At 38.6% G+C, this 72089-nt stretch overlaps 1 non-coding gene across 1 annotated transcript; it reads right to left on the bottom strand.

Moving 5' to 3' along the window:
• Positions 1 to 38255: 38255 nt before the first annotated feature.
• LOC112746109 (small nucleolar RNA R71) lies at positions 38256 to 38364 on the bottom strand. The gene has a single exon (XR_003174007.1). It is a non-coding gene; the product is annotated as a small nucleolar RNA R71 (small nucleolar RNA).
• Between the last annotated feature and the right edge of the window lie 33725 nt (positions 38365 to 72089).

A 72089-nucleotide genomic window follows, 5' to 3' on the forward strand; every position in this document is an offset into this window, starting at 1 on the left:
GTAATAATTATAGTTAAAAGAAAAAAAAGAGAAAAAAGAGAAAGAGAGAGAAAAGAGGAAGAAGAGAAGTAGTAGAGTACCAACTTGCTTCTTCTCGGAAGGAGAACCACTGCATTGAAAGATCTCGAGTTTTAGAGTAATAGAGGACTGAGATGTATTTCCTCATCTATTTTTGTTAAGGAAATTAAACATGTGAGTCCAGTACAAATACTCAAATAAGGTGAAATATCTAGAAGAAAGAATTAACTTAAATAACTGAGCTAAATGAACAAGTGATATGCAAGACAATAAAGAAAGGCCACATATACTAAGCAGAGAAAGTGATTGGGAAAGTCCAATACAAATACTCAAATCCGGCAAACAGAACATATTTTGTCCAATCATCTCAATTAAATTACATCCCTGACACCTTCAAAGTTTAAAATAGGATCATTCATCACAATTTCTTATACATACAAATCAAAGATTTATGCTTATAAAAGCTGGATCCCAAGAGACCAAGAACCGGTTTACAATAACAGATTCAGCCAGTAAATAACTAAAAACTAACGTTTTATTCGTCCATGAGTTAAATGGTAATCATATAAAATGCAAGACATGGTAACCATATGCACACAACAGTCTTAATTGAATAAAACTTACACTATATTAATCACTACAGAAGACAATATAGAGAGTGAGGGGTTACCATGTATTCGGAGCAGGGGCAACCAGCGGGGAAAATGAGCTCGTCGCAAAGAGTGGGCTGTGGTTTGGATTTGCCGCTACTATTGAAGCAGTCAATGGAATCTCCGAAAAGTGCGACGACGATTCTGGATCTTCGAAAAGAGACGATGAATCTTCGAAAAGCTTTTTCCCCTGTTCAAGACTTCAAGCTACTTCACTTCAGCACAAACGACGATACAACAATTGAGAGTTCAATATTCTTGACGAACAAATCAACTGGCGTCCTTCAATAACATGGATCTAAAACAAAGCTAAAAAAACAAGGTGCTCGACGAAATGCTTAAAGAGATTTGAAACTTACCAGCATTGACAGATGCGTCAGCCTGAGCAACGTTCCTAGCCATGGCTGCGAGAAGCGCAATCCCGTGTTCAGCGACAGCGACGGTGTTGGTGGTGGGGGCATTAACCAACAGGCAGCCATGCTCGGTGGCGGCAGCCAAATCCACATTATCGATCCTGACGCCGGCCCTTCTGACATCTTTTGTACCTTGCCTGCACATTGGATCTTTTGGGCCTTGAGCCCTGAAAAATCATTAGAAGCTGTAACAAAAATGAAGATGGTAGTTAATTCAAATAGAATTAAACCTATAAGTCCCTACATTATATATAATTTACTGTAACAAGTGATTTATGAAAGGTAAATTAAAAAAAATATTAAAATAGATAAAATAGTATAAAAAGGCATAAATGATAGTTATTTTGCTATTTTCTAATATTGCATATTAGTTAAAATAGCAGAAAACAGCAGAAATCATCCAATAAAAGGCGTGTTGTTTGAATACTAGAGTTCTACATACCATTGTTAACACTACTAATAATTTAGAAGAAGTACCAAAATTTATCATTATTGCTTTTCTTATTCTTCATTGGAAACAAGAAATGCAAGAAGAGTTCCAAACCTTGATGAGAACTCACACCTGGACCTTGGTTCCTAGACTTGGAAATGCTAAAATAATAGGGTGGAAATGGGTTTTTATAATAAAAAAACTACTTGATGGTTCTATACAAGAACATAAAGCTAGATTGGTAGAAATGATTTAGAAACTTAATAATACCATTACTTTGAAAGATCATGGTGTTTTATCTTATTTCTTGGAATAGAGGTACAAAGGATGAAATCTGAACAGCTTCATCTCTCACAAAACCAAAATATATTAAAAATTTGTTGTCCATGCTTGGCATGAGTAAGGCTAGTCCTATGCCTACTTCTATGATATCTTCACTGTAATTACTCTCTACTGGATCAAAGAAATTTGATGATCCTAAGTTCTTTTGATTAGTTGTTAAAACCCTTCAATATGTTACTATCACTATCACAAGATCTACCCACTAATCAATTCAATAAAACAGCATAAAACAATCAATAATCATCCAATTTTCTTGATTACAAATTAAAACAGCAGCATAGCATGCAAGAGCTAATCACTAATCAATAAAACAACAAAAAAACATTCAATAATCATCCAATAGTCATCTATTTTACAAATTAAACCAGCATCACAGCAAGAGCTAATCACTAATCAATTCAATAAAAAGTTAACAGCAGAAAACATTCAATAATCATCCAAGAGGACAAGGAAGACAACGACTACTGAAGTGACAGCGACGGCAAGCTCGAGGAAGGCCACTGTAATGAACGATGAAGAGGACGATGACGACAATGAAGGTTGGGTGCAATGAAGTGCAGTGATGAAGATGACGATGATAGCGATGAAGGCTACTGGGTGTGATGAAGCTAAACGATGAACGATGAAGGAAGCTAAGGGTTCAAGAGTAAAGTGAAGCTGATGGCGCTGTTTAGGGTTTGAAAGTAAATTTTATGGTTAAACGTGAATTTGGTAACAATAAGAAACAAGTGTGTTGTTGTTATCATTTTTAGGGTTAAAATTTGAAAACTTAGAAAAAAAAGTTAAGTGTGAAAAAAATAAGTGGAACACTAATTTTAGGAAAGGGAACTCTATCGGCACGTTTTTTTACGGTGCCAAAATAAACACAGTATAGCCACGCTTTTAAAGTGTGCTGAGTTCCCTCTATGGCCACGATTTTTAAGCGTGACAAAAAAAAGTGTTACCAAAATCCAAATCAGTGGCGACCCTCGTAAAAGCGTGCCGATTTCTCTCTATGGCCACGCTTTTCAAGCGTGACAAAAAAAGCGTGGCCAAATAAAAAATCAGTCGCCACCCTCGCAAAAGTGTGGCATTGACCACTTTTGGGCACGCTTTAAAAGTGTGGCAAAAAAAAGTGTGCCGACAGGCCTTTTTTCTTGTAGTGGGGGGATGAACCTCGTGGCTTTATAGTTTGCAATGCCTGTAAACCATGGTGCCTTTTGGAATTCAAAAAGTTGTTCATCCAGGAAGGTTTCAGATACAGCAGTAGTAGGGGGTGACATTTCTTCCTTGGGCTCAATCCTAGACAGATGATCAGCCACCTGATTTTCTGATCCCTTTCTATCCCTGATCTCAATGTCGAATTCTTAAAGGAGCAGCACCCATCTGATTAACCTTGGTTTAGAATCTTGCTTGGTTAGAAGGTACTTAAGAGCATCATGGTCACTATAAACAATAACCTTGGAACCAATTAAATAGGATCTAAACTTATCAACTGCATAAATCACTACCAGTAGTTCCTTCTCTGTGGTGGCATAATAGATGACATGCATAAGCTTGTGTTGTCTCTATCCCAAAACCACTCCTATGGCATAGTCACTGGCGTCACACATCAGTTTGAATGGTAGGTTCCAATTGGGTTCGGCAATGATGGGTTCAGAGACAAGTTTTGCTTTTAAAGTTTCGAAGGCATGCAGGCATTCTTTGTCAAAGGCAAAAGGAGTGTCAGTAGCTAAAATATTGCACAAGGGTTTTGTAATTTTTGAAAATTATTTTATAAATCTCTTATAGAATCCCGCATGTCTTAAGAAACTTCTGATTGCCTTAACATTAGTAGGTGGTGTTAACTTTTCGATCACTTCCACCTTAGCCTGATCAACCTCTATTCCTTTGTTTGAAATCCGATGACCAAGAACAATCACCTCAGTTGCCATAAAATGACATTTTTCCCAATTTAAAACCAGAAACAAAAAAGTCATGAGTCAAAGGAATCACTAAAAACAGAAAAGTCATCCATGAATACTTCAATGAATTTTTCAACCATATCTGAAAAAATAGAAAGCATACACCTTTGTAATGTTGCAGGGGCATTACAGAGGCCAAACGACATCCTCCTGTAGGCAAATACTCCATACGGGCATGTAAATGCTGTCTTTTCTTGGTCTTGAGGATCCACTACCATTTTATTGTAGCTTGGATATCCATCTAGGAAGCAATAGAATGCATGGCTAGCTAGTCTCTCCAGCATCTAATCTATGAATGGTAGGGGAAAGTGATCCTTTCTTGTGGTGTTATTAAGCCTCTTATAGTCGATGCACATGCACCATCCTATGACAGTTCTTGTAGGGATCAGCTCATTTTTTTCATTATGGATCACCGGTATTCCCTCCTTCTTGGGCACCACCTGCACTGGGATTACCCAAGAACTATCTGAGATAGGATATATGATTCCAGCCTCCCAAAGTTTTGTAACCTCCTTCTAGACCACCTCTTTCATAGTTGGACTCAGCCGCTTCTGTGGTTGCACAACCGGTTTAGCATCATCTTCAAGTAGAATCTTGTGCATACACCTGGTTGGACTGATCCCTTTTAAGTCACTTATGGTCCATCTGAGAGCTGTTTTGTGGTTCTTGAGTACTTGAATCAGTGCTTCTTCTTCCTGTTGCTTTAGGAAGGAGCTTATAATTACTGGATAGGTGTTACCATCTCCTAAGATCACGTACTTCAAGGATGGTGGTAGAGGCTCTAGCTCGAGTTTAGGAGGTCCATCTTCCATGCTAGGCGTGCTAAGCATCTCTTTTTGAGGTTCTGGCTCATCCAGTTTAGGTAGAATATATTCAAAAATAGTAACCAGTTCCTCTTCAAGTCTTTCAGCCTCAAACACTTCTTCAACCAGGGGTTCGATGACATCTATCCTTATGCATTCCTCAGGGGGATCTGTGTGTTGCATAGCCTTGACTGCGCTCAGCACAAACTCATCTTGATCAATGATAAACCCCAATTTTGTGATTTATCTTGTGCTTAATTTAGGGGATTTTATCAACTTATCTCACATTTATTCAATAAAATAGAATGGTTTTGTAATTCTCCCTAAATTTGTGCTTAAGTGTGAAAACATGCTTTTTAGGCCCTTAAATTGGTAATTTTAATTCACATTGATTCCACTAGATGCCTTGATGTGTTTGTTAGTGAATTCAGGTTGAAAAGGCTAGGAATGGATCAGAGGAGTGAAGAAAAAAGCATGCAAAGTGGAGAATTCATGGAAAAATAAGGATTTGGAGTGCTTAGAGCGGCACGCACGCGTGACCGACGTGCACGCGTGAAGAGGTGCATCGCGTACGCATGAGAAGAAAAAGCCAGACGACGCATACCCGTGGCCCATGCGTACGTGTCACAGCAGGCACGTGACCTCATTAAAGTGAAAATGCTGGAGGCGATTTCTCAGCTACCTAGGCCCAAATCCAACTGATTCTAGAGACTATTTCATGCAGAATTGAAGATTGGACAAGGGGGAGCAATTAGATTAGCTAGGATCATGTTTTAGTTAGTTTTCTAGAGGGAGAAGCTCCCTCTTCTCTCTAGAATTAGGTTAGGAGTAGGTTAATTTATCTTAGATCTAGGTTTAATTTCTTGTTTCCATCTTGTTTTCTTTACAATTTCTTGTTCTATTGTCTTGATTTTCCTATTTCTTCTTATTAATTTCTCTTTTGAGCCACTTTTTATGTTGATGAATTCTTATTAGTTTTCATTCCCTTTAATTCAATTTTGAGGTATTTCATGTTTAATGTGTTTTCCTAAGTTGTTATTATTAATTTCTTCCATTGGGTAGTTGTAGATTTTATCATTTCTTGCAATTTATGATGCTTTCCTTTTATACCCACCAAGTGTTTGACAAAATGTTTGATTGGATGTTAGAGTAGCTTTTTGAGCATTATTGGCTTGGAAAGAGGAATTAGGCAATCTTGAGTCATGAATACCCAACTCATGTTGGTGATCTAGAATTATTAGTTAATATTGTTTCCATTAACGCTAATCTTTTGCTAATTCAATTAGTAAGTTGATTAGGACTTTTGGATTGAGATTAACTAGTCTTATTTGACTTTCTCTCGTGTGAAGATAATATTGTACCTTCTTCCATTGTTGGAGATGACTAAATAGGATAAATTCTTGTTAATCATTGTATGACTAGGATAGAAAGCCTATATTCTCAATCCTTGCCATGAATGTCTCTCTTTATTACTTGCTTATTTAGTTGTTTGTTCTATTTTCTTGTCATTTATATTCTTGCACTTTTTCCAACCCACCCCTTGGATACCATAACCAATAATACTCATACCTCACTGCAATTCCTTTGAGAGATGACCCGAGGTTTAAATACTTCGGTTACTTTTATTGGGTTGGACTTGTGACAACCAAAACAATTTAAAATTTGATTGAGCATTACTTGTCGGTTGAGAACTATACTTGCAACGAAGTTATTTCCTCTAACCGAGAAGAAAATTCTTAGCCGACAGTTTAGCTCTTTCAAGTTTTTGGCGCTGTTGCCAGGGAGTTGCAATGTGTGCTTGTTATTGGTTATTGTATAAATGTTAATATTGTATATATCTTGATTTTTGGTTGGTTTGCTAGTTTTGCTAGTTGTAGGACTTTGTTTCTCTTTGTTTCTTATTAGTTTTATTTTTATTTTCTCTTTTCACTATGAATTCTCACCCCTTTGGCTATGAGTTTGGTTCAAATTATGTTGTAGGAAATGGAAACAACAATGACAACATGCATCAAGGATTTGGGAATCAAAGATGGGAGGAGCCTCAAAGAATTGATCACTATTCTTGGCAACAACCTCCTCCGGTTTCTTATAGGTATAACCCAACTCCTAATGCATATTGATTAACGAAGATTGTCATGTCGGTATAGTATTTCACACAAAATGAATGGATTCTCATTACCAGTATAGTTCTATACCAACAAACAATCCTCCCAATCAAAATTTATGGGTTGGTCACGAATAACAAACCCCAATGAAAATTAACCGAAGTATTTAGACTCCGGGTCGTCTCCCTAGGATACAATGAAGTGATCAATTATTGGCTATAAAGGGGTAAAAGGGGGGGGGGGATTTAGTTTATAAGAGGGGCAAGAAAAGTAAATTAAGCAAGTAATTAAAGAAAATAAGATAAAGAACTCTTGGCTAAGCCTTAGGTAACTGGGATCACCGTCCTTGTCAACAAACCAAATATTGATAATTATGAGAGGCCAACCTATTAAGTCTACTTCCCAAAAGCCTTAAGTACGTAATGTCTACTCCTAAGCTTGAAGTACATCAAATAGGTTTGATCACATCAACCCTTAAGTCCCAACCTACCTACTAATTAACTTAGTAGTGGGTTAGTGTCAATGGGTATCAAATTGATCACCAAGGGTTCTCAAATCACTAAATCCATTATACCCAACGACTCAAGTTTACCAATTTCATTAGCTTAGACCAAGAGTCAACAAAACTACTCAAAAACTAAAGAGAACATTTCATCAAACACATAGAGTACAATAGAAGTAAACATCATAAATTGCAAGAATAATAAAATCTACCAACTACTAATTGCAAAGAAAGTAAATCCACAACTCAATTCATCAATAAAAAGAGACATCAACATCAAATTGCATTAAATGTAAACTAAATCTAACATGACTTCATCATCACAAAAGAAACATAAAAGAGAAATTAACATGAAAACTAAGAGAAACAAGTAGTAGGAACAAGAAATCGTAAAGGAAACAAGATGAGATCAAGGAATTAAACATGGATCTATGACAATTGAACATAATCCTAACCTATGTCTAGAAAGAAGCTCCCTCTTCTCTCTCTAGAAAACTAACTAAGGGCTCATGTTGGCTAAACTAATTGATCCCCCTTTGTTTGGACTTTAATTCTGCATGAAATACACTCAGAAACAAGTTGGATTTAGGCCTGGGCAGCTCAGAAATCGCCCCCAGCGTTTTGTTTTTAAGTGGGCCACGTGAGAGTATCGGCGCGTACGCGCCATGTGTGCGTGCGCGTCAATTGGAAAATTCTTCATCCGTGCGGACGCGTCATGTACGCGTGCGCATCTCTATGCAAAACCACTTTTGTGTGTGCGCGCCTTGTACGCGTGCGCGCCCATTGATGCATTCCCAATCTTTGTTTCTTCATGCATTCTCCCCTTTGCATACTTTTCTCCTCATTTCTTCCATCCAATACTTGCCTTATGAACCTGAAATCACTCAACAAACACATCAAGGCATCGAATGGAATTAAAGTGAATCAAAATCACCAATTTAAAGGCCTAAAAAGCATGTTTTTACACTTAAGCACAATTCAAGGGAGAATTACAAAATCATGCTATTTCATTGAATAAATGTGGGAAAAGGTGGTAAAATCCCCTAAAATAAGCACAAGATAAACCACGAAATCGGAACAAAACAGCAGCAAAAACAACTTGAATTCATTAAGCAAAATCATCATTGCACAAGCAATCATTAACAATACTCAGCAACTGGTTCACCTCACACAGCCATGATCGCAAACACAGTATCATCATTTGAAACAAGCCTAAATCCACTACTCAGCCCAAATTCTCTAATCACCTAATCAAACTAAACTAGCTAGACTAATCTAATTAAGTAGGCTAAACGGAATAAGCTAAACTAGATTAATTAAACAAAATTAAAATAAAATGAGAAAAAGGGAAACCTGGGAAGCAGGAGAATTGGAACAGAGGATGGAAAGGTGGAGGGAGAGGAGTGAACCGGCCAGAGCAGGGCGGCGGTCCGGTGGTACGGAGAAACATGCGCCGGCGACAATGGGGGTCGCGGCGGTGCTTGTGGCAGCGATGGGGTACTATAAGAACGGGTAAGAGAAAGAGAGAGAAAAAAGAAGTGAGAATGGTGAGAAGGAAGAAAGAGAGAAAGAAGGAAGAGAGGGGGTCATCGCGACTACGGCGGTGGTGTTGCCGGAGGTGGTTGCAATGCTGGTCGGGGAGAAAAGAAGAGGGAGAGACGTTAGAGAAGGGGAGTGGAGGGCTACGCGAATGCGCTAGGGCTTCGCGTCCCTAGGGTAAGTGGAAATTTAAATCCACGCGTGCGCGCACCGTGCGTGTCCGCGTGGGTGGGAGAATAAGGAAGTGGCGCGGAAGCGCCATATGTGCCGACGCGTAAATGAGAGAATTAGGGATGGGCGCGGACACGTACGGTACGCGTCCGCACGGGTGTGCTGGGCCAGAGGCACAAAAGGAGCCCAGAGTTGGCATAACTCTCGGGTCCTTTGGCCTGGTTGATGCAAAACTACATCGACGCGCGCATGCACTAGGTGCTTGCGCGTGGATGAGTCGAATGATGATAGGACGCGGAGGAGCCAGGTGCGCCAACGCGTGGGTAGAGAAATATAAAGGGGCGCGGACGCGCACAGCGTGCATTCGCGTGGGTTAGGGCACAAAGTTGGCCCAAAAGTGGCACAACTCTCTGGTCCTTGGCCCAGAAAGCTTAAACACCCAGTCGACGTGCGCACGCGCTATGCGCTTGCACGTGGCTGTTCAATTTTCATTTTTTCATTTTTTTATGAGCATCAAAAAGAGTTCAAAATTCTCCTAGCCTTCACTAAGACTCAAAAACCAGCCATGGTGCAAAATTAAACACATTTTGAAATATTGGGGATTTTTTAAATAAATTAAGGAAACTTGTAATCCAAGCAAAAACTCAAATTCAAAGAATTATCCTTAATTAAAGCATAGAATGTATAAACACCTTAGCAATCAAAGAAAATTATACTAAGAAGTAAAGAAATTATATACAATGGAACCCAATTCAATCATTCATTATATCTACAAGAGAATGGAAAGAGTTTATCATGGTGGGGTGTCTCCCACCAAGCACTTTTAGTTTAAGTCCTTAAGTTGGACATTTGGGAGGCTCCTTGTCAAGGTGGCTTACGCTTGTACCCATCCTTGAACCTCCAAGAGTGCTTGTCCTTCAATCGGTTGTCAGAAATTCCAACCATTTTCACCAAGCTTTGGTGAGGTTCTCTCCAAGATATGAGCTCCCAAAATTGGTTTCCGTAGTATGATCCAGGATCCCATATCTTATCTTCGCACCCATCTTCTAGTTGATCGTCTTGATTCTGTTCGGGTGACAAGAAAGTAGAATTCTCATGAAAGCACCAAACTATCCTCCTAGACCCATTTAATTGAGCATTACACCAATCCATGCTCTTCAATTTTGAGCTTCCAACCATAATGAGTCTAGATTTAGAATGCCAACCACTAAACATCCTTCTCTTTCGCTTAATTCCACAAAGCGCCCTAAGTTGGCCATCCGTTTCAAGCAAACCATGTTCAAGTGGGATAATAAAGCTGAGAGTTAGAAGTGTTACCCACTCAATTGAAGGATTGGATGGCAAACTAGGTGGAGAAGTTCCCCATGATCTTGATAAAGCACACTCTACTCCTGTCCATCCTCTTCTAGAGGTTTCCACCACTTGGCGAGGTCTTTCAAGTTTCTCCTCTTGCCAAGCTTCCTCAAGTTCACATTTTTCTTCACTAATTTCTTCTATCTCTTCCCCATCACTCTCATCATAGATAGGAGGTCTAGTAAAGTCTACCTCATCATCAAGTCTAAGCATTTTGGGAAAGGACTCTTCAAACTCGGAAGGATCATATGTTGACGCGGAATCATCATAGATAGGAGGGCTTGTTGCTTGGGACACTTCCTCTAGTTCTTCACTCGCAATAGGTCTTGGAGGTTGCACATCCTCCTCAACCTTGCTTTCTAGCCTACTGGGAGAAGGTTCAATAAGATCGTCTAGGGGATTGATCAATTCGGGCAAAAAATCACTAGTGATGGAATCCACTTCTCGATCAATTTCCTTCAACTCTCCGTTTACTTCCGTAACTTTACTCTCCTCTTTAACATCTCTTCCATACTTCGTGGAAGAGGGCTCTTCAACTTGAGATTCCTTTATGTGCTCAACATATCCTAAACATCCACCCACTACTTCCTTTTGTTCGCTAATCTCTACCTTCTTCTCTTGTTGTATTTCTTGCGTCAACTCTTCTTCCTCACCATGGAGCATCAAGTTCACTCCCTCACTAGGCTCCTTGCTTATTTCTCCACATTCAACAATGGGGGTACTTAGGGTACATGAGCTTAGGTGGGATGTTAGGTGACTCACGGCTTCTACTATGCCAGACATCCTTGCTCTTAGCTCCTTAAACTTAGTTTCATCCTTTTCTTGTCGCCTTAAGATACGAGATTCAAGGTCAATCAGTTCTAACATGAAGGCTTCATCGGGAGGTGGTGGTGGAAGAGAGGGTTCATTGTTTGAGGGAAGATTGTTGACGTTGGAAGGTGGTTCATATTGGTGGAATTCTTAAGGTGGTGTATGTGGTATTTGTGGTTCTTGGAAGTATTAGTATTGGGATGGTGGTGGTTCTAGATGTGATTCATATGATGGTTGGTATGGTGGGTATGGGTTATGGTCAAATGGAGTTGAGTGATGGTGTGAGGCATGTAAGTATGGTGTAGGGCTATATTGAGGAGTGGGATCATATGCATATGATGATTGTGGTTGACAACCACATTGAGGATCATCACACACATTGGATTGATACACATTAGGATCAGGATTATACCCATAAGAGTTCGGAGGAGGTTGTTGCCATGAAGGTTGTTCATAAGCTTGGGGTTCCTCCCATCCTTGGTTTCTAAATCCTTGATGTATATCCTCATTGGAGCTTCCATTTCCTACAACATAGTTTGAACTACACTCATAGCCAAAAGGATGAGAATTCATAGTGAAAGAGGAAATAAAAACAAGTATTAATAAGAAACAAAGAAAGCAAAATCCTAAACTAGCAAAAACTAACAAACAAACCAAAATTCAAGCTATTCACAATATATACAATAGCCAATAACATAGCACCATTGCGTCCCCGGCAACGGTGCCATTTTAATTAATGAAGATTGTCGTGTCGGTATACAATTTCACACAAAATGAATGGATTCTCGTTGCCAGTATAGTTCTATACCAACAAACAATCCTCCCAATCAAAAATTTATGGTTTTGTCACGAATAACAAACCCAAATGAAAATTAACCGAAGTATTTAGACTCCGGGTCGTCTCCCTAGGATGCAATGAAGTGATCAATTATTGGCTATAAAGGGGTAAAAGGGGGGGGGTTGGTTTATAAGAGGGGCAAGAAAAGTAAATTAAGCAAGTAATTAAAGAAAGCAAGATAAAGAACTCTTGGCTAAGACTTAGGTAACTGGGATCACCGTCCTTGTCAATAAATCAAATATTGATAATTATGAGAGGCCAACCTATTAAGTCTACTTCCCAAAAGCCTTAAGTACGTAATGTCTACTCCTAAGCTTGAAGTACATCAAATAGGTTTGATCACATCAATCCTTAAGTCCCAACCTGCCTACTAATTAACTTAGTAGTGGGTTAGTGTCAATGGGTATCAAACTGATCACCAAGGATTCTCAAATCACCAAATCCATTATACCCAATGACTCAAGTTTACCCAATTCCCTTAGCTTAGACCAAGAGTCAACAAAACTACTCAAAAACTAAAGAGAACATTTTATCAAACACATAGAGTGGAATAGAAGTAAACATCATAAATTACAAGAATAATAAAATCTACCAACTACTAATTGCAAGGAAAGTAAATTCACAACTTAATTCATCAATAAAAAGAAACATCAACATCAAATTGCATTAAATGTAAACCAAATCCAACATGAGTTCATCATCACAAAAGAAACATAAAAGAGAAATTAACATTAAAACTAAGAGAATCAAGTAGTAGGAGCAAGAAATCATAAAGGAAACAAGATGAGATCAAGGAATTAAACATGGATCTATGACAATTGAACCTAATCCTAACCTAATTCTAGAGAGAAGAGGGAACTTCTCTCTCTAGAAAACTAACTAAAGGCTCATGTTGGCTAAACTAATTGCTCTGTCTTTACTTGGACTTCAATACTGCATGAAATACACTCAGAAATAAGTTGGATTTGGGCCTGGGTAGCTCAGAAATCGCCCCCAGTGTTTTGCCTTTAAGTGGGCCACGTGGGAGTATCAGTGCGTACGCGCCATGTGCGCGTGCGCGTCGATTGGAAAATTCTTCATCCACGCAGACGCGTCATGTACGCGTGCGCGTCTCTATGCGAAACCACTTTTGCGCGTGCGCGCCTTGTACGCGTGCGTGCCCATTGATGCATTCCCAATCTTTGTTTCTTCATGCATTCTCCCCTTTGCATGATTTTCTCCTCATTTCTTCCATCTAATACTTTCCTTATGAACCTAAAATCACTCGACAAACACATCAAGGCATCGAATGAAATTAAAGTGAATCAAAATCACCAATTTAAGGGCCTAAAAAGCATGTTTTTACACTTAAGCACAATTCAAGGGAGAATTACAAAACCAGGCTATTTCATTGAATAAATGTGGGAAAAGGTGGTAAAATCCCCTAAAATAAGCACAAGATAAACCACGAAATTGGGGTTTATCACATATCAATCCAATGGATGTGGTGATCCCTATTGTGGTTGTCAACAATCACCACCATATGCCTATGAACCGGCTCCTCAATATAATTTTGAACCACCATACTCACAAGCCTCATACCACCAATCACCTCCATACGATCCTAATCCGTACCCACCATACCAACAACCATACGAGCCATATTTAGAACCACCACATTTCCAACACCAATACTCCAAAGAACCACCAATTTCATACACCCCAGCTCAAGATTTTCACCAAGATGAACCACCTTCTAATTATGAATCCTTTCTCCCAAACAATGAACCCTCTCTTCAACCACCTCCTCCAATGGATGAAACTTTCAATGCCTTCATGCTAGAATAACAAAGAGATATTAGCTCTTATATCCAAGGGCAAGAAGAGACGCAGAAGGAGTTCAAGAAGCTAGAAGTCATGATTGCTACCATGGTGGAAGACGTTAGCAACATGGTCTCTTCCCACCTAAGACTATATAATCAAGGCAATCCCATGATTGAAAGTGGAGAAGCAATCAAGGAGCATAATGAGGGAATGAATTTGGAGCTTCAAGGTGAAGAAGAGGAGTTGAAGCAGGATTTGAATCAAAAAGAGGAAGTTGAGGTCATTGATGTTAAGGAAGTGGATAAAGAGTTGAGAGAAATTGATCAAGAAGTGGATTCCATTATTAGTGATTTTTTGTCCACATTGATCAATCCCCTTGATGATCTTGTTGAGCCTTCTTCCATTAGACTAGAAAGCGATGTTAAGGAGGAGGTGCAACCTCCAAGGCATATGTTAAGTAATGAAGGATTGGAAGAAGTTGAGCAAGTGACAAGTCTTGTTATTGAAGATAATTCCGCACCAACCAATGTGTTATTGGAGATTGTTAAATCGTCCTCAATATGTTGTGAATTTGATGTTGAGGAGGCTAATGCACAACCTCCGACACATGACTTAAGCAATGAGGAATGTGAAGAAGAGGTTGGTGAACAAGGAATTGAAATTGAAGATGCTTGTCAAGAGGTGGAGGAATTTAAAGAAGAGCATAAGGGAGTGGACCTTGCATTGTCAAAGAGTGGGGAGGTCCCCCTTTCTAAGTCTCCATCATCCTTTACACCATTCAAGTGGCTAAATCTCTTATCCTTAAGCTTTCTAATTCCACTTGAATATGGTTTGCTTGAAACGGATGGTCAACTTAGAGCTCTCTGTGGAATGGGAAGTAAAAGAAAGTTAGTTAGTGGTCGGCACTGCAATTTAAGGTTCACTACGGTTAAGTTTTCAAGCTCTAAGTGCAAACGGTGGCATAATACTCAATTGAGAAGATCTAGGAGGAGAGTTTGGTGCCTAAAGGAGAATTCCATGTGCTTGCCACCCGAGTAGAGTAATGACGATCAATTTGAAGATGGGTGTAGAAACAAAGTTTGGGATCCCGGCATACATGAGGATCAATTTTGGGAGCTCCGAACCTTTGTGGAAATTCATCATGACTTAGTGCAATTGGTTGGAATTTTTGGCAATCAATGGAGATCCAAGCATTGGTGGAAGTTTCAAGATGAGTTCAAGCATAAGCCGCCATGATAGGGAGCTCACCAAAATGTCCAACTTAAGGACTTTAAATAAAAGTTCTAGGTAGGAGACACCCCACCAGGGTAAACTCTTTCCATTTCTCTTGTAGATATAATCAAATGAATGTATTGAGTTGCCATCATTAGGTAGTTCTTCCTTTTGTATGTTTTGTTTTGGTTGCTAGGTTGTTTGTTGGTTTTATGCTTCAAATAAGGATGACTCTTTGAATTTGAGTTTTTGCTTGAATTGCAAGTTTTCTCAAATCTTATGAAAAATCCTTAAAAACTCAAAAATATAGTTAATTTGCATTTTGGTTGGTTTAGAGTTGTATATAGTGTACGGAGAATTTTAATTCCTATTTTTATGCTTTTGTTTGTTAAAAAAAAAAAAAAGGAGACCACCTCACGCGTGCGTATGCTCCACGCTTATGCGTCATATTGCATTTCAACTCTCCTTCCCAGAACAGAACCCTAGTGTGTGCCCTGCTATGCAACCATTCTCCTCTGCTGCGCTGCCTCATCACCACCGTGTCAGGGCTGCCATGAATCATCTCGGCACTGCTGTGCTCTCCATTCTCTCTCACCACCTCCATTTCCTTGTTTCTGCTTCCAAAACCCTTCTAGGTTCCCATGTTCTTCACTTCTGCATCCTTTTTATTCTGTTATAGTAGTATATTTAGCATTGCTTAATTTTTGTTCAATTAGATTAGTTAGAAATGCATGTTTAGTTGATTTTAGGTGGTTAGGTAGTTTTAGGATTTTGGTTAGTGGATTTAGATCTGATTTTTAGCTATTAATGCTGTCTGGAATGGCTGATTTTCATTTGCTTTGTTGAGTGATGATGATGTTGATATTCTATAATTTTCACATGTTGCTGTTGTTGCTAGTTTTGGGTGCTACTACTGTTTGATGCTGTTTTGCTTAATAATGTAAATTCATATGAGTTTGCAACTGCTACTGCTAATTGAAATTGCTGCTCCTATTTGAATATGCACCTTGGTTCATATGAAATTATGGTTCTTGATTTGTCTGAATTGGTCTGAATTCAAATGAGCTGAGTTTTTGCTGCTTGTTTTAATCCAGGAACGTCCAATTTACTGCCGGGATGCTACTGAAATTTTCAAAACAATTTTTAGGCTATTAAGTTGCAAATTGTGAATTGAATTTGGTGCTGTTTTTACCTTGGTACACTTTATTTTGGCCAAGTTCGATTCATAATTCATTTGGTCAGCATTCTCGCATTTATTTGGGTTCCCTTTCATCTGTAGTTGTGATTGACGGAATCAAAGAACTATTTGACGGATTTCTATGTCAATTAGAACCTTGATTGACCAAGTGATCTTGAACTTCTTTTATGTTTTGAAGTGCTCAAGTTAGGTCCAAATTTCTATACTTCATGGTCATATTTCAAGTATATTTCTCATTGACCATTGAAGTTGTTTTTCTAAACCTTCAAGTGGCCTAATCTTGTTCCTTTTGACTGAGGTTCTTTTAAGTTGTAACTATTGATGCAATTTCACTTATGTAGCCATTTTCATAGTTCCAATTTACTTTGGGTTACATGAGTGCAATTTTAATTTTTCTACACCAATTTTTGTACTTAAGTGATCAAACACATTGATGATGACTTGCATTTCTCTTTTGTGCTTTTGTGCATAACATATTTCATCATCAATGACTTGCATCATCTTCATGAATGTGAGTATTGATGACATGTCATCATGTCATGTTTTTCTATGCTTTTGCATACAAGAAATTAATAATTAGTGCTTAAATATTGAATGCTTTTTGTGCTTAAATAGTATATTGCTTTGATCTTTTGTTTTGATGAATTTTGTAGGAAATAAGTGGAAAAAGAAGCAAAAAAAGCACAAATTAAGTTCAAAAAGAGAAAAGAAGAATTCTGGGGCACACTTTGAAGTTTGAGCACACTTTGGAACCTTAGGCCACGCTTTTAAAAGCGTGGCTCATGGCCATGAAGCGCTGCGTTCAAAAAGAGAACACCACACTCAGGAGCACAAATAGCTGGCGCTCGTTTTCCAAAGTGAGCGCCACGCTCACTAAGCCAACATTTTCGTGGATTTTCAAGCTTGGAACAAAAGCTTTGCTATTCGTACATGTTGAGAAGCGCTCACTAAGTTAACTTGGCTCTCATTAAGAGAGTGCTAGTTGAAGAAATTGCGCACATGAGGAGCATGCATAGTGAGTGAGCGCTGCGCTCATTGTGTGAACTGAACGCTCCACTGGAAGCTGAAAATCTGGCTCAGTTAATTCCAATTCAAGCCCATTGAAGCCTCAAAGCAAGCAGAGCCCAATTGACATCACTCAAAGGCACAAGGATCAATTAGAATAGGAATTTCATTTGAATTGTAATTTGTTTTCAATTTCAATTTCATTTTCATTTCGTAAAGCCTATATAAAGGCATCAGTTCATTTCCTTAGAGGACTGTTAGGCTGCTAGGTAGCAGTAGCTGTAGGAGTAGGAGTAAAATAGAAGGCTCTCTTTGATACACTTTTATTTTTCTGCACTTTCTATATTTCAGTCCTGACTTCAGTTTATGAAATTTAAATTTCTGCAATCCTCTACTATGATTTGCTTTTCTGCAATTTTACCTTTTTATTCACGTTCATCAGTTTGATTTAAACTTTCCTGAAATTTAAATATTCTGCAATTGTTCTGAGTTCTGATTTATTGCTTTATTTAATTTCCCAGCACCCGATCCCCTTTACATTTGTTGCAATTTACTTTTCTTGCCCTTTAAGCTTCTGCTGATTTACATTCTGCAATTTACAGTTCTCTGCAATTTACTTTCTGCTGCCTCAATTTCACCCAATTCACCACTGTTAGCTTGACTAAACTAATCACCTCACTAAAGTTACTTGATCCATCAATCCCTGTGGGATCGACCTCACTCTTGTGAATTATTACTACTTGATGCGACCCGATGCACTTGCCTGTGAGTTTGTGTGGAATCGTTTTTCCCTCATCAAGTATGTTTGTTTCCTAAACTTTTTGAACTTCTCTTGGTTAAGTCAATAATCATCATGCCATTGATTTTTAACCCACTTTTCTAACTTTTGACTTAATTGACTTTTTAACTTTTCTTTTTAGTTTTTCAAACTAACTCTTTTATATTCTTTTGGGCATGATAATTGTTATTTCTTAACAAACAAGCATCTTTACTATCATTGCATGAATTCTTGGTTTGTGTTTCTGACTGATGTCTGAATTCTATTCTTCTTGCATTCCAAGAATTTATTTTTTTGGCTCACTTCATGAATGTACTTCAATACCCTTCTGTTTCATGTTCTCTGTCTATATTCATATACTTGCTTTCCACTCCTCTGTTTGGCTTAATATTCTGTATCCTGTTATTTCTATTTTTCAGGATGTCTGACAGAGGCAAGGGAAAAGCCAAGGCTACCTCCAGAAAAAGGAAGAGGTCTCAGTCATCTACTGAACCAGCAACTTTCAGTTTATCTGAGATGCGTCTCTCTAACAAGGAAGAGGTAGATCAGACGCTGCCTCCTACCAACTCAGAGAAATTCCACCATCTGTATTTTGAACTCTAATTTTTGCACTTTCAAAGACGGAAGCTCATCCTGGAGAAAAAGCTAGCTATCCCCTCCGATCTGAGGTAGTATACTAAGCCCCAGATTGAGGAGAAGGGCTCGGCCTTTCTTGATAGAGAGCTAGCGAGGGTGAATGAGTCTTGGGTCTGCGAGTTCTACTGTAATTTCTTCAGAGCGACCCTTGACGCGGTTCACCTTAGAGATACGTAGATCATGGTCACGGAGGCGGATATTGAGGAGATCCTCCATTGCCAGCCCAAAATCAGTGACAAGGATGCTTTTCAAAGGGCTGAGGAAGAGTTGCATAGTATGATATTTTATTATGATGCACTGCGTAGTGTGGTTGCTCAGCCGGATGCCCCTTGGGAGATGGATGCCTCTAAAGTGAAACCTAAGGGGATGAGGTTTGATTATTTGACGAAGGAGGCTAAGGTATAGCAGCAGATACTGGCCCATTATGTCATGCCTAGCACTCACTTCACGGAGATTCTGGTTGATATGCTTGTCCTAATATGGTGCATCCTTGAGGGAAAGGAGCTGTACCTTCCCTGACTTATCAGGAAATTCATGTGGCGAGCTCATATCAGGGGCAATCTTCCATTCCCGAGTTTGGTTACACAGCTTGCGTACTGGGCTGGAGTCCCTTGGCTACCAGATGATGAGTCACCACCAGCAGTCCATGGAAAAGAGAAAGTGATTCCGTGAGGGACTTGGGTGGGTGACCAGTCAATAGCCTAGCGTAGAGATCAAGCTACCACAGCAGTAGCATTTGGGCCAGCTTCTTCTTCAGCAACAGCAGGACCCTCAGCAGCACCATCAGCATCTACCAGGCCAGCACCACCATCATCAGCACCCGAGCTGACCTACCATCTCATGCAGCGCTTCTTTGAGTGCATGGATCAGATGGAACATCGCAACAAGCGATGTTATGAGCACTTGAGTAAGATGAATGCAGCATTGGGCATTGACATGCCCTCCGAGCCCGATACTCCTTCCGACCAGTCTGAGGCAGAGGAGGAGGCTCAAAAGGAGGAGGTTCAGCAAGCAGAGGCACCTATACAGTCTCAGGCTCCCACAGAGACACATCAGACTTCTGTGGAGCCACAGCCACAGCCGGAGCCACAACCTCAGCCAGCTACGGACGTTGACCCTCTCACCTAGCCTGAGTTGTAGCATCGAGGACGATGCTTTCTTCCAAGTGTGTGGAGGTCGTCGTCGATGGCGGATTTTCATTTTGGTCACCATTTCAGACAATCTTGTTTTATTTCACTTTTTTTTTCAGTATCTACATTTTTATTTTACTGCACTTTCAGCTTTTGTATATATTAGTCATTTTGGATACTCTTGTTTTAGCTTGTTGTCTTTTGCACTTTAGCTTGTATATACTTTAGAATTTTAGTTAGATTTGCACTTTTAGTTTAATAGTATATATATAGTTATTTTAGTTTATTAGTTGTGATTGGAAAAATGTGGATTATTAAGCTTATTGTCTTTTTCACTTTAGCTTGTATATACTTTAGAATTTTAGTTAGATTTGCACTTTTAGTTTGATAGTATATATATAGTTATTTTAGTTTATTAGTTGTCATTGGAAAAATGTGGATTATTAAGCTTAGTTTACCCTTTTGCATATGAGAATTTGGTTTGGTTGTAAAAAAAGGGAGTTAAATTAAGGAATTTTATATGATTGTAATCTTTGATTTGTTTGATTCTATATGTCCATTATTCTATATATACATTCATTTATATGATTGAGGCTATTGTTTCATTGAGCTCACTTACCCAAATTGCCTTACCTTTTATCTTCCATTGTTAACCAACTTTGAGCCTATGTTAAACCCCATTTGTTCTTAATTTTAGCACACTAAAATCCTTAAAGCGAAAAACAGTAAATGTTCCTTGTTTGGATCTTTGATTAGCTTAGGCTAGTGAGAGTGTTTATCATTTGTGGGAGAGTTAGAAACATTGGGTAGGGGATAAAAGAGTGTTTTTGTATCTATTGAAAATATTAGGAATTGTGTACATACTCATGTATTAATTAAATATTAAACTATATGCATTGATGTTCTTGTATATATTTTGGTTTGAAAGAAAAAAAATGAAAAATGAGAAAAATAAAAAGAAAAATAAAAAAGAAAAAAATAGAAAAACAAAAAGAAAGGAAAAGAAAAGCAATAAAAAGGGACAAAATACCCCAAAGTGAAGTTCAATAAAAATCAATGCATATGAGTTGTGTTCAGAAAGAGAATGCATGAGTGTGTGAAAAAGTGAAGAATGGGTAGTTAGGATAGCTTTGAAATTGTATAGGTTGTCATAGGGTAGGTGGGAAAATTAAGTTAATCAAAGATTCAAATTCTAGTCCACTTGACCATATACAATCCTACCTTGACCCTAGCGCCATTACAACCTTTGGAAAAGTCCTCATGATATTTGTATGCATGCATGAAATAGTTATTGATTGTTAGATGAAAAATAAATCTTGGAAAGCATGATTAGGAGAGAATTGAGTGAATCAACCTTATACACTTGAGTGACTAGAGCGGATACACATCCGGTGAGGGTTCGATTGCTCAATTACATGTTTCCATCCATGATCATTTTTTCTTGCAAGTTTGTAAAATCTTTCTAATAACTCAATTCAATGGTGGGTTTGATTTGATTGCTATTGCTTTAGCCCTTTTGTTCATATTAGTTTTCTTGGGAATTGATTTATTTTGACCAAGTATTTGCATTCATGTAGATAGATTGAATGTAGGTAGAATACACATAGGTAGATTGCATATAGATAGGTTGCATTGAATAAATGTTGATACCCTTTGTCTCTTTCTTGGTTTAGTATTAGGACAAGCTTGGTTTAAGTGCGGGGAGGTTTGATAAACCCCAATTTTGTGGTTGATCTTGTGCTTAATTTAGGAAATTTTATCAACTTATCTCACATTTATTCAATGAAATAGCATGGTTTTGTAATTCTCACTAAATTTGTGCTTAAGTGTAAAAACATGCTTTTTAGGCCCTTAAATTGGTAATTTTAATTCACCTTTGGTTCCAATAGAATCCTTGATGTGTTCGTTAGTGAACTTAGGTTGAAAATGCTAGGAATGGATCAAAGGAGTGAAGAGAAAAGCATGTAAAGTAGAGAATTCATGGAAAAACAAGGATATGGAGTGCTTAGAACGACGCACACGCATGACCAACGCGCACGCGTGAAGAGGTGCATCGTCCAGGTGATGCGTACGTGTGACATGACGCGTACACGTGACAAGAAAATGCCAGACGATGTGTACGCGTGGCCCATGCGTATGCGTCACAGCAGGCACGTGACCTCATTAAAGTGAAAATACTGGAGGCGATTTCTGAGCTTTTCAGGCCCAAATCCAACTGATTCTAAAGACTATTTCCTGCAGAATTGAAGATTGTACAAGGGAGAGCAATTAGATTAGCTAGGATCATGTTTTAGTTAGGTTTCTAGAGAGAGAAGCTCCCCCTTCTCTCTGGAATTAGGTTAGGAGTACGTTAATTTCTCTTAGATCTAGGTTTAATTTCTTGTTTCCATCTTATTTTCTTTACAATTTCTTGTTCTATTGTCTTGATTTTCCTATTTCTTCTTGTTAATATCTGTTTTGAGCTACTTTTTTTGTTGATGAATTCTTGTTAGTTTTCATTCCTTTTAATTCAATTTTGAGGTATTTCATGTTTAATGTGTTTTCCTTAGTTGTTGTTAATTTCTTGCATTAGATAGTTGAAGATTTTATCATTTCTTGCAATTTATGATGCTTTCCTTTTATACCCACCAAGTGTTTGACAAAATGCTTGGTTGGATGTTAGAGTAACTTTTTGAGCATTCTTGGCTTGGAAAGAAGAATTAGGCAATCTTGAGTCATGAATACCTAACTCATGTTGGTGATCTAGAGTTACTAGTTAATATTATTTCCATTGACGCTAATCCTTTGCTAATTCAATTATTAAGTTGATTAGGACTTTTGGATTGAGATTAACTAGTCTTATTTGACTTTCTCTCGTGTGAAGATAATATTGTACCTTCTTCCATTGTTGGAGATGACTAAATAGGATCAAATCTTGTTAATCATTGTATGACTATGATAGAAAGCTTATATTCTCAATCCTTGCCATGAATGTCTCTCTTTATTACTTGCTTATTTAGTTGTTTGTTCTATTTTCTTGTCATTTATATTCTTGCACTTTTTCCAACCCAGCCCTTGGATACCATAACCAATAATACGCATACCTCACTGCAATTCCTTTGAGAGACGACCCGAGGTTTAAATACTTCGGTTATTTTTATTGGGTTGGACTTGTGACAACCAAAATAATTTAAACTTTGATTGAGCATTACTTGTCGGTTGAGAATTATACTTGCAACGAAGTTATTTCCTCTAACCGAGAAGAAAATTCTTAGCCGACGGTTCAGCTCTTTCAATCAACCCTCGGTGTCACTTCTCCCTTTTGGACATCAATGATAGTTCTTCCCGTGGCTAAAAAGGTCTTCCTAGAATGATGGATGCATTTTTTTCCTCCTCCATATCAGTATCATGAAGTTTGCAGGAAAGGTAAAGGGTCCCACCCTCACAATCATGTCTTCAACCACTCCTAATGGAAACTTGACTGAGCGATCAGCAAGTTGGAGGCAAATACGAGTAGGCTTGATATCTTGAATCTAGAGTTTCTTCATCAATGATAATGGCATTAGTAGATACTTACTCCAAGATCACATAAGGCCGTCTTTATGCAGGTGCCTCCAATGGTGTAGGGGATCACAAAGCTTTCAGGATCTTACAATTTCTTAGGTAAATTCCTCTGAATGACTGCACCACATTCCTTGGTGAGTGGTGCATGAAATTGTGATCATCAATGGCACCAACAACTTGGTACGCACAATTGTAATCTCAACTCTTTTTCACAAATCTATACAACTAACCAGCAAGTGTACTGGGTCGTCCAAGTAATAAAACTTACGTGAGTAAGGGTCGATCCCACGGAGATTGTCATCTTGAAGCAAGCTATGGTCATCTTGTAAATCTCAGTCAGGCGGATTCAAATGGTTATGGAGAATTGATAATTAAAATATGAATAAAATATAAAATAAGATAGAGATACTTATGTAATTCATTGGTGAGAATTTCAGATAAGTGTATGAAGATGCTTTGTTCCTCCTGAACTTCTGCTTTCCTATTGTCTTCATCCAATCATTCATACTCCTTTCCATGGCAAGCTGTATGTTGGGCATCACCGTTGTGAATGGCTACTTCCCGTCCTCTCAGTGAAAATGGTCCAAATGCGCTGTCACCGCACGGCTAATCATCTGTCGGTTCTCGATCATGTTGGAATAGAATCCATTGATCCTTTTGTGTCTGTCACTACGCCCAACACTCGCGAGTTTGAAACTCGTCACAGCCATCCCTTCCCAGATCCTACTCGGAATACCACAGACAAGGTTTAGACTTTCTGGATCTCAGGAATGGCCGCCAATAATTCTAGCCTTTACCATGAAGGTTCTAATCTGAGATTAGAAACCCAAGAGAATATACTCCAGCTGTTGTCCAATGACTACGTTGAACATCATGTAGATCGCTTTGTGGTTGTCAAGCACGCGACCTTGGCTAAGCGAGTAACGAAGATTGGGTGATTGTCACGGGTCACCTCTTCATTCTGACTTAACTGAATTAAGAACGAGAGTATATCTTGGAGAAGAAGTAGGCGTGAATTGAATAGAAAAACAATAGTACTTTGCATTAATTCATGAAGAACAGCAGAGCTCCACACCTTAATCTATGGTGTGTAGAAACTCCACTGTTGAAATTCAAAAGTAATAATGATGGTCATTGGCTTCGGCCCCAGAGAGGGAACCAGAAGAACCAAGATGAAAATACAATAGCAAAAGGTCATATTTATAGAGAACTAGTAGCCTAGGGTTTACAGAAATAAGTAATTAATGCAGAAATCTTCTTCCGGGCCCACTTGGTGTGTGCTTGGGCTGAGCTTTGAAGCTTTCACATGTAGAGACTTTTCTTGGAGTTAAACGCCAGCCTTTGTGCCAGTTTGGGCGTTTAACTCCATCTTTCATGCCAGTTCTAGCGTTTTGACGCCAGAATTTTTATGCTGAATTGGGACGCCAGTTTGGGCCGTCAAATCTCGGGAAAAGTATAAACTATTATATATTGCTGGAAAGCCCAGGATGTCTACTTTCCAACGCAATTGAGAGCGTACCAATTGGGCTTCTATAGCCCCAGAAAATCCACTTCGAGTGCAGGGAGATCAGAATCCAATAGCATCTGCAGTCCTTTTTCAGCCTCTGAATCAGATTTTTGCTCAGGTCCCTCAATTTCAGCCAGAAAATACCTGAAATCACAGAAAAACACACAAACTCATAGTAAAGTCCAGAAATATGATTTTTATTTAAAAACTAAAAAAAACATAATAAAAACTAACTAAAATATACTAAAAACTACCTAAAAACAGTGCCAAAAAGCGTATAAATTATCTGCTCATCACAACACTAAACTTAAATTGTTGCTTGTCCCCAAGCAACTAAAAATCAAATAGGATAAAAAGAAGAGAATATACAATGAATTCCAAAAACATCTATGAAGATCAGTCTTAATTAGATGAGCGGGGCTATTAGCTTTTTGCTTTTGAACAGTTTTGGCATCTCACTTTTTCCTTTGAAGTTCAGAATGATTGGCATCTATAGGAACTCAGAATTCAGATAGTGTTAATGATTCTCCTAGTACAGTATGTTGATTCTTGAACACATTTACTTTATGAGTCTTGGCCGTGACCCTAAGTATTTTGTTTTCCAGTATTACCACCGGATACATAAATACCACAGACACATAACTGGGTGAACCTTTTCAGATTGTGACTCAGCTTTGCTAAAGTCCCCAATTAGAGGTGTTCAGAGCTCTTAAGCACACTCTTTTTGCTTTGGACCATGACTTTAACTGCTCAGTCTCAAGCTTTTCACTTGACACCTTCACGCCACAAGCACATGGTTAGGGACAGCTTGGTTTAGCCGCTTAGGCCAGGATTTTATTCTTGTGGGCCCTCCTATCTACTGATGCTCAACGCCTTGGGTCCTTTTTATTTCACCCTTGCCTTTTGGTTTAAAGGGCTATTGGCTTTTTCTGCTTACTTTTTCCTCTTTTTTTTCTTTTTTTTCGCATATATTTTTTTTTGCATATATTTTTTTCTATAAGCTTTTCACTGTTTTTTCTTGCTTCAAGAATCAATTTTATGATTTTTTAGATTATTAATAGAATTTCTCCTTTTTTTCATCATTCTTTCAAGAGCCAACAGTTTTAACATTCATAAACAACAAATTCAAAAATATGCACTGTTCAAGCATCCATTCAGAAAACAAAAAGTATTGTCACCACATCAAAATAATTAATCTGTTTTAAAATTCAAAATTCATGCACTTCTTTTTCTTTTTTGATTAAAACATTTTTCTTTTAAGAAAGGTGATGGATTCATAGGACATTCATAACTTTAAGACATAGACACTAAGACGCTAATGATCATATAATAAAGACACAAACATAGATAAACCTAAAGCATAATTTTCGAAAAACAGAAAAATAAAGAACAAGGAAATTAAAGAACGGGTCCACCTTAGTGATGGCGGCTTGTTCTTCCTCTTGAAGATCTTATGGAGTGCTTGAGCTCCTCAATGTCTCTTCCTTGCCTTTGTTGCTCCTCTCTCATATGACTCTTTGGTCTTCTCTAATTTCATGGAGGAGGATAGAATGCTCTTGGTGCTCCACCCTTAGTTGTCCCATATTGGAGCTCAATTCTCCTAGGGAGGTGTTAATTTGCTCCCAATAATTTTGTGGAGGAAAGTGCATCCCTTGAGGCATCTCAGGGATTTCATGATGAGGAATTTCCTCATGCTCTTGCCCATGAGTGGGATCTCTTGTTTGCTCCATCCTTTTCTTAGTGATGGGCTTGTCCTCATCAATGAGGATGTCTTCCTCTATGTCAATTCCAGCTGAATTGCAGAGGTGACAAATGAGATGAGGGAAGGCTAACCTTGCCAAGGTAGAGGACTTGTCCGCCACCTTGTAGAGTTCTAGAGATATAACCTCATGAACTTCTACTTCCTCTCCAATCATGATGCTATGGATCATGATGGCCCGGTCTATAGTAACTTCAGACCGGTTGCTAGTGGGAATGATTGAGCGTTGGATGAACTCCAACCATCCCCTAGCCACAGGCTTGAGGTCATGCCTTCTTAGTTGAACCAGCTTCCCTCTTGAATCTCTCTTCCATTGAGTGCCCTCTTCACAAATGTCTATGAGGACTTGGTCCAACCTTTGATCAAAGTTGACCCTTCTAGTGTAGGGATGTGCATCTCCTTGCATCATGGGCAAGTTGAATGCCAACCTTACATTTTCCGGACTGAAATATAAGCATTTCCCCCGAACCATTGTAAGCCAATTCTTAGGGTCTGGGTTCACACTTTGATCATGGTTCTTGGTGATCCATGCATTGGCATAGAATTCTTGAACCATTAAGATCCCGACTTGTTGAATGGGGTTGGTGAGAATTTCTCAACCTCTTCTTCAGATCTCATGTCGGATCTCTGGATATTCACCCTTTTTGAGCTTGAAAGGGACCTCAGGGATCACCTTCTTCTTGACCACAACTTCATAGAAGTGGTCTTGATGCACCATTGAGATAAATCTCTCCATCTTCCATGACTCGGAGGTGGAAGCTTTTGCCTTCCCTTTCCTCTTTCTAGAGGTTTTTGCGGCCTTTGGTGCCATAAATGGTTATGGAAAAACAAAAAGCAACGCTTTTACCACACCAAACTTAGAAGGTTTGCTCGTCCTCAAGAAAAAGAAGAAAGAAAATAGTAGAAGAAGAAAATGGAGGAGATGGAGGGGATTTTGTGGTTCGGTCAAGAGGGAGAAGTAGTGTGTATGATGTGTGAAAATGAAGGAGTGAAGATGGGTTTATATAGGAGTGGAGAGAGGGGTAAGGTTCAGCCATGTATTGGTGGGTTTGGGAGGGAAAGTGGTTTGAATTTGAATGGTGAGGTAGGTTGGGTTTTATGATGGATGGATATGGATTGGTGAAAGGATTATGGAGAAGAGGGTAGGATTTGATAGGAGAGGGGTTTTTGGGGAAGAGGTATTGAGGTGATTGGTGAAGGATATTTGGGGGAGAATGTTATGGAAGGGTGTGAAGAAGAGAGAGAGAGAGATGAGGTAGGTGGGGATCCTGTAGGGTCCACAGATCCTGAGTTGTCAAGGATTTCGCATCCCTGCACCATGTTGGCATGCAAACGCCCCTTGCTTGCCAATCCTGGCGTTAAACGCCAGGTTGCTGCCCATTTCTGGCGTTTAACGCCAGCTTTTCTCCCTTTTCTGGCGTTTAACGCCAGCTCTGTGCCCATTTCCGGCGTTAGACGCCAGCTCTGTGCCCCTTTCTGGCGTTAAATGCCCAGAATGGTGCCAGACTGGGCGTTTAACACCCATTCTGGTACCCTTACTGGCGTTTAAACGCCAGTAAGCTTCTCCTCCAGGGTGTCCTATTTTTAATACTATTTTTCATTCTGTTTTTTCTTTTTCAGTTATTTTTGTGACTTCACATAATCATCAACCTATAGAAAACATAAAATAACAATAGAAAATAAGTAGATATAATAAAATTGGGTTGCCCCTCAACAAACGCTTCTTTAATGTCAATAGCTTGACAGTGGGCTCTCATGGAGCCTTACAGATACTCAGAGCATGATGATGGCCTCCCAACACCAAACTTAGAGTTTGAATGTGGGGGCTCTGTTTGACTCTGCATTGAGAGAAGCTTTTCATGCTTCCTCTCCATGGTTACAGAGGGAGATCCTTGAGCCTTAAACACAAGGGAGTCCTTATTCACTTGAAGGACCAATTCTCCTCTGTCAACATCAATCACAGCTTTTTCTGTGGCTAGGAAGGGTCTGCCAAGGATGACGGGTTCATCCATATACTTCCCAGTGTCTAGGATTATGAAATCAACAGGGATGTAGTAGTCTTCAACCTTTACCACGACATCCTCTACAAGTCCATAAGCCTGTTTCCTTGAATTGTCTACCATCTCTAGTGAGATTCTTGCAGCTTGCACCTCAAGGATCCCTAGCTTCTCCATTATAGAGAGAGGCATGAGGTTTATGCTTGACACTAGGTCACACAGAGCCTTCTCAAAGATCATGGTGTGTATGGTACAAGGTATTGAGAACTTTTCAGGATCCTGTCTCTTTTGAGGTAATCTCTGCCTAGTCAAGTCATCCAGTTCTTTGGTGAGCAAGGGGGGTTCATCCTCCCAGGTCTCATTACCAAATAACTTGGCATTTAACTTCATGATTGCTCCAAGGTACTTAGAAACTTGCTCTTCAGTAACATCTTCATCCTCTTCAGGGGAAGAATACTTATCAGAGCTCATGAATGGCAGAAGTAAATTCAATGGAATGTCTATGATCTCTGTATGAGCCTCAGATTTCCATGGTTCCTTATTAGGGAACTCCTTGGAGGCCAGTGGACGTCCATTGAGGTCTTCCTCAGTGGAAATCACTGCCTCTTCCTGCTCTCCAAGTTCGGCCGAATGGGTAATTTTGATGGCCTTGTATTCTCTTTTTGGATTCTCTTCTGTATTGCTTGGGAGAGTACTAGGAGGGAGTTCAGTAATTTTCTTACTCAGCTGACCCACTTGTGCCTCCAAATTTCTAATGGAGGATCTTGTTTTAGTCATGAAACTTTGAGTGGTTTTAATTAGATCAGAGACTATAGTTGCTAAGTCAAAATGGCTCTGCTTAGAATTCTCTGTCTGTTGCTGAGAAGATGATGGAAAAGGCTTACTATTGCTAAACCTATTTCTTCCACCATTATTGTTGTTGAAGCCTTATTGAAGCCTCTGTTGGTCCTTCCATGAGAGATTTGGGTGATTTATCCATGAAGGATTATAGGTGTTTCCATAGGGTTCTCCCATGTAATTCACCTCTTCCATTGCTGGGTTCTCAGGATCATAAGCTTCTTCTTCAGATGAAGCTTCTTTGGTACTGCCTGTTGCTGCTTGCATTCCAGACAGACTCTGAGAAATCATATTGACTTGCTGAGTCAATATTTTATTTTGAGCCAATATGGCATTCAAAGTGTCAATCTCAAGAACTCCTTTCTTCTGATTCGTCCCATTATTCATAGGATTCCTTTCATAAGTGTACATGAATTGGTTATTTGCAACCACTTCAATGAGTTCCTGAGCTTCTGCAGGCGTCTTCTTCAGATGAAGAGATCCTCCAGTAGAGCTGTCTAATGACATCTTAGACAGTTCAGACAGACCATCATAGAAGATACCTATGATACTCCACTCTGAAAGCATGTCAAAAGGACACCTTCTGATCAATTGCTTGTATCTTTCCCAAACTTCATAGAGTGATTCACCTTCCTTCTGTCTGAAGGTTTGGACTTCCACTCTAAGCTTACTCAATTTTTGAGGTGGAAAGAACTTTACCAAGAAGGCATTGACTAGCTTTTTCTAAGAGTTCAGGCTTTCCTTAGGTTGTGAATCCAACCATATCCTAGCTCTGTCTCTTACAGCAAAAGGGAAGAGCATAAGTCTGTAGACCTCAGGGTCAACCCCATTGGTCTTAACAGTATCACAGATTTTCACGAATTCAGCTAAGAACTGATGAGGATCTTCTAATGGAAGTCCATGAAACTTGCAATTCTGTTGCATTAGAGAAACTAATTGAGGCTTAAGCTCTAAGTTGTTTGCTCCAATGGCAGGGATAGAGATGCTTCTCCCATAGAAGTCGGGAGTAGGTGCAGTAAAGTCACCAAGCACCTTCCTTGCATTGTTGGCATTGTTGTTGTTTTCGGCTGCCATGGCTTCTTCTTGTGTGAAAAGCTCTGTTAGGTCCTCTATAGAGAGTTGTACTTTAGCTTCTCTTAGCTTTCTCTTCAAGGTCCTTTCAGGTTCAGAATCAGCCTCAACAAGAATGTCTTTGTCCTTACTCCTGCTCATATGAAAGAGAGAGAAGAAGAAAGTATGGAATCCTCTGTGTTACAGTATAGAGATCCCTTGAGATATCAGAGGAAAAAAAGAATAGAAGGAGGAGGTAGAGAGGAGATAATTCGAACTTATAGATAGAGGTAGTCCGAATTGCACATTGAGGAAGAGTGCTAGTCCCTTAAATAGAAAAATATGAGAAGGGGGGGAAGAATTTTCGAAAACAAATTAAAAAGATTTTAAAATAATTAAAAGAAATTTTGAAAAATTGATTGATGATTTTCGAAATTTAATGTTGAGAAAGTAGTTAAGTGATTTTGAAAAAGATTTTGAAATTGACAATCAAAAAGATATGATTAAAAATTATTTTGAAAAAGATGTGATTGAGAAGATATGATTGAGAAGATATGATTGAAAAACAAATAAAAAATAGAATGTTTTAAAATTAAAGTTGATTACTTGACTAACAAGAAATTAGAAGATATGATTCTAGAATTTAAAATTTGATCCTTTCTTAATAGGCAAGTAACAACTTGAAAATTTTGAATTAAATCATTAATTGTAGCAAGGATTTTCAAAAATAGTAAAAAAATATAAAATGGAAAGAAATTGATTTTGAAAAGATATGATTTGAAAAAGATTTGATTTTGAAAAATTATGAAAATTTGCAAAAGATTTGAATTAAAAACAAAATCTTACCTCTTGTGCTATCCTGGCGTTAAACGCCCAGAATGGTACCCATTCTGGCATTTAACACCCAAAATACTACCCTTTTGGGCGTTTAATGCCCAGCCAGGTACCCTGGCTGGCGTTTAAACACCAGTTTTCCTTCTTCACTGGGTGTTTTGAATGCCCAACTTTTTCTGTGTAATTCCTCTGCTGCATGTTCTGAATCTTCAATTCTCTGTATTATTGACTTGAGAAGACATAATTTTGAAAATTTTTTTTTGAGTTTTTTTTATGATGAGAAACAACAAAATGAAACTAATCATGGAAAACTAAGATCAAATAAACAAAGCATGCAAGACACCAAACTTAGAAATTTTCATATTAGAAACACCAACAGATTGAGAATGCATATGAGAAACAACTAAACACACAAAACAAGAGAATTTAAAGATCAGAGCAAGGAAATCATCAAGAACATCTTGAAGATTAATGAAGAACATAATTCATGTAATTTTCGAAAATTAGAAGAATGCAATTGACACCAAACTTAAAATTAGACACTAGACTCAAACAAGAAACATAAAATATTTTTGATTTTAAGATTTAAAAAAAAAATTGTTGTGATTTTTTGAAAGTTATTTGGAAAATAAAATAAAGGGATTCAAAATTTTTAATAAGAATTCTAGGAATCATGCAATGTTAGTCTAAAACTCCAGTCTAGGAATTAGACATGGCTTACTAGCCAGCCAAGTTTTCATTGAAAGCTTCGGTCCAAAACACTAGACATGGCCAATGGCCAGCCAAGCTTTAGCAGATCATTACTTTCAATAGCAAAGTTGATAGAAATCAATAAGCTCTTGTGATGATAAGTTGAAACCTCGGTCCAAAAGTTTAGACATGGTTTCATAACCAGCCAGACTTCAACATATCATCATGAAACTCTAGAATTCATTCTTAAAAACTCTGAAGAACAAAATAGATTTTTTTTTTTGTATTTTTGAAAAATTTTTTTCGAAAATAAAAAGTAAAAAGCTTAAACATAAAATAAAATTACCTAATCTAAGCAACAAGGTGAACCGTCAGTTGTCCAAACTCGAACAATCCCCGGCAACGACGCCAAAAACTTGGTACACGAAATTGTGATCATCAATGGCGCCAACAACTTGGTACGCACAATTGTAATCTCAACTCTTTTTCACAATTCCGTACAACTAACTAGCAAGTGTACTGGGTCGTCTAAGTAATAAACCTTACGTGAGTAAGGGTCGATCCCACAGAGATTGTCGGCTTGAAGCAAGCTATGGTCATCTTGTAAATTTCAGTAAGGCGGATTCAAATGGTTATGGAGAATTGATAATTAAAATATAAATAACATAAAATAAGATAGAGATACTTATGTAATTCATTGGTGAGAATTTCAGATAAGTGTATGAAGATGCTTTATTCCTCCTGAACTTCTGCTTTCCTATTTTCTTCATCCAATCATTCATACTCCTTTCCATGGCAAGCTGTATGTTGAGCATCACCGTTGTCAATGGCTACTTCCCGTCCTCTCAATGAAAATGGTCCAAATGCACTGTCACCGCACGGCTAATCATCTGTCAGTTCTCGATCATGTTGGAATAGGATCCATTGATCCTTTTGCGTCTGTCACTACGCCCAACACTCGCGAGTTTGAAGCTCGTCACAGTCATCCCTTCCCAGATCCTACTCGGAATACCACAACAAGGTTTAGACTTTCCAGATCTCAGGAATGGCCGCCAATAATTCTAGCCTTTACCACGAAGGTTCTAATCTGAGATTAGAAACCCAAGAGAATATACTCCAGCTGTCGTCCAATGACTATGTTGAACATCATGTAGATCGCTTTGAACATCTAAGATTAGAAACCCAAGACAATATTCTGACTTAACTAAATTGAGAACAAGAGTATATCTTGGAGAAGAAGTAGGCGTGAATTGAATAGAAAAACAATAGTACTTTGCATTAGTTCATGAAGAACAACAGAGATCCACACCTTAATCTATGGTGTGTAAAAACTTCATAGTTGAAAATACAAAAGTGATAATGGTGGTCATTGGCTTCGGCCCCAGAGAGGGAACCAGAAGAACCAAGATGAAAATACAATAGCAAAAGGTCCTATTTATAGAGAACTAGTAGCCTAGGGTTTACAGAAATAAGTAATTAATGCAGAAATCTTCTTTCGGACCCACTTGGTGTGTGCTTGTGCTGAGATTTAAAGCTTTCACATGTAGAGACTTTTCTTGGAGTTAAATGCCAGCTTTTGTGCCAGTTTGGGCGTTTAACTCCAGCTTTCATGCCAGTTCTGGCGTTTTGAGGCCAGAATTTTTATGCTGACTTGGGACGCAGGTTTGGGCCGTCAAATCTCGGGCAAAGTATGGACTATTATATATTTCTGGAAAGCACAGGATATCCACTTTCCAACTCAATTAAGAGCGCACCAATTGGGCTTCTGTAGCTCCAGAAAATCCACTTTGAGTGCAGGGAGGTCAGAATCCAACAGCATCTTGAGTCCTTTTTCAGCCTCTAAATCAGATTTTTGCTCAGGTCCCTCAATTTCAGCCAGAAAATACCTGAAATCACAGAAAAACACACAAACTCATAGTAAAGTCCAGAAATATGATTTTTATTTAAAAACTAATAAAAACATAATAAAAACTAACTAAAATATACAAAAACTACCTAAAAACAGTGCCAAAAAGCGTATAAATTATCCGCTCATCAGTGAGCATAATTGTTTCTGCCTCTCTCTAATCCCTTTTGTTACTTAATATGTCTTTCATTAACTTAGCAGATGATGGTATTTGTCCAAGGGCTTCCACAAAAGGGATCTTGATCTCAAGCTTCTTGAAGATGCTTAAGAACTTAGCGAATTGTTTATCTTTTTCTGCCTTCTGGAACTTCTGAGGGTATGATAACTTGGCCTTGTACTCAGAATCTTTGAGTGGTACAGTGTGAGTATCTAGAGAGGCTGGGAAGGGATTATCAAGGTGTCTGGGGGGAACATCCTCTCAATTGGCGTTTATGGCTCCTCCCCTCTCTAGGCGTTGAACGCCCATTCTGCCCCCTCTTTGGTGTTCAGCGCCCTTGCTGGTGCTCTGGGTTGTTGTGTTTTCCTTTCTGGTATTTCCTCTTCATCCTGCATTCTACTATTTTGAGGTAGGTATTCAGGGTCCTTCCACTCCTTAATTGAATAGCTTGGCACTCCTCTCTTATCTACTCAGATATCTGCTGTTTGGCTTGGCTCAATTGTGCTTCCATATTCTTGTGGGAATCTCGGGTCTCCTGTAATACTTCTGCCAGCATAGAAGCCAGGTCGGGTGCAGTGTTAGGTTATGGGGGTTGAGACGGATTGTTGTTGACTGAGCTTTGCATGCTTAGCACTTGTTGTGTGAGAGAGTTCAGTTGCTGGGCTAAAGACTCATTCTTGTCAAGAATGATGGGTTTAGTGGACACTTCCTTGACTTCCCTTTTTATTGAGGTCTCACCGGGTGAGTATAAATACTGATTATTAGTGACCATCTCAATCAGTTCATCAGCTTCGTCAAGTGTCTTCCTCACATGTATTGAAGCACCAGCAAAGTTATCTAGGGACATCTTGACCATGTTCGAGAGTCCATAACAGAAAATGTCTAGTTTGACCCAATCTATGAACATTTAAATGGGACACCGTCTGAGCATCAGCTTGTACCTTTCCCAAGCATCGTAGAGGAACTCGCTCTCTTCTAGTTTAAAGGTTTGAATATCCATTCTCAACTTTGCCAGCTTCATTGGGGGAAAATATTTATTCAGAAACTTGTTTACTACTTTACTCCATGTGTTCAAGCTTTCTCTGGGTTGGGCATCCAACCATCTCTTTGTTTGATCTTTCATAGAAAATAGAAAGAGTAGCAACCTATAAACATCAGGGTCTATGATGAGCGGATATTTTATACGCTTTTTGATGCTATTTGCCTACTGTTTTTAGTATATTATGTTAAGTTTTATTATGTTTTAGTAGGTTTTAATGCAAAATTCACTTTGTGGATACTACTTTGAGCTTTTGTATTTTTCTTATGATTTTAGGTGATTTTTAGGTGAATTTGGCAAGTTTTGGCAAAATCTGATTCAGAGGCAAAGAAAGGAGTGTAGATGCTGTCAAATTCTAACCTCCATGCATTTAAACGAGTATTTATGGAGCTACATAGGTCCAATTGATGCGCTCTCAATGGCATTGGAAAGGAAACTTCCAGGGCTTTCCAACAATATATAATGGTCTATACATTTCTTTGGATTGGACTGCCCAAATTGGGTGATGAACGCCAAAACTACCCTCTTTCTGGCATTCAACAACCCAAGAGGACCAAGGCCAGCGTTGAATGCCCAAAACTGGTGTTCAACGCCCCCAATGGAGCTCAAGGCAGCGCATCTTACCCGCTAGTGGGGGCATTCAACGCCCACTCATCCAAGTTAGATGCCAGCTTAGCCCAAACACTCACCAAGTGGGCGCAGAAGTGGATTTTCGCACCTTTCTACTTAGTTTATTTCACTTTTGTAATTTTTAATTATTAGATTAGTATATATAGACGAAGATCACCCATGTTTAGGATCTTCATCCCCTCAGAACATATCATACCTTATTTTCTGTACAGTATGAGTAACTAAACCTCTTAGGTTAAGGTTAGGAGCTCTGCTGATTCCTATGGATTAACAATATTACTGTTTCTCTTTCAATATATGATTAATTCTATTCTATGATGCATTTTCGTCGTTCATCCTTATGAATCTGTGGTGGAATGGAAGTATTGAGCTACTGCTTGAGAGTGCATCACAGGTTCCAAGAGAGTACCTGGGCTAATTGGGATATGTGACATAAAATCCCGTTAGTCATGGGTAAATGAGGTTTCTGTGGCGTTAAGGCTAGAATCATAAAGCATTATTATCCGATCCGAAAGATCCAACCTTGTCTGTGGCGTTTTGAGTAGGATCAACAAAAGGAGAGTGAATTGCTCAGGCTTCATCTTCGGCTATAGTGAAGCACTATGTGCTAACTTGATGAGAGGACATGAGTTACTCAAATACGGTGTTTTGCTATGGTTTAGGGGAGATTAACTTGATGAGAGAACATGAGTTAATCACTTACAGCTTTGCCATTAAATGAATCAATCATTATTGAAGTAATCAGTAGGAGAAGTTAATCCAGAAAGATAAAGTATCTCCAAAGCCTTAACTGATTTCTCATTATTGTTTATCTGCCATTTCTTTATTGCTTCCTTTGATTATTTTATGCGTATTCAATAACTACGTTTTCTATTCGCCCAACTAAGATCTGCAGGATAACCACAACTTGCTCAATTCGGCAATCCTCGTGGGATTCGACCCTCACTCACCTAAGGCATTACTTGGACGTCCCAGTGCACTTGCCGGTTTAGTTGTGCGAGTTCAATTTTACGCACCAAGTTTTTGGCACCATTGCCGGGGATTGTTTATGATTGACAAACTAATAGTTGTCTTGCTGCTTAGATCAGGTAGGTTTTACTATTTTTCTTTTTGTGTTTCTTATTCTCTTTCGTTTAAAATTTTTCAAAAAGAAAAATTCATATCTTTTTCTTTTGTTTGAGTCTTTTGTCATTTTTAAGTTTGGTGTCGCTTTGGTTTTCATTTCTTTTCTTGAGTTTTTCGAAAAATTGTTCTTGCTTTTCTTTCTTTGTGTTCAAAAATTTCTTGGTATTTTTCTTTCTTTGATTTCTAAATTTTTAAGTTTGGTGCCTTTTAGTGTTTTTCCTTTTCAATTTTTCGAAATTTGTGCCTTTAGCTTAATATTTTTGAAACATTTTTCTAATTGGTTTTAAAATTTTAAGTTTGATGTCTTGTTTAGTAATCTTATCTTTCTTGTCTATCTTGTCTATCTTTGAATCTTTATCTTATCTTTTTCTTTGATTTTCAAAATTTTGTTATCTTATCTTTCTTTTTAAATTCAAATTTTAAAAGGTTTAGTATTTTGTTTGTTTTTCTTTATTTCTTTTAATTTTGAATTTTAAAATCTTTAAACTTTTAGAATCTTTCTTTGACTTTCTCCTTTTAGTTTCAAAACTTTTTAAATTTTTAAAAAAAATCTTATCTTATTTTGTTTGATTTTTTCGTTTCAAATTTATTTTTTCAAATCTTTAATTGATTCTTTCTTTTTAAATTTCAATTTTTTTTTCCAAAATCGAATCTTGTATTTTATTTTCAAATCTTTTTAGTTAGCTATTTGTCTTACCTTATTCTAATTTTAAAAGTTTGGTATCTCTTTGATTTTTCTTTCTTTTTTTTCGAAAATTTCCTCAATTCTCTCTCTCTTCTTTTTTTGAAGATATTATTCTATCTCTTTCTCTCTCTTTATTTTCGAAAAATCTTTTAATTATAAGATACCTTTATTTTTTCTTTTCTCTTTATCTATCTCTCTAACAAAGGATTTCTATACTCTGACATAGAGAATCCTTTCCTATTCTTTTCTTAGTTTTTTTTTCTTTTTTATGAATAGGAGTAGGGATAAGGAACCTCTCTTTGATTTGGATCCTAAACCTGAAAGGACTCTAAGAAGGCGTCTGCAACAAGCTCAGGCTAGCAGAGCTTTAAGGAATCTTACAGGAGCTCTAGAACAAGAAGCTGAAGATACAACAATGGCAGCTAACCCAGATAATGGGGGTGACGCAAGAAAGGTCCTAGGATCTTACACTACACCCAATTCTGATTTCTATAGGCACAGCATCTCTATTCCTGCCATTGGTGCAAACAACTTTGAGTTGAAACCTCAATTAGTCGCTCTAGTACAACAGAACTGCCAGTTTCATGGACTTGCACAGGAAAATTCCAACAAATTCATATCTGACTTCTTGCAGATATATGAAACTATCAAGATTAATGGAGTAAATCCAGAAGTCTACAAGCTCATGCTCTTCCCCTTTGCAGTAAGAGACAGAGCAAGACTATGGCTGGATTCTCAGCCTAAAGAGAGCCTAGATACATGGGAGAAGGTGGTCAATAGATTTTTGACCAAGTTCTTTCCACCTCAAAAGCTGAGCAAGCTCAAGGTGGAAGTATAAACCTTTAGGCAGAAAGAGGGTGAATCCCTTTATTAAGCTTGGGAAAGATACAAGCAACTAATCAGAAGATGCCCTCCTGACATGATTTTAGATTGGATCATGCTAGACATCTTCTATGATGGCCTATCTGAGGCATCAAAGATGTCATTGGACCACTCTGTAGGTAGATCCCTCCACTTCAAAAAGACGCCTGAAGAGGCGCAGGAACTTATTGATATGGTTGCCAACAACCAATATATGTACACTTCTGAGAGTAACCCTGTGAACAATGGGGCTGCCCAGAAGAGGGGTGTCTTGGAAGTGGACACCTTAGATGCCATTTTGGCTCAGAACAAGTTCATGTCTCAGCATATCAACATGATCTCTCAGTTCTTGAGTGGGATGTAGAGCTCAGATGCTTATTGTCCAGAAATAGCGTATGAATTGGATTTGGACGCTAGTGATAACGCCTGGACACCAATGGAGGAGGTGAACTACATGGAAAACTCATCCAGAAACTCCAATAACAATACCTATTCAAATACTTTCAATCAAGGATGGAGGAACCACACCAAATTTAGGTGGAAAGATCAGCAGAAGTCTCAACAAGGCTTCAGTAATAATCATGGTGGAATGAACCAGAACCGATTCAACAACATACCATTCCAACACTTTCAGCAACAGACAGAGACTTCCACACAGAGCCTCTCTGACCTGGCTACTATAGTCTCTAACCTCTCCAAGACCACTCATGGTTTCATGGCTGAAACTAGGTCTTCCATCCGAAACTTGGAGATTAGTGCACGAAGTATAAATCACACTTTTCACAACTCGTACCACTAACCAGCAAGTGCACTGGGTCATCCAAGTAATACCTTACGTGAGTAAGGGTCGATCCCACGGAGATTGTCGGCTTGAAGCAAGCTATGGTTATTTTGTAACTCTTAGTCAGGAAATTAGTAATAAAAATGATTGGGTTTATGAAGAGTAAATAACATAAAATAAATAATACTTATTATGCAATAACAGAGAACAGGTTGAGGTTTTGGAGATGCTCTGTCTTCTGAATCTCTGCTTTCCTACTGTTTTCTTCTTTACGCACGCAAGGCTCCTTCCATGGCAAGCTATATGTTGGTGGATCACCGTTGTCAATGGCTACCATCCGTCCTCTCAGTGGAAATGGTCCAAATGCGCTATCACCGTACGGCTAATCATCTGTCGGTTCTCACTCATGTCGGAATAGGATCCATTGATCCTTTTGCGTCTGTCACTACGCCAAACACTCACGAGTTTGAAGCTCGTCACAGTCATCCCATCCCAAATCCTACTCGAAATACCACAGACAAGGTTTAAACTTTCCGGATCTCAAGAATGCTGCCAATTGATTCTAGCTTATACCACGAAGACTCTGATCTCACGGATTTGAATGCTCTGTTGTCAGGAGAGACAATCAAACTCGTGAATCAGGAACTAAAGAGATACACACTCAATCTAAGGTAGAACGGAAGTGGTTGTTAGGCACGTGTTCATGGGTTGAAAATGGTGATGAGTGTCACGGATCATCATATTCATCATGTTGAAGTGCGAGTGAAAATCTTAGAATAGAAACAAGCGTGATTGAATGGAAGACAGTAGTAATTGCATTAATTCATCGAGACACAGCAGAGCTCCTCACCCCCAACCATGGGGTTTAGAGATTCATGCCATAGAGATACAAAATCCGATGTAAAATGTCATGAGGTACAAAATAAATCTCTAAAAGTGGTTTTTATACGAAACTAGTGATTTAGGGTTATAGAAAATGAGTAAGCTAAGAGAGATAGTGTAGAAATCCATTTGCGGGGCCCACTTGGTGCGTGTTTAGGCTGAGCACTGAAGCTTTCACGTGCAGAGGCTATTCATGGCATTGAACTCCAGCTTTCTTGCCAGTTTGGACGTTTAACTCCAACTTTTATGCTAGTTCTAGCATTTAACGCCATAAAAGGGTAGAAAGTTGACATTTAGACGCCAGTTTCAGTTATCAAAACTCAAACAAAGTATAAACTATTATATATTTCTGGAAAGCCCAAGATGTCTACTTTCCAACGCAATTAAGAGCGCACCAATTGGGCTTCTATAGCTCTAGAAAATCCATTTCGAGTGCAGGAAGGTTAGAATCCAACAGCATCTGCAGTCCTTTTTCAATCTCTGAATCAGATTTTTGCTCAGGTCCCTAAATTTCAGCCAGAAAATGCCTGAAATCATAGAAAAACACACAAACTCATAGTAAAGTCCAGAAATTTGATTTTTGAATAAAAACTAATAAAACCATAATAAAAATTAACTAAAACATACTAAAAACTATGTAAAAACAGTGCCAAAAAGCGTATAAATCATCCGCTCATCACAACACCAAACTTAAATTGTTGCTTGTCCCCAAGCAACTAAAAAAAATAGGATAGAAAGAAGAGAATATATAATAAATTCCGAAAACGTCTATGAAGATCAGTCTTAATTAGATGAGCGGGGCTCTTAGCTTTTTGCTTCTGAACAGTTTTGGCATCTCACTTTATCCATTGAAGTTCAGAATGATTGGCATCTATAGGAACTCAGAATTCAGATAGTGTTATTGATTCTCCCAGTTCAGTATGATGATTCTTGAACACAACTACTTTATGAGTCTTGGCCGTAGCCCTAAGCATTTTGTTTTCCAGTATTACCACCGGATACATAAATGCCACAGACATATAATTGGGTGAACCTTTTCAGATTGTGAGTCAGCTTTGTTAGAGTCCCCAATTAGAGGTGTCTAGAGCTCTTAAGCACACTCTTTTGCTTTGGATCACGACTTTAACCACTCAGTCTCAAGCTTTTCACTTGGACCTGCATGCCACAAGCACATGGTTAGGGACATCTTGATTCAGCCACTTAGGCCAAGATTTTATGCCTTTAGGCCCTCCTATCCATTAATGCTCAAAGCCTTGGATCCTTTTTACCCTTGCCTTTTGGTTTAAAGGGCTATTGGCTTTTTCTGCTTGCTTTTTCTTTTCTTTTCTTTTTTTTTTCCGCCACTTTTTCTATTCACTGCTTTTTCTTGCTTCAAGAATCAATTTTATGATTTTTCAGATTATCAATAACATTTCTCCTTTTCTATTATTCTTTCAAGAGCCAACAATTTTAACATTCATAAACAACAATATCAAAAATATGCACTGTTGAAGCATTGGTGCACGAAATCACAATCACACTTTTGCATTTCCGCACAACTAACCAGCAAGTGCACTAGGTCGTCCAAGTAATACCTTACGTGAGTAAGGGTCGATCCCACGGAGATTGTCGGCTTGAAGCAAGCTATGGTTATCTTGTAATTCTTAGTCAGGGTATCAGTAAGGATTCTTAGTTTTAATTGTAAAAAGTAAAAGAACATGAAATAAATACTTGTTATGTAGTAATGGAGAACAGGTTGAGGTTTTGGAGATGCTCTGTCTTCTGAATCTCTGCTCTCCTACTATCTTCTTCTTCACACACGTAAGGCTCCTTCCATGGCAAGCTGTATGTTGGTGGATCACCGTTGTTAATGGCTACCATCCATCCTCTCAGTGAAAATGGTCCAAATACGCTGTCACCGCATGGCTAATCATCTGTCAGTTCTCACTTATGTTGGAATAGGATCCATTGATCCTTTTGCGTCTGTCACTACGCCCAGCACTCGTGAGTTTGAAGCTCGTCACAGTCATCCCTTCTCAGATCCTACGAGGAATACCACAGACAAGGTTTAGACTTTTCGGATCTCAGGCATGCGTTCATAGGTGAGAATAATGATGAGTGTCACGGCTCATCACATTAATCAGGTTGAAGTGCGAGTGAATATCTTAGAATAGAAACAAGCGTGATAGAATGGAAAACAGTAGTAATTGCATTAATTCATCAAGACACAGCAGAGCTCCTCACCCCCAACCATGGGGTTTAGAGACTCATACCGTTAGAAATACAATATGAAACGTGTAAAGTGTCATGAGGTGTGTAAATACAATAGCAAAAGGTCCTATTTATAGAACACTAGTAGCCTAGGGTTTACAGAAATGATTAAATGATGTAGAATCCACTTCCGGGCCCACTTGGTGTGTGCTTGGGCTTTTGTGCCAGTTTGGGCGTTTAACTCTAGCTTTTATGCCAGTTCTGGCGTTTTAACGCCAGAATTTTTATGCTGACTTGGAACGCCGGTTTGGGCCATTAAATCTCAGGAAAAGTATGAACTATTATATATTGCTGGAAAGCCCAGGATGTCTACTTTCCAACGCAATTGAGAGTGCACCAATTGGGCTTCTGTAGCTTCAGCAATTCCACTTCGAGTGCAGGGAGGTCAGAATCCAACAGCATCTGCAGTCTTTTTTCAGCCTCTGAATCAGATTTTTGCTCAGGTCCCTCAATTTCAGCCAGAAAATATCTGAAATCACAGAAAAATACACAAACTAATAGTAAAGTCCAGAAATATGATTTTTGAATAAAAACTAATTAAAACATAATAAAAACTAACTAAAATATACTAAAAACATACTAAAAACAATGCCAAAAAGCGTATAAATTATCCGCTCATTAGAACACCAAAATTAAATTGTTGCTTGTCCCCAAGCAACTAAAAACAAGATAGGATAAAAATAAGAGAATATACAATAAATTCCAAAAACATCTATGAAAATCAGTCTTAATTAGATGAGCGGGGCTATTAGCTTTTTGCTTCTGAACAGTTTTGGCATCTCACTCTATCCATTGAAGTTCAGAATGATTGGCATCTATAGGAACTCAGAATTCAGACAGTGTTATTGATTCTCCTAGTTCAGTATGTTGATTCTTGAACACAACTACTTTATGAGTCTTGGCCGTGACCCTAAGCATTTTGTTTTCCAGTATTACCACCGGATACATAAATGCCATAGACACATAACTGGGTGAACTTTTTTCAGATTGTGACTCAGCTTTGCTAGAGTCCCCAATTAGAGGTGTCCAGAGCTCTTAAGCACACTTTTTTTGCTTTGGACCATGACTTTAACCGCTCAGTCTCAAGCTTCTCACTTGATAGTTTCACGCCACAAGCACATGGTTAGGGACAACTTGGTTTAGCCGCTTAGGCCAGGATTTTATTCCTGTAGGCCCTCCTATCCACTGATGCTCAAAGCCTTGGATCCTTTTTATTTTACCCTTGTCTTTTGGTTTAAAGGGCTATTGGCTTTTTCTGCTTGCTTTTTCTTTTTCTTTCTTTTTTTTCACAAGCTTTGTATTCACTGCTTTTTCTTGCTTCAAGAATCATTTTTATGATTTTTCATATTATCAATAACATTTCTCATTTTCCATTATTCTTTCAAGAGTAAAAAATTTTAACATTCATAAACAATAAATTAAAAAATATGCAATGTTCAAGCATTCATTCAGAAAGACAAAAAGCATTGCCACCACATCAAAATAATTAGACTGTTTTAAAATTCGAAATTCACGTACTTTTTTTTCTTTTTCAGAAAACATTTTTCATTTTAAGAAAGGTAATGGATTCATAGGACATTCATAGCTTTAAGTCATAGACACTAAGACACTAATGATCATGTGATAAAGACACAAATATAGATAGAACATAAAGCATAATTTTCGAAAAATAGAAAAATAGGAGCAAGGAGATTAAAGAACGGGTCCACTTTAGTGATGGCAGCTTGTTCCTGCTCTTGAAGATCTTATGAAGTGCTTTAGCTCCTCTATGTCTCTTCCTTGCCTTTGTTGCACCTCTCTCATGGCCTTTTGGTCCTCTCTAATTTCATGGAGGATAGTGGAATGCTCTTGTTGAGGTCCATGAGTGGGCTCTCTTGAGATGAATCTCTCCATTTCCCATGACTTAGAGGTGGAAGCTTTTGCCTTCCCTTTCCTCTTTCTAGAGGTTTCTCTGGCCTTAGGTGCCATAAATGGTTATGGAAATACAAAAAGCAATGCTTTTTCCACACCAAACTTCGAAAGTTTGCTCATCCTCGAGCAAAAGAAGAAAGAAGGGAGGAGAAGAAGAAGAAAATGGAGGAGATGGAGAGGTGTGAGTGGTTAAGAGGTGATGGGGAAGAGTATTTGGGGAAGGGTGTTATTGGAATGTGTGAAGAAGAGAGAGGTTGAGTTAAAGTAGGTGGGGATACTGTGGGGTCTACAGATCCTGAGGTCCCAAGGATTTCTCATCCCTGCACCATTCTGGCGTGTAAACGCCCCTTTGAGTGCCAATCCTGGCGTTAAACGCCAGGTTGCTACCCATTTCTGGCGTTTAACACCAGCTTTTTGCCCTTTTCTGGCATTAAACGCCAGTCTGGTGCCCATTTCTGGCGTTAAACGCCCAGAATGGTGCTAGACTGGGCGTTTAACGCCCATTCTGCTACCCTTACTGGCATTTAAACGCCAGTAAGCTTATCCTCTAGGGTGTGCTATTTTTAATGCTGTTTTTGAATTTGCTTTGATTTCTGCAGTTGCTTTTGTGCCTCCACATGATCATCAACCTAAAGAAGACATAAAATAACAATGGAAAATGGAAAATTAACACAGATAAATAAAAATTGGGTTGCCTCCCAATAAGCGCTTCTTTAATGTCAATAGCTTGACTTTTTACTGAGCTTTATTCAAGCCTCAGTTTTGAGCATTCTTGCTCAAAATTGCTTTCAAGATAATGTTTGATTGTTTGTCCATTAACAATGAACTTTTTGTCAGAATCACTATCCTGAAGCTCAATATATCCATATGGTGACACACTTGTAATCACATATGGTCCTCTCCACCGGGATTTTAATTTCCCGGGGAATAATCTAAGTCTAGAGTTAAACAGCAGAACCTTCTGTCCTGGCTCAAAGACTCTAGATGACAGTTTCTTGTCATGCCACCTTTTTGCTTTTTCCTTATATATTTTTGCATTTTCAAATGCATTGAGTCTGAATTCCTCTAGCTCATTTAGCTGGAGCAATCTTTTCTCTCCAGCTAACTTAGCATCCAGCTTTAGGAATCTAGTTGCCCAGTAGGCTTTATGTTCCAGTTCCACGGGCAGATGACAGGCCTTGCCATACACAAGCTGGTATGGAGAGCATCATCCAAGCTTTTTGCCCAATCCTTTCTACGGGCAATTACAGTCCATTCCAGGATTCTTTTTAGTTCTCTATTAGAGACTTCAGCCTGTCCATTTGTCTGTGGATGATATGGAGTTGCTACTTTGTGGTTAATTCCATATCGGACCATAGTAGAGTACAGCTGTTTATTGCAGAAATGAGTGCCCCCGTCACTAATTAGTACTCTAGGAACACCAGATCTGCTGAAGATATATTTCTGGAGGAACTTCAGCATGGTCTTAGTATCATTAGTGGGTGTGGTAATTGCTTCTACCCATTTAGATACGTAGTCTACTACCACCAAAATGTAAGTGTTTGAGTATGATGGTGGCAAAGGACCCATGAAGTCAATACCCCATACATCAAACAACTCAATCTCTAAGATCCCTTGCTGAGGCATGGCATAACCATCGGGCAAGTTGCCAGCTCTTTGGCAACTGTCACAGTTATGCACAAACTCTCGGGCATCTCTATAGAGAGTAGGCCAGTAGAAGCCACATTGGAGGACCTTAGTGGCTGTTCGCTCACCTCCGAAATGTCCTCCAAACTATGATCCATGGCAATGCCATAAGATCTTCTGTGCCTCCTCTCTAGGTATACATCTGCGGATCATTCTGTCTGCACATCTCTTAAAGAGATATGGTTCATCCCATAAGTAGTACTTTGCATCAGAAATTATTTTTTTTGTTTGCACCCTGCTGTACTCTTTGGGTATGAACCTTACAGCTTTGTAATTTACAATGTCTGCAAACCATGGTGCTTCCTGAATAGCGAAGAGTTGCTCATCCGAAAAGGTCTCAGAGATCTCAGTAGGAGGGAGGGACGCCCCTGCTACTAGTTCTATCCGGGACAGGTGATCAGCTACCTGGTTCTTTGTCCCTTTTCTGTCTCTTATTTCTATATCAAACTATTGCAGAAGCAACACCCATCTTATGAGCCTGGGTTTTGAATCTTTCTTTGTGAGTAGGTATTTAAGAGCAGCACGGTCAGTATACACAATCACCTTTGAACCTACTAAATAGGATCTAAACTTGTCAATGGCATAAACCACTACAAGCAACTCTTTTTCTGTGGTTGTGTAGTTTTTTTGTGCGTCATTTAGAACACGGCTGGCATAGTAAATGATGTGCAGAAGCTTCTTATTCCTCTGTCCCAGCACTGCACCAATAGCATGTTCACTGGCATCACACATTAGTTCGAATGGTAATGTCCAGTCTGGTGCAGAGATAACTGGTGCTGTGACCAGCTTAGCTTTCAGCATTTCAAACGCCTGCAGACACTCTGTGTCAAACACAAATGGCGTGTCAGTAGCTAGCAGATTGCTCAGAGGTTTTGCAATTTTCAAAAAATCCTTTATAAACCTCCTATAGAATCCTGCATGCCCTAGAAAGCTTCTGATTGCTTTAACATTGGCAGGTGGTGGTAATTTTTCAATTACCTCCACTTTAGCTTGATCCACCTCTGTTTCCCTGTTTGAAATTTTATGCCCAAGGACAATTCCTTCAGTCACCATAAAGTGACATTTTTCCCAGTTTAAAACTAGGTTGGTCTCTTGGCATCTTTTCAGAACAAGTGCTAAATGGTCAAGGCAGGAACTGAATGAGTCTCCAAATGCTGAAAAGTCATCCATGAAGACTTCCAAAAATTTCTCTACCATATCAGAGAAGATAGATAGCATGCACCTCTGAAAGGTTGTAGGTGCATTGCACAGACCAAAAGGCATCTTTCTGTAGGCAAATACTCCAGAAGGACATGTGAATGCTGTTTTCTCTTGGTCCTGAGGATCTACTGTAATTTGGTTATAACCTGAATAGCCATCCAGAAAGCAGTAATAGTCATGACCTGCTAGTCTCTCTAGCATCTGGTCTATGAATGGTAAAGGAAAATAATCCTTTTGGGTGGCTGTATTAAGCCTTCTGTAGTCGATACACATACGCCACCCTATAATTGTTCTTGTAGGAACCAGTTCATTCTTTTCATTGTGAACCACTGTCATGCCTCCCTTCTTGGGTACAACTTGGACAGGGCTTACCCAGGGTTTATCAGAAATAGGATAAATAATCCCAGCCTCTAGTAACTTAGTAACCTCTTTCTACACCACCTCCTTCATGGCTGGATTTAGTTGCCTCTGTGGTTGAACCACTAGCTTAGCATCATCCTTGATGACAAGTCATCTTAGCCTATTTTAACTAGTCCTTTTCTTTTGTTTTCATTAGAATTATGCACTTTCTTGAGCTACAAGCAAGCCAATTAGGTAGATTTTCATGTTTCCTTTGATTTAATCAACCATGTATGAATTCATGCTATTTCATGAGGTTTTATACTATAATTGCCACATATTATGAAAAAATGAATATCTCATGATTTTAAGCATAGCTTTGATATGTTTGGTTGATTAATGATAGGTGAAGAAAGCTTGGAGAAAGGTTGAAGCAAGAAGGAATAGCTAGGAGTAAAGAGAAGACAATGGAATAAATGAAAATGAACCAGGAAGCAAAAAGTTGGACCTAAAGTTAGCCTCAAACTTTTGCACAAACTTTTGGGTGAAAAGTTAGCCCCAACGTTAGCCCCTAACTTGGAGGCTAACGTTGGAACTTGAAAATCACTCCCTGGGTACCAAAAGTTTGCGCCAACGTTAGCCCCTAACTTGGAGGCTAACGTTGGCACATGAAATTCACCCCTGGGCACCAAAAGTTTGCGCCAACGTTAGCCCCTAACTTTGAGGCTAACGTTGGCATGAAGAAAACCTCCCTGGGCACCAAAAGTTTGCGCCAATGTTAGCCCCTAACTTGGAGGCTAACGTTGGTACATGAAAATCACAAGGGGAGGGGCAAAAGTTTGTGCCAACGTTAGCCCCTAACTTGGTGGCTAACGTTGGCGCCACAAGTGCACAAGGTAAAGCCAACGTTGGGGCCAAAGTTAGACCCCTAACTTTGGCACCAACGTGAGTATCAGCAAAGTTGTGTTAGCTGATATGAAAAGTTGGACCAAAAGTTAGACCCTAACTTTTGCTCCAACTTTTGGTCCAACTTTTGCAAAACTCAAACCCGGTTCAATCGGTTCGTTTTGGTTCCTCTTCAAACTCCAAGAGCAATCAACCAAGGCCTCTTTCAACCCAATTCCACCAAGAGCAAAGGCCCAACTCAAGGCTTGAAGATCATTTGAAGAAATTGTATAAATAGGATAGAATTCAAGTTCTTCGAGAGCTTTCCCTTTGAATTTTCATAATAGTTTTTGGAGAGCTTTGGATATTGAGTGATCTTTAATTTCTTAGTCTTGGGGAAGGAGAATTCACTTCTCTTCCTCTTCATTTTATTGCTTTCAATTTCAATTGCAATTGTCTTGGATCTTGGGTCGGAGAATTGAAAGAATTCTGTTTCAATCTCACCCTTGGATCTCTCTGTTTATTTACTGCTTTATTGAATTTCAGTTTGTGTTAATTGTTCTTCATCTACTTTCTTTGCAATTTACTTTTCCCTTGCAATTGTTCTTGTTGGATCAAGGAAGGTAGTGAGATCTAGACCTGGTTCTCTAGTCTCTGGACCCCTGAGATCTGAAATTCCAATTTACATTCTATTTACTGTTTTCATGTTCATTTACTTTTCTGCTTCAAGATCCGATCTAACCCAAACCTTCTTCTACTTCTCTGCTTGATACAAATTTACTTTTCCTTGTTTAATTTCTGCAAATCCAAGTCCCAATCCCCTTTACAATTCAAGTCATTTACATTTCTTGCACTTTAAGATTCCGCAATTTACATTTCTTGCATTCTAAGTTTCTGCCATTTAATTTCTTGTTCTTTAAGATTCAGCACTTTAATTCCCTGTTCCCTTTAATTCCATGCAATTTAATTTCTGCAAATCACAAAACACTCAACCAAATCTTGATTCGCTTGACTAAATTAACCACTAAGCTAAAATTGCTCAATCCTTCAATCCCTGTGGGATCGACCTCACTCCCGTGAGTTTTTATTACTTGATGCGACCCGGTACACTTGCCGGTTAGATTTGTGTGTTTTGGGAAAAATTCATTTTTCCACCAAAATATCTCATCAATCCTCCAATAGGATCTTGTGCATGCATCTTGCTGGGCTAATGCCCTTAAGATCACTTATGGACCACCCAAGAGTTGTCTTGTGTCTCCTCAGCACCTGAATTAGTGCTTTCTCTTCCTGTGAATTTAAAGCAGAGCTTATGATCACCGGAAAAGTGTCACCTTCTCCCAGAAATGCATATTTTAGGGATGGTGGTAGTGGTTTTAGCTCAGGTTTGGAGGCTTATCCTCTTCCTGAGGAATTTTTAGAGGTTCTTTTATTTCCTCTGGTTCCTTCAAATCAGGCTGAACATCTTTAAAGATGTCCTCTAGCTCTGATTCGAGACTCTCAGTCATATTGATCTCTTCCACCAAGGAGTCAATAATATCAACGCTCATGCAGTCATTTGATGTGTCTGGATGCTGCATAGCTTTGACAACATTTAACTTGAACTCATCCTCATTGACTCTCAGGGTCACTTTCCCTTTTTGGACATCAATGAGAGTTCGTCCAGTTGCTAGGAAAGGTCTTTCTAGAATGAGAGTTGCACTCTTGTGCTCCTCCATTTCCAGTACTACAAAGTCAGTGGGAAAGGCAAATGGCCCAACCTTGATAATCATGTCCTCAATTATGCCTGATGGGTATTTAATGGAGCCATCAGCAAGTTGAAGACATATCCGGGTTGGTTTGACTTCTTTAGTTAAGCCAAGCTTTCTGATAGTGGATGCAGGTATTAGGTTGATACTTGCTCCAAGGTCACATAGAGCTGTCTTGGTACAAGCACCCTCTAATGTGCATGGTATCATAAAGCTTCCTGGATCTTTAAGCTTATCTGGTAAGCTTTTCAGAATGACTACACTGCATTCTTCACTGAGAAAAACTTTTTCAGTTTCTCTCCAATCCTTCTTATGACTTAAGATCTCTTTCATGAACTTAACATAAGAGGGTATTTTCTCAAGTGCCTCTGCAAACGGGATCTTTATCTCAAGAGTCCTGAGATAGTCTGCAAAGCGGGCAAATTGCTTATCCTATTCTGCTTGGCGGAGTTTCTGAGGATAAGGCATCTTGGCTTTATATTCTTCAACCTTAATTGCTGTTGGTTTATTCCCTACAGAGGTGGTTGGAGAAGCCTTCTTAGAGGGGTTACTATCAGCACTTGCAGGTGTCTGATCCCTCATTGGCGTTTGAACGCCAGGATTGGGTGCTGGATGGACATTTAACGCCAGCTTCCCACCCTTTTCTGGCGTTTGAACGCCAGAAGTGGGCATCCACTGGGCGTTTGACGCCAATCTTTCACCCATTTCTGGCGTTTGAATGCCAGAATTATTCCTCTCTGGGCTCTTGCTATCCTCAGAGGGATTTAGGGCAGTGGTTTGGTCATCCTCTGTCAGTTGTTCTTTTCTTGGCTTTCTGCTTCTTTGAGCTGAATTATTCAATGTCTTCCCGCTCCTTAGTTGAACAGCTTGGCATTCTTCTGTTATCTGTTTAGATAGCTGCTGTCATGTTTGATTCAATTGTGCTTCCATATTCTTGTTAGCATTTTTAGTGTCTTGGAGCATCTCTTTAAATTCTGCTAATTGTTTTGTCATAAGGAGTAATTGCTGATTAAGTTCAACAATCTGTTCTTGAGGATTAGGATCAGTAGTTACTGCCCTAGCCTCTTCTTTTATGGAGGACTCACTGCTTAAAAAGATTTTGAAAAAAGATTTTGAAAAAAGAATGCTTAGTTAATTTCGAAATATGAAAGAGAAAAGTAGTTAGGTGATTTTTTTGAAATAGATTTTGAAATTAGCAATCAAAAAGATATTATTGAAAATTATTTTGAAAAAGATATGATTGAGAAGACATGATTGTAATTTATTGAAAAAGATATGATTGAAGAAATTAAAAAGATTTGATTTTTGAAAAAGATTTGAAAAGATCAATTTTTGAAATTAGAATTTTGACTTGACTAAAAAAAAGACATGATTTTGAAAATCTTTGACTAATTTAATGCAAAATTTCGAAATTTATGAGTAAAATAAGGAAAAGATATTTTTTTGATTTTTGAATTTTAATGGGGAAAGAGAAAAACAACAAAATGACACTAAACTTAGAAATTTTAGATCAAAACGAAGAGAACAAATAAGAAAACTTTGAATGTCAAGATGAATACCAAGAAGACTTTGAAGATCAAGATGAACACCAAAATCAAATTTTTAAAAAAATTTTTAAGTAAATAAAAGCACAAGGGACACCAAACTTAAAATTTTTAAAAAATCAAACACAAATTTTTTAAAATTTAAAGGAAAACACAAAGAAGACACCAAACATAGAATTTTTAAAGATAAAAAAAGAACTAAGAACATGCAAATTCGAAAAATTGAAAGAAAATAAAAGCATGCAATTGACATCAAACTTAAAATATAGAACTAAACTCAAATAAAAGACTCAAATTTAGTGACTCTAAACCAATAAATTATTCCTAATCTAAGCAACAAGATAAACTGTCAGTTGTCCAAACTCGAACAATTCCCCGCAACGGCGCCAAAAACTTGGTGCACGAAATCACAATCATACTTTTGCAATTCCACACAACTAACCATCAAGTGCACTGGGTCGTCCAAGTAATACCTTGCGTGAGTAAGGGTCGATTCCACGGAGATTGTCGGCTTGAAGCAAGCTATGGTTATCTTGTAATTCTTAGTCAGGGTATCAGTAATGATTCTTAGTTTAAATTGTAAAAAGTAAAAGAACATGAAATAAATACTTGTTATGCAGTAATGGAGAACAGGTTGAGGTTTTGGAGATGCTCTGTCTTCTGAATCTCTGCTCTCCTACTATCTTCTTCTTCACACGCGAAAGGCTCCTTCATGGCAAGCTGTATGTTAATGGATCACCGTTGTCAATTGCTACCATCCGTCCTCTCAGTGAAAATGGTCCAAATGTGCTGTCACCGCACGGCTAATCATCTGTCGGTTCTCACTTATGTTGGAATAGGATCCATTGATCCTTTTGCATCTGTCACTACGCCCAGCACTCGTGAGTTTGAAGCTCGTCACAGTCATCCCTTCATAGATCCTACTTGGAATACCACAGACAAGGTTTAGACTTTTCGGATCTTAGGAATGGCCGCCAATAATTCTAGCCTATACCACGAAGGTTCTAATCTTAGATTAGAAACCCAAGAGATATGCACTCAAGCTATTGCAGATAGAACGGAGGTGGTTGTCAGGCACGCGTTCATAGGTGAAAATAATGATGAGTGTCACGGCTCATCACATTCATCAGGTTGAAGTGCGAGTGAATATCTTAGAATAGAAACAAGCGTGATAGAAAAACAGTAGTAATTGCATTAATTCATCGAGACATAGCAGAGCTCCTCACCCCCAACATGGGGTTTAGAGACTCATGCCATCAGAAATAAAATATGAAACGTGTAAAGTGTCATGAGGTGTGTAAATACAATAGCAAAAGGTCCTATTTATAGAAAACTAGTAGCCTAGGGTTTACCAAAATGAGTAAATGATGTAGAATCCACTTCCGGGCCCACTTGGTGTGTGCTTGGGTTGAGCATTGAAGCTTTCACATGTAGAGACTTTTCTTGGAGTTAAACGCCAGCTTTTGTGCCAGTTTGGGCGTTTAACTCCAGCTTTTATGCCAGTTCTGGCGTTTTGACGCCAGAATTTTTATACTGACTTGGAACGCCAGTTTGGGCCATCAAATTATGGGCAAAGTATGGACTATTATATATTTCTGGAAAGCCCAAGATGTCTACTTTTCAACCCAATTGAGAGCGCGCCAATTGAGTATCTGTAGCTCCAGAAATTCCACTTCGAGTGCAGGGTGGTCAGAATCCAATAGCATCTGCAGTCCTTTTTCAGCCTCTGAATCAGATTTTTGCTCAGGTCCCTCAATTTCAGCCAGAAAATACCTGAAATCACAGAAAAATACACAAACTAGTAGTAAAATCCAGAAATATGATTTTTGAATAAAAACTAATAAAAACATAATAAAAACTAACTAAAATATACTAAAAACATACTAAAAACAATGCCAAAAAGCGTATAAATTATCCGCTCATCAAGCATTCATTCAGAAAAACAAAAAGTATTGCCACCACATCAAAATAATTAAACTATTTTAAAATTCAAAAGCCATATACTTCTTTTTCTTTTGCAATTAAAAACATTTTTTTCATTTAAGAAAGGTGAGGGATTCATGGAATCATTCATAGCTTTAAGGAATAGACTCTAAGTTTTTATTTATTATTTAATGGAAAAGAAATATAAAATAAGCATAAAAGCAAACGAACAATGAAGGAAAGGAAATTAAAAACATAAAAAATAAATGACTCTAATATTGATGCTTATGTAATTTTTAAAATAGGTCTCTAATAATAAAAGTTATCACATAGTTAGGACTCAACAACCTTGATTTTCAGAAGTGGATGCTTCTTCAATCTGTGGGGTGTTTGGTCCCTCAAGGGAGAGCTTCTGGCGCTTTAGCTCCTGTAGCTCACGCCCTTGCTTTTCCTGTTTCTTAAGCAGCTTGCAGAGCATGCTATTTTGATTCTGCTATTCTTCCTTAAGATGATCCATAGCTTCTTGCAGCTTAGTGACAGATGCTTCTAGGCGGGTCCAGTAGTCAATTTGAGGGATTTCTGGGAGGAACTCCTGCACCCTCCTTTTGATGGAGTTATCTTGCACTTGTTGTCCTTCCATTAACTTCTTGGTGATTGGGTGCTCGACTGGGTTGAACTCATCTACTCCCATCTTTACCCCAGCATTTTTACATAGCAGAGAGATTAAACTTGGGTAAGCCAATTTGGCTTCAGTGGAGTTCTTATTCGCAATTGTGTAGATCTCACAAGAAATCAGATGATGAATCTCCACTTCGCTTCCCAGCATAATGCAATGAATCATCACTGCTCTTTTGACAGTGACCTCAGAGCGGTTGCTAGTGGATAGAATAGAATGCCCAAAGTCCAGCCAGCCCCTAGTGACTGATGGTTTGAGATCTCCTCTCTTGAGTTGGTTTGGGACACCTTTTGAGTTGGTTATCCACTTGGCTCTAGGGAGGCATATGTCCTCTAGAACCTGGTCCAACTGTTTATCTATTTTTACCATTCTCCTATTAAAGGATTCTAGATCATCTTGTAGTTGAGGCAGCTTGAAGACCTCTCTTATTTTGTCAAGGTGGAAGTAAATAATCCTCCCTCTGACCATGGTTCGAAAGGTATAGAAGGCAGTTTCAGTCATTCTCTACTTATCTGTCAGCCATAGATTTGAGTAGAATTCCTGAACCATGTTTCTTCCAACCTTTGTCTCAAGATTGGCTAGGATTTCCCAACCTCTGTTTCGAATCTGTTCTTGGATCTCTGGATATTCGTCTTCTTTCAGATTGAACTTAACTTCCGGGATCACTAACCTCAAACCCATTATTTTGTGATAATGTCTGCATGTTCTTTGGTTAAGAACCTCTCTTGATTCCAAAGTGGCTTTGGAGTATTCTCTTTCTTGCCTCTTGAAGTGGTTTGTTTTCCCTTAGGAGCCATGATCTTAATGAATCTTAGCTTCGTGATCACGGAAAAATACACTAAACTTAGAGGTTTGTTTGTCCTGAAGCAAAAGAAAGGAAAGGAGAGGAATAAGAGGTGAGTCAAATTTGAGTTGTGGAGGAGAGGTGGGGTGGCCGAACGTGTATTTATAAGTGGAGGGGTGGGATTTCGAAAAATTTGAAAAAGATATGATAGGTAAAAAATGAATCATGATATGAAAAAGATGAGATTTTTAAAATTCAAATGATATGAAAAAGATATAAAGCAGTTAAATCTTAAAAATTGTTGATGCATCTAAGAACTAAAATAAGATATGATGAGTTGGAAAAGATTTGTAAAGGAATTGAAAAGATACTTGAGTTTTTGAAAAAGATTTGGAAAGGATTTGAAAGAAAATTGAAAAGGGATTTAGAGGAGTATGAAATTTTTGAAAATTGAGTGTGAGTGATAAAGATTTGTAACATGTTTATGCAGAAAATTACGAATTAAAACATGAAAGTTTGAAAAAATTTGAAGTGGAAACAAAATCTCCTCCCCCTACCTTTTCTGGCATTAAACGCCCATAATGGTACCTGGCTGGGCGTTAAACGCCAGAAATCCTTTATCACTGGGCGTTTTTCTAAACGCCCAGGATGCTGCAACTTTAGCGTTAAACGCCCAGAATGGTACCCATTTTGGCATTTAACGCCCAGAATGGTATCTTTACTGGTGTTAAACGCCCAGAATGGTACCCATTATGGCGTTTAACGCCCAAAATACCCCTTACTGGCGTTTTCGTGCCAGTGAGCTCTTTTTCTCTGCTTTATGCTCTGAATCCTTCTATAACTCTGTAAATCTCCTGCAATTGATAATTAACCTTGAAGATAATTTACATCAAACTCCTATAATTATTATTTAAATAAAAAATAAACTTTGCTAATGGCTGGGTTGCCTCCCAGTAAGCGCTTCTTTATTGTCTTTAGCTGGACCTTACTGAGCTTTAATCTAGTCTCAGTTTTGAGCATTCTTGCTCAACATTGCTTTCAAGATAATGCTTGACTCTCTGTCCATTAACAATGAACTTTTTATCAGAGTTAGTATCCTGAAGCTCTACATATCCATATGGTGACACACTTGTAATCACATATGGTCCCCTCCACCGGGATTTTAATTTCCCAGGAAACAATCTGAGCCTAGAGTTAAATAGCAGAACCTTCTGTCCTGGCTCAAAGACTCTGGATGATAGTTTCTTGTGATGCCACCTTTTTGCTTTCTCTTTGTAAAATTTTGCATTTTTGAAAGCATTGAGTCTGAATTCCTCTAACTCATTCAACTGGAGCAATCTTTTCTCTCCAGCTAACTTGGCATCAAGGTTGAGGAATCCGATCGCCCAGTAGGCCTTGTGTTCCAGTTCCACTGGTAGGTGACAGGCTTTTCCATACACAAGCTGGTATGGAGAGGTCCCTATAGGAGTTTTGAATGCAGTTCTGTATGCCCATAGAGCATCATCCAGACTCCTTGCCCAATCCTTTCTACGGGTATTTACAGTCTATTCCAAGATTCGTTTTAGTTATCTATTTGAGACTTCAGCCTGCTCATTTGTCTGTGGATGATATGGAGTTGCCACTTTGTGGTTAATTCCATATCGGATCAGAACAGAGTCAAGCTGTTTATTACATAAATGAGTCCCTCCATCCCTGATTAGTATTCTAGGGACACCAAATCTACTGAAGATATGCTTCTGGAAGAACTTCAGCACTGTCTTAGTATCATTAGTGGGTGTGGCAATTGCCTCGACCCATTTAGATACATAGTCTACTGCCACCAGAATGTAAGTGTTTGAGTATGATGGTGGAAAAGGCCCCATGAAGTCAATACCCCATACATCAAACAACTCAATCTCTAAGATCCCTTACTGAGGCATGGCGTAACCATGAGGCAGATTACTAGTTCTCTGGCAACTGTCACAGTTACGTACAAACTCTCGGGAGTCTCTATAGAGGGTAGGCCAGTAGAAGCCACATTGGAGAACTTTTGTGGTTGTTCGCTTACCTCCAAAATATCCTCCATATTGTAATCCATGGCAGTGCCATAGGATCTTTTGTGCCTCTTCTCTAGGCACATATCTGCGGATCATTCCGTCTGCACATCTCTTAAAGAGATATGGTTCATCCCACAAGTAGTACTTTACATAAGAAATTAATTTTTTTGTTTGCTACCTGCTGTACTCCTTGGGTATGAATCTCACAGCTTTATAGTTTGCAATGTCTGCAAACCATGGTACCTCCTGAATGGCAAAGAGTTGCTCATCCAGAAAGGTCTCAAAGATCTCAGTAGGAAGGAGGGACGCCCCTGCTACTGGTTCTATCCGAGACAGGTGATCAGCTACCTGGTTCTTTGTCCCTTTTCTGTCTCTTATTTCTATATCAAACTCTTGCAGAAGCACCACCCATCTTATGAGCCTGGGTTTTGAATCCTGCTTAGTGAGTAGATATTTAAGAGCAACATGGTCAGTGTAGACAATCACTTTTGATCCTACTAAATAGGATCTAAACTTGTCAATGGCATAAACCACTGCAAGCAGCTCTTTTTCTGTGGTTGTGTAACTCTTCTGTGCATCATTTAGAACACGGCTGGCATAGTATATGACGTGCAGAAGCTTCTTATTCCTCTGTCCCAGCACTGCACCAATAGCATGTTCACTGGCATCACACATTAGTTCGAATGGTAATGTCCAGTCTGGTGCAGAGATAACTGGTGCTGTGACCAGCTTAGCTTTCAGAGTATCAAACGCCTGTAGACACTCTTTATCAAAGATAAATGGCGTGTCAGTAGCTAGCAGATTGCTCAGAGGTTTTGCAATTTTTGAAAAATCCTTTGTAAACCTCCTATAGAATCCTGCATCCCCCAGAAAGCTTCTGATTACTTTAACATTGGTAGGTGGTGGTAACTTTTCAATTACCTCTACCTTAGCTTGATCCACCTCTATTCCCTTGTTCGAAATTTTGTGCCCAAGAAAAATTCCTTCAGTCACCATAAAGTGACATTTCTCCCAGTTTAAAACCATGTTAGTCTCTTGGCACCTTTTTAAAACAAGTCCTAGATGGTCAAGACAGGAGCTGAATGAATCTCTAAATACTGAGAAGTCATCCATGAAGACTTTCAGAAATTTCTCCACCATATCAGAGAAGATAGAGAGCATGCATCTCTAAAAGGTTGCAGGTGTATTGCACAGACCAAATGGCATTCATCTATAGGCAAATACTCCAGATGGACATGTGAATGCTGTTTTCTCTTGATCCTGAGGATCTACTGCAATTTGGTTATAACCGGAATAGCCATCCAAAAAGCAGTAGTCATGACCTGCTAGTCTTTCTTGCATCTGGTCTATGAATGGTAAAGGAAAATGATCCTTTCTGGTGGCTGTATTGAGTCTTCTGTAGTCAATACACATACGCTACCCTGTAACTGTTCTTGTAGGAACCAGTTCATTTTTTTCATTATGAATCACTGTCATACCTCCCTTCTTTGGGACGACTTGGACAGGGCTCACCCAGGGGCTATCAGAAATAGGATAAATAAGCCCAGCCTCTAGTAATTTAATAACCTCTTTCTGCACCACTTCCTTCATTTCCGGATTTAACTACCTCTGTGGTTGAACCACTGGCTTAGCATTATCCTCCAACAAGATCTTGTGCATGCATCTGGTGGGGCTAATGCCTTTAAAGTCACTTATGGACCACCCAAGAGCTGTCTTGTGTGTCCTTAGCACCTGAAGTAGTGATTTCTCTTCCTGTGGCTCTAAGGCAGAGCTTATGATCACAGGAAAAGTGTCATTCTCTCCCAGAAATGTATATTTCAGGGATGGTGGTAGTGGTTTGAGCGCGGGTTTAGGAGGCCTCTCCTCTTCCTGAGGAGTTTTCAGAAGTTCTTCTGTTTTCTCTGGTTCCTCCAGATCAGGCTGAACATCCTTAAAGATGTCCTCTAGCTCTGATTCAAGACTCTCATTCATATTCATCTCTTCTACCAAGGAGTCAATGATATCAACACTCATGCAGTCATTTGATGTGTCTGGATGCTGCATAGCTTTGACAGCATTTAACTTGAACTCATCCTTATTGACTCTCAGGGTCACTTCCCCTTTTTGTACATCAATGAGAGTTCGTCCAGTTGCTAGGAAGGGTCTCCCTAGAATGAGATTTGCACTCTTGTGCTCCTCCATTTCCAGCACTACAAAGTCAGTGGGAAAGGAAAATGGCCCAACCTTGACAATCATGTCCTCAATTATGCCTGATGGATATTTAATGGAGCCATCAGTAAGTTAGAGGCATATTCGGGTTGGTTTGACTTCTTCAGTCAAGCCAAGCTTTCTGATAATGGATGCAGGTATTAGGTTGATACTTGCTCCAAAGACACATAGAGCTGTCTTGGCAGAATCACCCTCTAATGTGCATGGTATCATAAAGCTTCCGGGATCTTTAAGCTTCTCTGGTAAGCTTTTCAGAATGACTGCACTGCATTCTTCAGTGAGAAAAACTTTTTCAGTTTCTCTCCAATCCTTCTTATTACTTAAGATCTCTTTCATGAACTTAGCATAAGAGGGTATTTGCTCAAGTGCCTCTACAAACGGGATCTTTATTTCAAGAGTCCTGAGATAGTTTGCAAAGTGGGCAAATTGTTTATCCTGTTTCGCTTGGCGGAGTTTCTGAGGATAAGGCATATTGGCTTTGCATTCCTCAACCTTAGTTGCTGCAGGTTTATTTCCTACAGAGGTGGTTAGAGAAGCCTTCTTAGGAGGGTTCTAATCAGCACTTGTAGGTGTCTGATCCCTCATTGGCGTTTGAACGCCAGGATTAGGGGTTGGATGGGCATTTAACGCCAATTTTCCACCCTTTTCTGGCGTTTGAATGCCAAAACTGGACATGGAATGGGCGTTTAACGCCAGTTTTTCACCCCTTTCTGGCGTTTGAACGCCAAAAGCATTCCTCTCTGAGCTCTTACTGTCCTCAAAGGGATTTTGAGCAGTGGTTTGGTCATCCTCTGTCAGTTGTTCCTTTCTTGGCTTCCTGTTACCTTGAGCGGAATTATTAAATGTCTTCGCACTCCTTAATTGAACAGCTTAGCATTCTTCTGTTATCTGTTTAGATAGATGCTGTCTTGCCTGATCCAATTGTGCTTCCATATTCTGGTTAGCATTTTTAGTGTCTTGGAGCATCTCCTTGAATTCTGCGAACTGTTATGTTATAATAAGAAATTGCTGATTGAGTTCAGCAACTTGTTCTTGAGGACTAAGTTCAGTGGATACTCCTTTAGCCTCTTCTTTCGGGGAGGATTCAATGCTTAAGTACAGATCCTGATTTCTAGCAACTGTATCAATGAGCTCTTGAGCCTCTTCAATTGTGTTTCTCATGTGTATAGATCCACCAGTTGAGTGATCCAGAGATATTTGAGCTTTTTCTGTAAGCTCGTAGTAGAAGATGTCTAACTGCACTCGCTCTGAAAACATTTCAGAGGGGCATTTCCTTAGCATCCCTCTGTACCTCTCCCAAGCGTTATAAAGGGATTCATCATCCTCTTGTTTAAAGCCTTGGATGTCCAGCCTTAGCTGTGTCATCCTTTTTGGAGGGAAATATTGATTTAGGAATTTATCTAATAACTATTTCCATGTTCTTATGCTTGCTGTGGGTTGGTTATTTAACCACCTCTTAGCTTGATCTTTTACATCAAATGAAAATAGTAATAATCTGTAGACATTCTGATCTACTTCCTTATCACGTACTGTGTCAGCAATTTGTAGGAACTGTGCCAAAAACTTAGTAGGTTCTTCTTGTGAAAAACCAGAATACTGGCAATTTTGCTGCACCATGACAATTAGCTGAGGATTTAGCTCAAAACTGCTTGCTTTGATGGGAGGTATACAGATACTACTCCTGTATGCAGTGGTAATGGGGTTAGCATATGACCCTAGAGTCCTTCTGATGGACTGTTCATTTCCACTTATGTCCATGATGGAGAAAAGGGAATTGATATGAATTGCACTTAAATTATATTTTTATTTTTATTTTAATTAATTAAAGCAACCGAATAAAATAAAATAAATCGAAAATAAAATAAAAGTTTCGAGAACTAAAATAATTCATTAATTAAGAAAATTTGAAAAACCTTGGATATGATTTTTTTGAAAAAGATTTGAATTTTGAAATTCCAAAACTAAGATAAGATAAAATAAGAAGTTTTAAAATAAAAATCTGAATTTCTAAAGGAAGAATTCGAAAATCAATTAAATTAAAGAGAAAAGATATTTTTGAATTTAATGAAGAAAGAGAAAAACAGTAAAAATGACACCAAACTTAAAATTTTTAGATCAAAACAAAAAAAAAATAAACAAGGAAGCTTTGAATATCAAAATGAACACTAAGAGCAACTTTTGAAAAATTTTTAAGAAAACAGAAACACAAAGGACACCAAACTTAAAAATTTTTATATTCTGAGCACTGATAATTCGAAAAAAAGAAAGAAAAATAGAATCATGCAATTGACACCAAACTTAGAATATGAAACTAAACTCAAACAAGAGACTAAATTATGAAGTTATTGGTTTTGAAAATTTTCGAAAATAATTTAGAAAAATAAAATAAGGATTTTAAAATTTTAACCAAAAACTATAATAGAAGACTCTAAACCAAAAAGAAAAATTTTTCCTAATCTAAGCAACAAAATAAACCGTCAGTTGTCCAAACTCGAACAATCCCCGGGAACAGCGCCAAAAACTTGGTGTACGAAATTGTAAATCACACTTTCACAACTCGTACCACTAACCAGCAAGTGCACTGGGTCATCCAAGTAATACCTTACGTGAGTAAGGGTCGATCCCACGGAGATTGTCAGCTTAAAGCAAGCTATGGTTATTTTGTAACTCTTAGTCAGGAAATTAGTAATAAAAATGATTCGGTTTATGAAGAGTAAATAACATAAAATAAATAATACTTGTTATGCAGTAATGGAGAACAGGTTGAGGTTTTGGAGATGCTCTGTCTTCTGAATCTCTACTTTTCTAATGTCTTCTTCTTCACGCACGCAAGGCTCCTTCCATGGCAAGCTATATGTTGGTGGATCACCGTTGTCAATGGCTACCATCCATCCTCTCAGTGAAAATGGTCCAAATGCATTGTCACCGCACGACTAATCATCTGTCGGTTCTCACTCATGTCGGAATAGGATCCATTGATCCTTTTGCGTCTATCACTACGCCCAACACTCGCGAGTTTGAAGCTCGTCACAGTCATCCCATCCCGGATCCTACTCGGAATACCACAGACAAGGTTTAGACTTTTCGGATCTTAAGAATACTGCCAATTCATTCCAGCTTATACCACGAAAACTCTGATCTCACAGATTTGAATGCTCTGTTGTCAGGAGAGGCAATCAAACTCGTGAATCAGGAACCAAAGAGATACACACTCAATCTAAGGTAGAACAGAAGTGGTTGTCAGGCACACATTCATAGGTTAAGAATGGTGATGAGTTTCATGGATCATCACATTCATCATGTTGAAGTGCGAGTGAATATCTCAGAATAGAAACAAGCGTGATTGAATGGAAAACAGTAGTAATTACATTAATTCATCGAGACACAGTAGAGCTCCTCACCCCCAACCATGGGGTTTAGAGACTCATGCCGTAGAGATACAAAATCCAATGTAAATTGTCATGAGTTACAAAATAAATCTCTAAAAGTGGTTTTTATACTAAACTAGTGATTTAGGATTACAGAAAATGAGTAAGCTAAGATAGATAGTGTAGAAATCCACTTCCAGGGCCCACTTGGTGTGTGTTTGGGCTGAGCACTGAAGCTTTCACGTGCAGAGGCTATTCCTGGCATTGAACTCCAGCTTTTGTGCCAGTTTGGGCATTTAACTCCAACTTTTATGCCAGTTCTGGCGTTTAACGCCAGAAAAGGGTAGAAGGTTGGCGTTTAGATGCCAGTTTGCATTATCAAAACTCGGGCAAAGTATGGACTATTATATATTGCTGGAAAGCCCAAGATATCTACTTTCCAACTCAATTGAGAGCGTGCCAATTGGGATTCTGTAGCTCTAGAAAATCCATTTCGAGTGCAGAGAGGTCAGAATCCAACAGCATCTGCTGTCCTTTTTCAGCCTCTAAATCAGATTTTTGCTCAGGTCCCTAAATTTCAGCCAGAAAAAATCTGAAATCATAGAAAAACACACAAACTCATAGTAAAGTCCAGAAATGTGATTTTTGAATAAAAACTAATAAAAGCATAATAAAAATTAACTAAAACATACTAAAAACTATGTAAAAACAGTGCCAAAAAGCGTATAAATCATCCGCTCATCAGAGATACAGGTTGTTCAGCTGAGCAAGAGGATCCCAGAGATCCCTTCCAATACTCTTCCATGGAATACAGAGGTAAATCTAAAGGAAGAGTGCAAGCCCCTCATGGTGGAGGTTGTGACCGAACCCAAAGAGGAGCCTGCTATTGAGGAGATTAAGAAAATCAGAGCTTATGAGGAGAATGATAATGTCACCTTGCACGCTGATGCGTGAGCATCTTCTCTGTCTTTTCCTAGTGAATTTGCACTTGAATTGCTAAGTTTAATCAAGATTTGATGTATTTTAGCCACTTTGGATGCTACTTCGAGCTATGCACAATTCTGTTAATTTCAACTAGCATTTTGGATGAATCTGACAAGAGTTAGAGCCGAAGACAGAGAAAGGAGGACTTGCTGCCACCTCCATGCTGAACTTGATCATTGCTAAGTTTGGCGTGGGCGTAAAGAATTCCAAAAATCAATGCTGCCCCCTCCACGCCGAACTTGAAGTTCTTCAAGTTCGGCGCCAGATCAACGCTCAAAGGAAATCTACACGCACAACCTCCACGCCAAACTTGAAGCACCTCAAGTTCAGCGCCAACATGAAAATTTCAAGGAGAAATCCTACTGCCTAGTCCATGCCAAACTTGACTCCCTCCAAGTTCGGCGCCAACTCAAAAACACCAAGGAAAGCATGCGTGCATTAATCCACGCCGAACTTTGATTTTTCCATGTTCAGCGTCAACTTTTCTAACCCAAGTGGTCCCCAATTTGTTCAAAAGGCTACACAAATCAATTAAATTAATTTTGATTTAAACTTTATTAGTTTTAGAGTTAGGAAAAGATATTAATTGGTTTTTGGAAAATGTATTTTACATTAATTAGGATTTGATATAAAAAGGAAAAGAATCAGCCCTTCGAGCTATTCTCTTCTCTTCTACCTCATTCCGCAATTTACAGTATTATGAATCCTAGTTTTTCTCTCTGCACCATGAGTAACTAAACCTCCACTGTTAAGGTTAGGATCTTTGTCTATTGTATGGATTGATACTATTATTTTTCTACTTCAATTCATGTATATTCAAGAATTATTTTCGTTCTTTATCATATAAATTTGGGTGGAATGGAAGTATGACCCTTGTTCTAATTGAGTTCTTGTATAACTTGGAAAAGCTCTTTACTTGAACTACAGCTTGAAAACAATTTCTCCTAAACTTCTAATTATTTGGACTTAATGGGATACATGACATATAATCCTCTTATATTTGGGTAATTAGGGTTTTTGTGGCATATAAACTAGAATTGAACTTCACCCTCTAATTGGAATTAAGTGACCAAGGAATTGACGGTTGATGAAAGTTAGAGGAGACTAAAAACGTCTAAGGAATTAGGGTTTAGTCATATATAGTTTGCCATGAATTAAATCTTGCATGATTAGAATAGTTAGTAAGAAAAGTCAATCCAGAAAATAGATAACTCTGAAACCTTAACTGTTTCTCTATATATTATTCAAAACTAGTTTACTGCTTACTTTTTGATATTCTGAATTTACTATTAATGCTTTTGAACTCTCTAAACATCATTTTCTATTTTCCTAACTAAATAAATCACTTGACCATTGTTGCTTAGTCCATCAATCCTTGTGGGATTGACCCACATTCACTTGAGGTACTACTTGGTATGACCGGGTGCACTTGCCGGTTAGTTTAAGGTTGTAAATTTCACACCAAGTTTTTGGCGCCGTTGCCAGGATTGACTGTGATTGACAACTACTGGTTGTTTGATTTCTTAGATTAGGCGTTTTTGCTTTAATTTCATTTAACTTATTTCTTTAAATTTAAAAAAAATTAGATTTATTTTATTTAATTATTTTTCTCTTGATTTCTGAAATTAAGTTTGGTGTCCCCTTAGTTCTTTTATTCTTCCTAGTTATTTTACTTATTGAGTTTGAATTTTATACTCCTTTTTGTTTATTAGTTGTTTTATTTTCTTAATTATTCAGTTATTTTTTTATTTTATTTTTCTTTTATTTTCATTTTCTTTTATATTTCATTTTATTTTTATTTTTTTTATTATTTTTATTTTTCTTTGTGTTCTTTCTTCTGTGCTTGCCTATTTACCACATGGTGCGTTTAATTCTTTTTGGTGTTTTGTGCTAAGAAAAATAATGGAGAGAGATCACATGGGTTACTACTCACACCCAAGGAGTGATTCATATTATTGTGGATGGAGGAACTACCTAGATTTTGGTTGGCAAGGTCAAGAGCAAAAAGATTTCAATGTCCCATATCCTATCCATCAAGAACCACCATCTCCATATTCATATCAAGAACCACCATCTCCATATACATACCAAGAACCATCCTCCTCTTTTTATTCATATCAAGAGCCACCATCTCTGTATTCATATTAAGAACCATTATCTCCATATGCATACCAAGAACCATCCTCCTCTTTTTATTCATATCAAGAGCCACCATCTCCTTACTCATATCAAGAACCATCAGCTCTTGAGCTTCAGATGAAAGAATTCATACATGATATAAAGATGAGTGTAAAAAATATAGAGAAATATGTGGAGTTGATTATCAAGTCCCAGGAAGAGGAACGAGCAAATTCCTTCCCAAAAGATACAATGCAAGATCCTATGGAAGAAAGTGAGAAAATCAATCAAAGGAGTTCATACTCCAGTGAATTAGAGAACTCTCCACCCTCACACATGGAAGAAGAGGAAGATTCAAAAACAAAGGAGGAAGATGCACAAACAAAGGAGGATGATACACAAAGGAGGAAGCCATGCACACTCCATGCTTGCACATTCCAATAATTCCGGAGGAAGCCATACAAGTCCTTATAATTCTATGCATGCAAGCTCCTTAAAAGAAAAATCTAAATGCACTACCCACATTTCAATTGAAGTCTTCTCCCCCAACACTTGAATATGCTTTCCTTGGTCCTAATGAAGCAGAGAGTGGCATAGAGGGTGAGTTTATTGAACCACCAATTCAAGAAATTCTTGATGAAGGGTACACTCTAACCATCATACAACACCCAAATTTTGAAATTAAAGAAGTGAAGGTAACCAAGGAAAGCACTGAAAAGAGGATTTTGACCAAGAAACAGAATAAAATATCCATGAAAAACAGAAGGTCAGCTAAAAATAATCCAACCTCTACCCCAACAAGCAAGGTGAATCAAGTTAACCACAGTAAAAGAAAGCTTGTTAGGAGGAATTTATATCAGGGGGCACTAATTTTCACCTCTCCCCCCTTGGAGACATTTCTTTTAACCAACTGGAAGAAGAGGAAGAAAATTCAACAATCAAGTGTCAAGCTAGTGACATTAAAGAAGCACTTGATGGGAGGTAACCCAACTACTAGTATCCTTGTTTTTTGTAGTTACTTTGGTTTTAACTTTATAGTTATTTTGATTTTAGCATTATAGTTATTTTAGTTCTGGTTTTAAATTACTTTATCTCATTTTTTTTAGAATTTTTCTTGCTTTACATGTGTTTTGGTCATGCAGAGTGATTAGAACATGAACAGGAGCAATTAAAAGGAATTTTTTGACACCCTGGAGTTTTTCTTTGCTTGGGGACAAGCAAACTTTTAAGTTTGGTGTTGTAGAGTGCACTCTCTGTTTAGCTTATCATCAGTGGCACCATGGAGAGATGAATGTTCTTCATGGAGAAACACAGCCAGAGGAATGAGATGGCCACTAGCATAACTGAGGTGGTTAAGGTTCTTTCATTTTATTTCCCCTTCCATTCTTATTTTGTTGTCTTCTGTTTTCTGTTGCTTTGATTGCCTGCATGATCTTTAGTACTTTAAGTTCTTAGATTTAGTTTCATTTTATCATTTGCTTTTAGTTTTAAAAAAATGTCTCATGTATTGCTCACTGAACTTGAATTCAAAAGAAAAAGAAGAAAAAGATATATTGCATAAGAAATTGAGTTTATATTTAATAGTAGTCTTATTTATTTAAACGTGGTAGTGTTATCTGTGATTTTGAATGCATGATATGAACAGTGCATATTTGAACATGAATTAAAGGATGTTGATGTATGAGGAACAAGAATTTAGAGAACTATTATGAATTCTCTGAAGTAAACAAAAGCTTAATCCTTGAAGCAAAAGAAATAGCAAAAGAAAAATAAAAGCAAGGTCCAAGGCTCTGAGCATCAATGACTAGGGAGGTCTAACATGATTAAAAGCTGAAAGAGTTATTTCCCTAGTCATATGCTTGTGGTGTTCTTGTGTCAAGTAATCCTTGAGATAGAACATTTAGATTCGAGGCCAAATGCATTTAGTAGAGTATGCCAAAGGCTTTGAGCACCACTGTCTGGGAGTATCTAAAAGAAAAATCAAAACTTAGAGAGAGTTCTCCAGTTAAGTGCTTGTGATGTTCTTGTGTCAATTATCCTTTGAGACAGAACATTTAAAGTCATGGCTAGACTCAAGGTACAAAGCACCAATTCATTGAGAAGTGATGGATATCTGTTGTGTTCGAGGATTAAACTGGAGTACAAAGATCAGAGGATTCATAATATGATCCGGATTCTAATTCCGAATGACAGTGACATTCCTCTTACTCAAAGGAGAGTGAAATGCCGAAATTGTTCAGAATTACAATGGATAAGCTCCACTTTAAGAATAGACATGAGCATAACTGAACTCTCACTTCTCATGCAAATTCACATCTTAATCATGTACTAATTTTGGTTGCTTGAGGACAAGCAACAATTCAAGTTTAGTGTTGTGATGCGTGAGCATCTTCTCTATCTTTTCCTAGTGAATTTGCACTTGAATTGCTAAGTTTAATCAAGATTTGATGTATTTTAGCAACTATGGATGCTACTTTGAGTTGTGCGCAACTCTATTAATTTCAGGTAGCATTTTGGACGAATTTGACAAGAGTTGGAGTCAAAGACAGGGAAAGGAGGACTTGCTGCCACCTCCATGCCGAACTTGATCATTGCCAAGTTTGGCGTGGGCATAAAGAATTCCAAAAATCAATGCTTCCTCCTCCATGCCGAACTTGAAGTTCTTCAAGTTCGGCACTGGATCAACGCTCCAAGGAAATCTGCACGCACAACCTCCACGCCAAACTTGAAGCACCTCAAGTTCAGCGCCAACATGACAATTTCAAGGAGAAATCCTACTACCTAGTCAACGCCGAACTTGACTCCCTCCAATTTTGGTGCCAACTCAAAGACACCAAGGAAAGCATGCGCGCATCAATCCACGCCAAACTTGGATTTTTCTAACCTCAAGTTCAGCGTCAACTCTTCTAACCCAAGTGGTCCCCAATTCGTTCCAAAGGTTGCACGGATCAATTAAATTAATTTTGATTTAAACTTTTATTAGTTTTAGAATTAGGAAAAGATATTAATTCATTTTTAGGAAATATATTTCACATTAATTAGGATTTGATATAAAAGGGAAAAAAATCAGCCCTTCGGGCTATTCTCTTCTCTTCTACCTCATTCTGCAATTTATAGTTTTACGAATCCTAGTTTTTCTCTCTGCACCATGAGCAAGTAAACCTCCACTGTTAAGGTTAGGAGCTCTGTCTATTGTATAGATTGATACTATTATTTTTCTATTTTAATTCATGTACTGATTTATATTCAAGAATTATTTTTGTTCTTTATCTTATGAATTTGGGTGGAACGGAAGTATGACCTTGTTCTAATTGAGTTCTTGTATAACTTAGAAAAGCTCTTTACTTGAACAACAGCTTGAAAATGATTTCTCCTAAACTTATAATTATCTGGACTTAACGGGATACGTGACATATAATCCTCTTATATTTGGATAATTAGGGTTTTTGTGGTGTATAAAACTAGAATTGAACTTCACCCTCTAATTGGAATTAAGTGACCAAGGAATTGGCGGTTGATGAAAATAAGAGGAGACTAAAAAGGTCTAAGGAATTAGGGTTTATTCACACATAGTTTGCCATGAATTAAATCTTGCATGATTAGAATAGTTAGTAAGAAAAGTCAATCCGGAAAATAGATAACTCTGAAGCCTTAACTGTTTCTCCATATATTATTTACAACTAGTTTACTGCTTGCTTTCTGATATTTTAAATTTACTGTTAATGCTTTTGAACTCTCTAAACATCATTTTCTGTTTGCCTAACTAAGTAAATCACTTGACCATTGTTGCTTAGTCCATCAATCCTCGTGGGATCGACACTCATTCACTTGAGGTACTACTTGGTACGACCCGGTGCACTTGCTAGTTAGTTTGTGGTTGTAAATTTCACACCACGCACCCCTTTGGTGGGAGAGGAACCTGAAGAATACACCTCTTCTGACGAGCATGAGGAGTCCAAGGAAGAGCAAATTCCTGGGTTCTTGGCAATCCTCAGGAAGCTGAAGGCCAACTCTTCTCATATAGAGGCGTTGGAGGAGGAAGATGAGACTCTGGTACTGGCCAAGGAGTGCAGTGCCTTGGTCCAGAAGAAGCTCCCTCAAAAGCTACCGGATCCCGGAAGCTTCCTGATTCCCTATACTATAGGGACCATCACCTTTGAGAAGGCACTATGTGACCTTGGCTCAAGCATCAACCTCATGCCTCTTTCTGTGATGAAGAGGCTGGGAATTCTGGAGGTGTAGCGTGCCAAGATCTCATTGTAGATGGCAGTCAAGTCCCTGAAAAGGGCATATGGCACGGTGGAAGACATCCTAATGAAGGTTGAAAACCTTACATCCCTACAGATTTTGTAGTCCTAGACATTGAGGAGGATAGAAATAAATCCATCATCCTTGGAAGGCCTTTCCTAGCCACTGCTAAGGCCATAATTGATGTGGAAAGAGGAGAGCTAGTCCTAAGACTACATGAGGATTGTATCTTGTTCAAGATCCCCAACGCTCAATCTCCTTTTAACAAAGGAGGTACCATTGTGAAACATATAGTGTCTCAGCCTTCCCTCTCAGTGTAGAGCTTTACAGAGCCCCCAGACACCAACTCTTTGTTTGGTGTTAGACAACCATCATCAAACACTGGGAAGAAAGGTACTAAGAAGAAGGTACCTAAAGGCTAGAGGGACAAGAAAGTCCCCACTGAAGGCCTCTCACCAGGCATGAGAATCGTCTTCACAAAGAGTCCAGTCATTCCATATATTGTAAACCGGATCCTGTCTCTCGAGCATGTGGAGCTCATTCATGAGAACATAGGAAGAAAGTTCACTATGAGGGGTGAAGATCTAAGCCCCTACCTACCTCCGTAAAGTTGTCCATCAAGCTAATGATGGTAAAGAAGCGCTTGCTGGGAGGAAACCCAACCATTAGCATAGTGTTTTTCATTTTTGTTTCATTTATTTTAAGCTTTATATTATAGTTTTTCATTGCTTTTTGATGTTTGTGATCATGTGCAACACTTAGGACAAAAACAAACACATGCAAAACTAAAAACAAAACACCCTGGGGAGTCCTTTGCTAGCGTTGAATGCCAGATAAGGAGAAAGTTGAGCATACAGTGCCCACTAAGGAGCTGAGAAGACCTTCTCCCTAATCCCCTCTGAGCTTTCAATGCCCATAGAGGAGGAATAGCTGTCGTTGAACGCCAGACAGAGACCAGTCCGGGCGTTGAATTCCCCTAAGCGAGTAAGAAACTAGCGTTGAACGCCAGAGAAGGACCATCTTGGGAGTTCAACACCCCATGGGAAGCATACACTGGCGTTGAACGCCAGTCAGGGACACAATGCTGGGCGTTCAACTCCCTAAAGGGAGTAGCTAGGCCTGCATTTGGACCCCCTATGGGCGTTCAATGCCCATTATTAGCGTTCAACGCTAGGTAGGGGGCAGGCTGCTCGAGTTTGGAAGCTTTTCGGCCAGTGGGTCCCATAGAATCTCCAGCTACCCCACCTTTCTTCTCTCCCCCACCTTTTCTAAACATTAAAACCCACACCCTACTTTCCCTCTTCCCCATATACACTCTTCCCCAAACCCATCATAAATCCCGTCACTTTAATTTCCTACTAACCCCACCCACTTCAAATTCAAACCTTTCCCACCCATTCTTCCCTCTCTCATAACTGAACCCTACCCATCCCCACCCTATGTATACCCCCTCATGCAACCCTTCATACACACACTTCCTGAGCACTCTCTCCCTCTAACCCTATATACTTTCCACACCCTTCTTCTTCCACATTCATCAAAATGGCACCGTTGCCGAGGAGTTGCGATGGTGTTATGTTATTGGTTATTGTATATATGTGAATATTGTGAATAGCTTGATTTTTTTAGATTGCTTGTTAGTTTTTGCTAGTTTAGGACTTTGCTTCATTATTTCTTATTAGCTTTTGTTTTTTATTTTCTCCTTTCATTATGAATTCTCACTTTGGCTATGAGTGTGATTACAACTATGTTATAGGAGATGTGAATTTCAATGACAACATACATCAAAGATGGGACAACCAAAGGTGGAAGGAGCCATACGCATATGATCAATCCTCTTTGCAACAACCTCCACCAATATACTATGAACAAGAGCCATTCTATGATGCATACTAATCAAATGGCTATGGTGAGTCTCCTTGTGACTTTCAAGAACCACCATCATATGCCTATGAGCCATGTCCTCAACATAGCCCTCAACCATACCCACAAGCCTCTTTTCACCAAACACCTCCATATGACCCTAATCCATATCCACCATACTAACCACCTTTCGAACCATATGAGTCATACATAGAACCACTCGAATTCCAATGTAATTACTTCCAAGAACCACCTCAATATACACCATCACACCCTTATCAAGAAGAACCACCTTCCTATCATGAACCCTTTCTCCAAAATAATGCACCCTACTATCCACCCCAATCTCTAATGGATAA

The sequence above is a fragment of the Arachis hypogaea genome, chromosome 14 (genome assembly GCF_003086295.3).
Source record: "Arachis hypogaea cultivar Tifrunner chromosome 14, arahy.Tifrunner.gnm2.J5K5, whole genome shotgun sequence".
In the NCBI taxonomy this organism is placed as follows: domain Eukaryota; kingdom Viridiplantae; phylum Streptophyta; class Magnoliopsida; order Fabales; family Fabaceae; genus Arachis; species Arachis hypogaea.